Source organism: Populus alba, chromosome 12 (assembly GCF_005239225.2).
Source record: "Populus alba chromosome 12, ASM523922v2, whole genome shotgun sequence".
In the NCBI taxonomy this organism is placed as follows: Eukaryota; Viridiplantae; Streptophyta; class Magnoliopsida; order Malpighiales; family Salicaceae; genus Populus; species Populus alba.
The window spans coordinates 11,802,070-11,872,481 of NC_133295.1; the positions used below are offsets into that span (position 1 = coordinate 11,802,070).

Genomic DNA, 70,412 nt, shown 5'->3' on the forward strand with positions numbered 1-70,412 from the left:
AGACAAACACTTCACTACAACAACAAAAAGCCACTCATACCTCAATAACGTGACCCGTTATTTCTTTCCCATACTCTTGGCTCTTTCTATAACGGAATTTTCAATCTTCACTCGTCTTACCAAAATACCCTTCAATGTCCCCTAAATTCACCGAGTAGCTAGCGGTGAAATTTTGCCTCGAACGAACAATAGAAAGGGTGGTCTAGTCATTACAGTGGGTTGAAGGTACATGCGTGTCTATATATGGGCAGCAGTCTCTGCCACCCCACAAATCTCCCTCATTGCCATCACCTTGGGGCTAAAACCTTCTTGTCATTTTTTTTTTCAACATGGAAGAGGGCTATCAAAAGGAGCTTCAGCTCCTCCCCTCACAGCTTTCCATAGCCGCCTCCTCCTCCTCATCTTCTCTAATGTCATCGCGGCCGATGGATTCTTCATTGAGGTACAGACCAGTGGCGTCTGATCATCATCAGCATCATCAGTTCGGAGGGCCATCGCTGGACCTGCAGTTATCGATAAGTGTTGGGCCAATCCAGGGACCATCTAACTGTGTTTTAACAGGTCCCATTTGTGATTTCAGCGATGCGAAAACGGATACGAGCTGCGTTGAAACCTTGAAATGGCAGGCTGCTGAGCAGATTAAACTGGCAGCTATTGAAAAGGCTTACGCAGAGCGAGTGAGGGAGCTTACAAGGAGGGAGATGGAGTTGGCGCAGTCCGAGTTCGCAAAGGCAAGGCATATGTGGCAAAGGGCTAGAGAGGAGGTGGAAAAGGCAGAGAGTATGAAAGAGAAAGCTACAAGGAAGATAGATTCTACGTGCATGGAGATCACCTGCCAGTCTTGCAGGCAAAGGCTCAAACCCTGATTGATATCATAAAATCATGCTTTTATGAGATTGAGATGAACTCTTAAACCCTTCATGGTGAAGAAAAGGTTAAGTTGTTCTAGAGCCAAGTTATTGAGTTTGAATATCTGGGTATTAGATTCCTTCTATTTCTTCATTCAACAGTAGAAGGGATAAGATTGAATCTTCGGTAAAAGGACGACATCATAAGTGGCAAGATTGAAAAGTTTGCAATAATAATGCCCATTCTGTGTTTTTTTATCATTTGTGATGTGCATGTTGATGGATTATTAACTAGAAAATTCAATTCAATGATGGCATTTCTCTTGGAAAATCAAAATGGATATCAAATCTGAAAAAATAATCATGTAAAGCATTCATAGAATTGATTCTCAAGACAGCAGACAGCGATTGCCGTACTTCAAAAGTTGCATTTTCAGCAAGCTACATGGGCATTAGACATTGTGGAATAGCTCTGTTGAGATAAAACTCCATCAATCAGAACATTGATCGTATGAAACCATTCCCGGGGCTTCACTGTCTTCTCAAATCGATGGATTTTCAATAATATATCAGAGTTTTAATAACCAAACATTATTTCCTTAGGAGCTCAAGTGCATGAAAAATGTGCAAATGGATGCCTGTAGAAGACTGCTAAACTGACAAACCATAGATATTATGTATTCTCCTGGTAATCAATCAAATGGTAGATGCAGTCCTAACAAAAGGATTAAGATTAACGAGCAGATAAACGCCATTTGATTATTTTAAAACAAAAAAAATTAAATGAGCTCATGCTTATGCTTTTACCGTACATGTTTTATTCATTTATTGTTGATCATGGAATGGAGTGGTGACACCTCCCCCCCCGGCGCCCCGTCAATTGGGCCCTTCAATGACTAAATTAAAGCTCAATTGCTTCTAATTTATCAGAAAATGAAGAAATTAAAAGTTAAATGACCAAACTGAAAACATGGAGAAACTTGTTTGCTGTCTCAAAAATGGCTCACAACATTAATTTTGATCCTTTTACTTTTTAATTACCCATTTCCAGTCCCTTTGGTTTTATAAAATTCTCTTTTGTTCCAAAACCTCGTTGATCTTATTTTCTAATCGTTGGTTGAGATGAGAGAGAGAAAGTTATCATATTCTAATGATAAAGAGAGAAAATATTATTAGATACCGATTCCGATCAACCAAAATGATTTATCTTGATATTCCAAAATGATTTATCTTAATATCAATGAATTCTATTCGGTGAGGCTGGTTTCATTAAGGTGTTGTTTTGCCTTGAAATTACTTAGATAGTAGATCTAACATCATGAAGTTTTTGGATTTTGAGTTATTTTTGACTTTTTTTGGGTTTTTTAAAGGCAAGAACAAGTTTATTTAGATCTCTATAGTGCATTTTTTTGTGTGTTTTTGGGTAAAAAAATATTTGAAAATGAAATTTTTTTTGCAACACCCTAGCTTGATTTTCTAATGATCCAGTTGTTTTTTTTTATAGAGTTATCATGTTTTTAGTATATGTTTGATATTGTGATGCAATGTGTTTTTCAAAAAAGCTTTCCGTTTGAAAATGCATCAAACTAATTTTTATTTTTATATTTTTATTTATTTATTTTTGATATCATCACCTCAAAGCCATTGAAAAAAACTAAAAAAAAAGCATCAATTTGATTCTTCTTAACACATTTTTAAAATGCACCCAAATAAAGTTTGAAAAACAAAAACAAATAGCTTTCTAAATAAATATTCGTGGATTACTTGATTTTATGAGTATTTATTTTTTTATTTTTATTTTTTCAATTCATTCATATTTTCCTTAAACTCAACAACTATATTGTGTCATACTATGCTAACCCTCACATGATTTCTTTTTTTCAAAAGAATACATTAATGGTGCCTATTTGTTTTTTCATACTAAAAAAATAATAATATAAATCGCATCGTAGCGGTGGATAATGATAAAAACTAAGCTCTTATTCAGTTTTGAGAGGGTTAAAATGAGGTGGCACCTGCAGCCAAAATATCACACCTATCAAGAATAAGATGAATTCAACATCTCTAAGAATGGAGGGAGGGCGTGAGCAGGCAGAAAGAAAACAACAGAATTTATAACTTCCAAGTCACAAACTCTGATCGGCAGCCACCAGACACCATTATTATGCTTGCAAGTAGAAGTAGACGTGTAGTGGAAGCTACAGAAGCTCTAACACCTAATATGGGCTAAACGAGTCAAAGCTGACGGAGCCGGAGTGCAGGGAAGAACCTTGATTTTGATAGAAAGGCAAATGAATCAGAACAAAAAGGCAAGTAATTTCATCAGTATCAAGACAGAATGTGTATAGCTGCATCCACTTGTATTCAATTTCTTAACTTTAGCTCTGATCAGAGACCAAACACCCACTATCTATGTCTGGGATCCAACACAAAAGAAGCATTTTTTTGGACAGGACGACCCATTTCACTTGAATGCATCACCTCAGAGCAGTGAACAGTGCCTCTGCCACCCCTTTCGAGATGTCGCGAGAAGGAAATCTACCTTAATTTGTCAGCAACCTCCAAACATATTGCTCATGTACAGTTAACCTTCATGGATGGCTTCAATAATGCACTGAATTGATTCCTTGCTAAGGTCAAAACATGATCTGGTGGGGGCAGAGGATCTTGAAGTTTCAAATATTTGGTCCTCTTGAAAAGAACGTCTGCTAACACTGCCAGGAAAGCACGGGGAGGAAGATAAAGGTAAACACCATCAATTAATTAATTGGCGTTAGGGCTGTGCAGTGTGCAGGATCTTGTGAAGGGCTTAACCTAATTAAAGATCAAAAGCAAACTTTCCCTTTTCCCTTTTCACTTTCTAAACATTCGCTTTCTTGCTTTAATGCTTTTAGGACTAACCACTTCTAACTAATATAACCTCAAAAAGACAACCGGTCCACCCTCAAGCTTTTCAATGCTTTGATGTTTCAACAAGATATATAGCCCACTCTCTTCTCTAATGCACTTCTTAATTTACTTAAGAATCTGTAATGTTCATCACAACAAAGTATCCCAATTGAGCTTCATAATTACTCGATTATGATCATGCTAACCAAGGAACCATACTCCTCCGACATCTGACCACCTGCATCATGGGTTCCTTGTCTTTTATCTTTTATTTGGATCCGATCAGAGAAATGCAAGAGCTATTGATTCCATGATGAAGTTGATGAGCAGGATAAAAGTAGTAGGACATACTTGGGATGATCTATCAAACTGTCATTATGACAAAACCTTAACATTTGTCTTTTCAGATTGTCCATATATTATGGTGAAATGATACCGTACCTCTGCTTCCAACTGATGTAGATCTTACGTCCAGCACTTCAATGAATTCTTCAGAAAACTGACCCTAAATTATCCTATTACCAACCAGCAAACATTAATGTCCTCAAGTATCTCCAGTACCAGGTCCTCTGTAATTACGTCTTCTTGAAACTGACAAACAAGTCTTCATCGGTTCCATTAGTGCTAAGTAGCCCGTTACATCAATATATATGACTTGTCGTAATTTGGCACCAAGCAATCCACAGCTCGAACAGCACATTAGCAGTAAAGAACCTACCAGTCTAGATCATCTAAGGGTCAGTACCAATCATTAACATATAAAATTTGGCAGAGGTGAGAAAGAACTGTTAGAATCAAGAGGAAACAAAAACTGGTGGAGTTCGTCTCTGTCGTGTGAGAATTCATCAAGTGAAAAGTTCTTGCGGTACTGTATGGCACTGGTGATGGTAAATTTTCCACAGACAACTAGACTGGTAACTATCTTTTTCAAGGCAGCAATTAGAGCAGAGTATGAAATGTTTCGTTATATCCAAAACAATCAAGAAAGAAAAAGGGACGTAGCTTTAGAAGTTAGGAAAGCTTAGATCATGGTGGGCCTCAAATCTCTTGAGAGCCACACCATGTGGGACTGCAAACAATCACACCATTGCATTACTATACTCGGCTAACAGCAGGGATGGTGAAACTTCTTCTTCTTCTTCTTTTCCTTTTTCAATAATGAAAAGCTGAAAAGAAAGATAGGGACAAGTGCGGACATTGTACAAAGTTTCCATTTGCAGTTCACATCAGCAAAAAAGAATTGGCGAGTCTACACTATGTTCAAACCCATATCACATGAACATAGCCAGTAAATAGATGTTCTTCAATTACAAGGTCAAGTTCATGGTGTGGAAATTACAAGAATTTGATTTTCTTTTTCTCAATAAAAATATGATACATTGAGTAAGTTGAGTCTTTAAGATTCTGCGCTTGCTTGCTGGCTGAGGCCAATTGCTGTGATAGCTTAGTATTTGAATGGACTGGTATAGCCTTGAAATAATTGCGATGACTTTTCATTTAATTACTAGCTCCTTCTTGACCCGCGCTACGAGTCAAGTTTTTTTTTTTTTTTTTTCACTGTAAAAAAAAAAAAAAAAAACTAGGATGTCTGAAGCTTATTATATGCTGGAAGATATATTATTAAAATATTAAGATTGTATAGATTTGATGAAATTTTTTTTAAAAAATATTAAAATAATAATATATTAAATTAATCAGAAGTTAATTTTGTTAATTTGTAACTTGTAATCTAAGTTAATAAATTATAATAATTTTATAAATTAAAACAAATTAAAAAACTTAATTTTAATAATAAATGTGAATGATAGAAAATAATTTTTTTTTAAAAGTAAATCGATTAAATGATGTAAAAGTAAGGACAAGGCTCGTGTGCCTGCCTATTTTATTATTTTTTTTGTCATTCGTCCAACCAATTCTTTTTTTGTAAAACAATGTAGACGAGATGTTTACATCTCTAGTTTTCTAAGATTTAAGGGTCACAAAAAAAAATAGAAAAAGGGTTTCTCAACATTAAAAATATATTTTTAACTCAAAAACACATGCAAAACAACTTAAAGACACACATAAACTTCAAACAATTGTGCCTTCAAACAAAAATTAAAATTTTTAAAAAATCAATTCAAATAACTAAAGAATCAACCCAAGATCCAAAAACTTATCAAGGTCTACCTTCTCATACAATTATAAAGTGAAATAATAACAAAATTAAATTATTTTTTATCAAATGAAACTCATAAACATTAAAATTGACATTGTTAATGGCTAAAATTGTTTTGGCGACCGATATTTTTTTTTTTATTCCACTCTTACTTTCTCAAATCAAGGATAGAGAAAAAAAAAAGAAAGAGAGCAGAAAAAAGACCTTATAAATGATGTTCTTCAATAAAAGTGAAACTATTTCTGCAAAGGTTTCTGCTTTCTCCCACTTTATGACATAGTCAACAACCACTAAGATAACTATTTTCTTCTTGAATCCTCAAGAAAGGGACTTAAAATGTCCATTCCCCACTGGAAAAAAGGCCACGATGAAAGGGTGATGGTTAGCTCCGTGGATGGATGACGAGGCTCCCCAGGGCTAGGTTGTTCAGCCAAAGCCTTTTGGATATAAAAGAAGAATGTCAATTTTGGAGGCTAAAGTTGATGTCTACGTAAGATCACAAACTTTTCTCAAACTTTCATTTCCTACTTTGATATGTTGATTGATGCATTACAGAAAGAAAGAGGGTGAAATATGAGGGACCTAAATGTTGTCGTTTAAAAAGTAAGAGGGTGAAAGTGAACTTCTCACCTAAATTTTTAAAACCACCACCCTTTTTCTCAGCTTTTATCACTCCAGTCCTTTAACTTGTAAAAAAAATTCAATAATTAAATTAAAATGAATTGCAATAAGAGCTGAAGACAACAGCTTCTGCCACGGAGATAACAAAATAAATCCAATTAAGATGAATTGCAAAGCAATTAAGAGCTGAAGAACCAATATTTAATCACTTGTAAATTGTCATTGCACATTGCTAACTACTATGATTAAGGTAAGTATTTAGAAGAATTTATTCTTCTAATGCATCAAATTTATCTTTGTACTCATATGAGAGGGGATTTATAGATTGTTTGGTATTTTAATAACGGTTATTTTTTAAAGTATGTTTTACTTGAAAATTAATTGAAATAATATTTTTTTTAAAATTTATTTACAACAACAGCATATTAAAATAACCTGAAAACACTTAAAAAATATTAATTTAACATAGAAAAAAATAGAAATAAAAATTAATTTTTTTTCAAAAATATTTTTAAAATGTAAAAACAAATGGACTTTTAATTTTGCTGATTCTCAAATTAATTTAATAATACCTTTTATGCCCAATTGTTTTTTGAATAATATTAAATATAAACTAGTTTTTTTTTCTTGGTTAATTTCCAATCAATCAAGATTTTAAAAAGTATTAAATATAAACTAGTTTGAAAAATAAATAATTATTTCAATATATTTTTAAATAAAAATATTTTAAAAAATAATCACTACCATAATACTAAATAAATTATAATTAAAAATTAAATTCGACAAACTAAGTAACTATGAGTTATGGTTATCACACTTAGATTGGATCCAAAAATCATAAAATTAATCAAGAGGGGAGTTGTTAAAAAAGAAGGATGGAAATACACATATTTATGCTTTCCCCCCTACTTTTCTAACCTTACTGTTGTTATTATTATTATTATTTACTTTCTCAGAATTAGATATTGGCGGGAACCAATTTAGAATAGAAACGCTGCGTTTCACAGACGTATATAATGAAAACAACGACGCGTCATCTAGTGTGATCGGCATCCACTGTCCGGAAAAACGAAATTCCAAATTTGAGTTACAGAGCTAATTCAACAAAACCCTAGCGAGCCCAAAAGTCGCCCCCATGAACCAGAAGATGAAGACTAACAATGAGAAGAAGAAACACACGGAGTTCGAATTCTGCAAACCATGTAATTTGAATCACGATCAAGGCCAAAAACACAAGTACTTTCCAAACCACAAAAAATCACTTTCTAATTTCCTCTCTCGTTTCCAAACCAAACTCGCCGACATTCGCTTCTTTCTCAAAAACCCTACCATTCTCCGCCCTGAACTCGCCTCTCTCAATCGCATCTGGTGCGTCTTCTGCGATTTCGATATCCACGAAACTGGCAGCTCCTTCGCATGGTAAAATATAAAAAATAAAAAAATAATATTCAATTAGTCAAATATTTTTTTATTTCATTATCTTCAGTATTTATTTTAATTTTATGGTGTTTGTTATTTAATTTCTAGTGCAATTAACGTGTTTCTTCTTCTTCTTCCTTTTCCTTTATTCTGTACAAAAAAATAGTGCTAAGGCGATTAGTCACTTGGCGAGTGAGGAACATTTGAAGAAATTGAAGCACTTTATGTGGAAATACGGTGGTGGAATGGATCGTGTCGATACTTTTCGGATTTCGGAAGCTGATGCAGCTAAGGTATCAGCCAAATTCGTTGTTCTATTCTAGATTAAGGCTGTGTTATTGGGTTTTTTTTTTAGTATGAATATGACAGCATTGGTTTAAAAGTTTTGTATTACTTGACTAATTTATTTTATGTTTCTTAAATGTTAGTGGGAGAAGAAGTGTGAAGCTTTGAGGAATGATGCGTCATCATATAGTGATGGATCACGAGGGATGCAAGTCAGACCTTCAAATGATATCCGCGATGAACTCAGCCATGAAAATATAAATAGCTTTGAGAATAATAGTTTGGATAATGTTAATTTGAATATTTCAAATAGTGTTATGCCTTTACAGTATTATACGAATGAGTATCAGATATCCAATTCAGGATTCTCTGCAGCTAGGAATGCTGGACCATCCATGTATGGTGCTGTATCCACTTTGCCTGTGGGCGCACGTTCTGCTACAAGTTTATGCAATTCAAACGATACAACGGGTAAGAATAAGCTGTTTATTTGATATCTCTTGCTTCAATGAGGTAGTTCTGAATGAAGGTATATTGATTCTAGTTCTGTTGCATGCCCCCTATGCTTGAAATATGCAGGTAATTGGAATAGCCAACATTCTGTCCCTTATAACAGTATAAACTGTGCATCTAATCCTGTAAATGGAGAGGTGAGTTTGGTCCTTTACACTCTTTCTCTATGAAGCTCATTTCATTTTCTCCAAAATTTGTAGATTATTTTCTTCTTCTGGAACTTTTGCTTGTGGCTGAAATTTTGTGGTGAGATTTATCTTGTACCACATATGCAATTCATTAGTTAATTAACTGTTGGGTTTCTCTGGATTAGTTTTGGGGGAGATATGGTACATGGCTGGTGGTGCATTTTAATTTATGTTGATACCTATCTTTAAGTGTTGCATTTATTAGTTTTACTAGATAGGCTGAATATCTGTCGAGGTTGTATGAGGGTGTGCAGCATTTTGGTGTACATCTTTTCATTAAGTGATTGTTCTAGTAGTCGTTTGAATGGTGACTGGATATGAAACTACTTGCACTTATCCATCTTTTCTGTTGTTTATTGAGTGGCTTTGATAATCACAAAGCTGTATTAAGAGGATCTTTTTTTCCCCTCTACTTGTGAATACTATTTTTTGATCATTTAAATGAGGGTAAGGTGGAAATGTCAGGTGCATAAGTCTGTCGAGATGTCATGTCCTACATGTATATTGAGTTATTGACACTCTTAACCAGGATGATAATTTGTAGAAGATTTTGCAGGCGTTATCCATTTAGTGTTATGATGTGCAAATTTCCATATTGTTTTATGTATCATCTCCTTCTTCCTCATTTAATTGCATGCCTGTTGTACCATCCAACTTCTAAATGCTGTCAAGGTTTTGTTTTTGCTTGATGCTCAGTGATGTCAAGGGCTCTCGGGAGGACTTTCATTTCTGCATGTACTTGTTTTGGTGTTAAAATTGTAAACTTGTATGTGTTTGCTATAGCTGTGCCAGGTTTATCAGGATGAGAGAATTGGACATGGAGTGAGCAGTTTACAGGGTAATGATTTTTACATTCCATTTCCATTATTATTCTACTGTTATCATGGGTCGTGCATGTATAATTTGAATAGCATGGTGAATGGGGTACTGTTATCATGGTGTTTTATCAGATGTCAAATCCTAATCTTGTAATTGTTCTGTTAGATTCACAGAATATCCCTCAAGTTCCTGCAATTGCTCCACAATTGGCTGGAGGCACTCAAGTGCCTGCCTTGACCCCACAAATGGCTGGAGGAAATGTGCATACTGGAGCTCCTCCACCGTGGTTTGAAGGAACTGATACAAATCAGCTAAATTTTCAACTAACACTTTCTAATAAATCTATGTCGATTTCAAATAAATCTGGGAAATCACATAAATTGAACCCAAAAAGGGTAGGAGCTGCTTGGGCAGAAAGGAGAAAGATTGAGATGGAGATGGAGAAGAGAGGAGAGGCTGTCAAGAGTGATTACAATGCTAACTGGCTTCCCAATTTTGGTAGAGTTTGGCAGTCTGGGAGCCGAAGGGAGTCTAGAAAAGAATTTGAGAAGGAAAAACAAAAATTATCCAGTGTTGAGATTGATACTGAGATGCCAATTATGATACAGCCATATATCAGCAAACGGATGGTAATCACTAAGCTCCAAGTTCTTGTGTGTATTATGCAGTTCATAATATGTCCCATCTTTTCCATTTTCAGGCTTGACTCCTTTTGTGGTGGCAATTGAATTATACATTTCATGTTTTGAACATCATTGCAACACGTTGTTTTCTTGTTACATGATTGTCCATGTTAATAGATAGTGACATCTCTTCACATTAAACTCGATTCAAGTTATTATGAGTTCTGTAATAGGATACCAGTCTACTCAGCATAATTTGATAAAAGAAAAATTGTAACTAGGCATTTGCAGGTGGTCAAGTTATCATAGCTATTGGTCATTCCTCAAGAAGTACCAGCAGTTCAGCTTAGGTAGCAGTCTAGGCTAGTTTGAGGTGACATGCCTTGTTAAAACCTCTTTGCGTATTGGGTTGACGACATTGTATTTAAGTCTAGCATAAATTTCATTGATTTATGCATGTTCTGATGGGCTTGTGGAAAATTAGTTTATTTTCTAATACGTTTATATTTTTTCTGCAACACAGAGGAAGGATGCAGGTAAATGATGTCTGCTGTAGGATCATCACAACCTAAAAATGCTTCTGGTGACGATCATGATGGGAGGGTACTACTGTTCCTGCCTCAACTTCAGATTTTGGACCTGAATGTATATATTTTTTCCAAAACAAGGAATCATTACAAACTTGAGCCCAGAAATAGTAAATCACTTGTTGGGTCCGTCTTGTAATCATGGTAATGTTAGATGTTGGGGATGCTGATGCCCTTTTAGTATACCTTAATTTACATTTCACAGATCTCTCATATTAGACGTCAGATTCTTTTTTGTTCATGTCAACTTTTACTGTTCACCCATACCTTAAATTACATTTTGCAGATCTCTCATGTTAGACATCAGATTCTTTTTTGTTCATGTCATTTTTTACTGTTCGCCCTTAGAGGTAGTTTAGTTGGTGTTCTATCTACTGCTTTTGACCTTGCCACTACTTCCCTGTGTTCAAATATCAGAAAAGCAAACTATGGAACCCCAAACATCGAAGCATTTTTTAAAAATATAGCTGTTAGGTCACTTAATCTTCTAATAAGAGAGCCCTTTTCTTTAATTATGTAGAAACAGCTGTGGACAATGAGTTACGCAGCAAAACATAGTTCTTTTCCAATGGTGGTTTCATTGGGCAAAATCCATGGACAGTATGCAATTCTTGGTAATCCTACCTTAAACATGAATCAACTTTAAAACAATGAAGTTTGTTTATGATTGGCTGAAAATATTTTCTGTGTAGATGGAAAAGTGCTTGTATTTACTCTCTTTGTACTTTGAATTTGCTTCTCTACAAGAAGGTAGTGACCTGATGCCTGATGGTATTTAGATGTTAGGCCTTTGATTGGCATGGCCTTGGCTTTTATATGGATAAAAGATGTCATGACATCTGAAATAAGCTTCACTATGTGCATGGAAAGAATGATCATGAACTGTACAGACTAGACTTTTTCACTGTGCGAATCAAAACCATCACTCTATAGCAACTGTTTGGGCTGAGCAGAATCCTGAAGAATTTGATTTACCTGGGATCCTAAAACTCCAGATTTTCCTCTTTGAAGCAATCAAGTGCACATCATACAGAAATTCCCAGGAAAACCACTTCTCAATTGTTCTATCAACATCATGTACCATTACATCTGTTGCATTCCCAGCTCTTGCTATCATACTAGCTGTGTAGATTGCCCCCATTCTGCCCGGTGTCTCTGGGGAGTGGCCACTTGAGCAGTTGAGCCATCCACCGCCACCACATTGCATTTAAGCTCATAAACTTCCTGGGGCGAGTTTTTCAATGCAAGTTTGCATGATGAATTCTGGAGCATTTCTGTGTGTGGTGCACAAGCTGGGCTTTTCCTTGCACATTCAAGCAGCTTGTAGGCCTTCTTTGCAGGTGTCTGGTAGTCAACCTTGTAGATTTGAGTGGTGTTCGATTTTGCTCTGGCTGCATTTATTTTGTCAGGATCATCCTCTAGAAAGATTGTGATGCCACCTGATTTGAGACGATGGACAGTTTCATGTACTGGGGCTGTGCTCCAAAAATAAGGAGGTGCAGGGGGCTTTACATTTAATGAGATCAGATAGAAGTTTATGTTCCTTTTTTATGTGAGAGTAGGTGCATTGGCAGAGATTTTCTGTTCTACTGTTTGACTGCTAGGTGTGTGAGATGCAACCTTGTCGCAGGCCAAAGGAGTAGAACACATGAGTTGTAGAGTAGGAGGCAAAGCAGGCAATGGAGGGGCAGAAGAAGAGTAGTGATTGCAATTCTAATAAGTCAGAGGATGGAGATGCTTGATAAAATGAAGACAACAGCAGGTATAAGTTTTTTTTCCAGGAATTGCCACACTCTTATTTCCTTTGAAATATTTGTGGTCAACGGGTAGATTGAATTGTGATTCAGGTGAGCTTGGAGGCGAAGACTTCACAAGAGTAGTAGCAAGAGAACAGTAATGCGGTACTTTTCTGGGGGCATTTTTTTCCCTCTCCTAATGCTTTCCTCAAAACTCCAGCTACAATCACATCTCCTAGCAAGGTATCGAACTGCTGGTGGGTTCATTTTTTATTTTTATCAAGTTTGCTATCGTATTAGTCTTCTTTAATATTTGAGTGAGGCAGGAGAAAATGGTCTTCTGCTTCTGTTTCAAGTGTTACATTTTCTCTAATCGAGCTGTCAGCTTGTCACCTAATTGCTATGGTTAAGCGATGGAATTTACAAATCAAAGCTGCCCATATGTATAATATGTGAAAAGAATAATGAGGGGTTGGTATTCAAATCATTTTTGGGGGGATGTTGAGTTGAGTCTTTAAAGTTGTAGGATGCTGGTTCAAAGACTCATCTTTGTCACTTTTCTCTACTTGGGCTCGTTTGGTGCTTCATATGAGTGAGATTGAAGGAGGCAAAGGTGTAGTTACTAATTTGTTGGAGGGTCAATTTTGACATGCACCAATGATTTTGTATATAGTAGGTTGTTCATTCATGTGAAGGCCGGTGAAAATAGGATGTGTGCCTTTTGTATGCCAAATTCTAACTTGTCAATTCGATGCTAACATATCACAACCTAGTCATTATTCATTAACAAATCTTTAAAGCTGCCGGGAAATCACTGTGCAAAAAAAAAAAAAACATTTTTTACACTTTGCATTTCATTTTATTTTATTTTTTGTTGAAAAACAAATATACAGCTAGCGAGTCAAATAGTTAGTAATATGTACTAAAATGCCTAGGACAATCACCTTAGCAATTGTTTTATGTTCTTTTTTTTCCTTTCAATTACGTTCTTTTATAAATTAATTAATAGCTAGTAAACTATTTTGTCAAAATTTGTTAAGGATTGAAAAAATTCTATGATGGGGATCGAAGTGAAAAATATGGAGAAATATAATGTCTAATTTGAATTTCAGAAGCAAACTTCATTATGCTCTTAAAGTTTATTTTTTTAAAAAAAAATTCAGTATCTGATAGGAGAGATAGATGAGAGAGAAAATCACTGTATTCCGGTTGAAGAGAGTGAGACGTTGATTGGAACTGATTTTGGCCATGAAAAGAACATTTTGGTGTTAACAGATTTCTTTTTAATAAAAAGAGTTCTATTGAGTTGTTATTTGGACTTCGAACGTGTCTAGAAAAGTAGATCTTAACTTGTAGAAGTTTTGGAATTTGGGTTGGTTTTTACTATGATTTTTTTGTATATTTAAAGCCTTAAATGAGTTTATTTGATTTTTTTTATAATGTTGTTTTACGATTTTTTTGGGTAAAAATGGTTAAAGAAAAGAGTTTTAGGCTTGGTATGTTTATTGGAAAATAATTTATTTTTTTGAAGTAGGTTTTTTTGGAAAAATAAATTCTTGAAAAGTGAACTATTTTTCAATTTTTGATAGTGTCACGGAAAATAAGTTGAAAAATACTTTTTAATGTTTAATTATGTCATGAAAAATAAGTTAGAAAATAACTTATTAATAATTTTTTCAAGTTTATTAAAATAATGAGCAATAAATCTTATAAATTAAAAGGTTGAATGCGAATGAAATTAAAAAAAAATATATAATTTAATGAATTATCTCAAATAAAATAAATAATTATAAAAATAATGAAGATTAAATCTAATAGATAAAAAATTAAAAGATGATGAAATGAAAATGATAATAATAATAATTTTATAAATTATTTCAAATAAAATAAATAATAATTAAAAAAATAAGCATCAAAATTTTATAGATAAAAATTTCAATTAAAAAAAAAAAAAAAAGCAAATAACAATCATAAAAATAAGAATTAAAGTTAATATAAAAATCAAATTCTAAGAGGGTGAAATTAAAAAAAAAAAGATTCAAAATAAAATATATTGCAATAAAAAATTTAAGGATCAAATTTATTATAATCAATAATTAATATAATATTTCTAAATTTTTCATAACTTCTAGAAGGTGTTTTTCATCTAAAATAAAAAAAAAATACTTTCTTGAAAATCAAATCAAAATTTTTTTGACTAAAAACTATTTTTTATTAATTAATTTTTTTAATAACAAATAAATATAAAAAAATTTAAAAAAATTATTTTTCACCAAACGAACAAGGTTTTATTGTCATATTCATATTCCCTGTTTTTCCGATTATTAATTGCTGTGGGTGGAATCTGAATTTACTCCAAGGGCCTGTTTGTTTCCAGGAATTCACTTTCCTGAAAACCATTTTCCTCACTTTCCCATGTTTGGGAAATACATGGAAAGTAAGTCAAAGAAAATCAAATTCTAGTCAAAGGAAAATGTTAACTTTAACATAAGGAAAGTGTTTTCTGCTTTTTATTCTTGGAAAACACTTTCCTTTTTCACTTGAAACAAATCTCTTCTTCGGGGACCCGCACCAGCACCTCCACGTCCACCAGCCATGCCACTTGCAATTGATTCACTGTCTGATGTCCCTAATTCCATGTAGAAACGAGCTTGAAATGCAGCAAGATGAGCATAGTATGCAGGTGGCACTGCATCATAAAATGCTCCCAAGCAAATATTATCATATGAAAAAAAAAAAAAACTAATTTGACTTTCTTTATATGAAAAAAAAAACTTATTTTAAGCTTTTAAAATTGAAAAAAATATATTAATAGGTTTTACTTAAAAAATATTTTATAGGCTTATTTCTATATAATATGATATGACATATATAGTTATATTTTATAAAATAAGCTATGTATGAATATAGCATATAATAATAAAAAAAATTCATTATTATACTTTTTAGATTTTATTTTTTTATTGTAAGTGATTAAATATTTATATTAAATATTTTTTATATATTAGATAAACCTGAAAAAAAAATTAATTTATTAATAAATTATTTTCCAGTTCATTTTTTATAACACAAACAAACACTGGAAAAGTTTTTTCCAAGTTTATTTTTTCATAACACTGTCAAACATCAGAAAATACTTTTTTAAAATTCACTTTTTAAAAATTTATTTTTCTTAAAATTTTTTTTTTTTTTCAAAAAAAAATAACTTTCCTGCAAAAAATGGACCCAAGTAAGACGACTTGTCCGTTCCTTTGTTTAAAACAATTGGTTTTGATTAAATCAAAATTGGGCGCGAATGCTTAGCAAAGGTGTTTGTTCTGTGTGGTTAAAGGTTCGAATCACACTGTCGGCCTTTCCTTGATTTGCTTTCAATAACCCAATTCCAGCGTTACCCTCCAACAAATAGGGAAATACTTTTTTTTTTTGTCATTTTCAAACAAATAAAAATTTGAAACTATTTAATACATGCTAACAAGTAAAACGAATATCAAGGAAATTATATAATTATAATCATAAATAAAAATTTGAAACTATGAAGTTTTTCGGATGTTAAGAAAAAAAAGTTTTGACATTAAGTTGATGGTCAATTTAATATAATAAAATTAATTTTATTGATTAAAAATAATAAAACTTTGGGAATCCTCTTCTTTTCTTCATTGTACATGAGGCTCTGCTCCTTTTAAAGTATTTTGGTATTTAATTTTAATTTTTAATATTAAGTTTTTATTAATTATTTTTTAATTTTATCATTAAATATTTGTTTAATTTGAATAGGTTTTTTTTTTATATAACTAAATTAAAATATATATATATATATATATATATATATATATATATATATTAAATTCAATAAGCCTATGACTTGGATTACAAGTCTTCCATGTTAAATCAAATTAGCTTGTCAGCACAAAAATAAATATTATTTTAAAAGTTTTAATTTTATATTTCAATATTTAATTTGTTACTAATTGAGTTTTGTGGTTATTTTAGATAGGGTGCTTCCGATTTAGTGACTTGAAAAAAACTAATATAGATAGATATCATTTTTTTTTAATTTCATCTTTTGATGTTGTTTATTTTGAAAAATAAGCTTTATAAATTTTATCGGTTGCCTTTTAATTATGTTATCTCAATCTCATGACCTAGACAACGAGTTTGGCCGGTTAACTCCAATATTTTTTGGGGTTGTTTTTTTCTATATTTTTTTCAGTTTCATCCTTCAAAATTAGGTTTATTTTTAAATTAAGATTCATCATTTGCCCAATTTTTTCTTCTATTAGGTATCCTCATTTGCATGATCCAACTTCAAGGTTTCACAGCTTTACACGGGTTTGCAGGTGTTGATTTTTTGGGTTTTTTTTTGTCGATTGATATTTTTTTTGATTTCATATTTCTACATTTGGATTGTTGGGAATTGATCACTGTTTTTTTAATTTTCCTTCTATGAGGTTGTTTTGGGCTTACGAATGGGGTTGCGAGTTTTCCATACTAGCTTGAGTTGATTTGAGACTTTTTATTTTGTTATTTTATTTTCAATTTCATCCTTTAATATTGAGTGATTTTATAATTAAAATTTGTAATTTATTTTCTGTTTTGATAGACATTCCTTTTCTTCTGGTCATCATTATCACATTTTCTTTTGAAATTTGATACATTTATTGTTGTTTTATCTATCATATTATTGGACCCTAGGATTTATAGCTCGAGTCGTGGTATTTTTTTTTTCTTTTTAAAATATACTAATAATATCTAAATAACATTTTTTATGTTATAGAAAAATCAGTCAATCCGCGATGAAGCATGAGTAAACTATCCAGTGGAAGCCTAAAACTCAAGAAATAAAGTAAATTTTTTTAATATATATACAGATCTGCTAATGCTACATATCCGATTAAGTTCAAGTTGGTTTCGATGAGTGTCAAAAGGAATGAAGATAGAGTATTGTAATATTTAATTTTTCTGCAGAGGGGTTCTTCAACAGAGTAGTTGGCTCAACTGAAACGGGGGACTGCGCATATGGCAGCAAATCTCAGCTAGCCTGGAAGCACAACATTTTCCACTGATTTCAAGTATAATCATGCAATTCGAGGAGACGCATCTATATATTATCTTAAGGTCAATTTGCAAATTATAATAAGCTTTTCTTAGTACTTTGTCTCTATGGAAGCATTCCTTTCAGGCATCTAAGGGCGGCATGTTCTGCTTCTACACCGGATTGGAATAAACCTTGTTCTTGGTTTCTTCAGCACCATGTCTAAAAGGGCCTCCAAAATCCTGCAATTTTCTAGAACATTTATTCATTTAATCCATATACGAGCACAGGATGGGGCTTAGCTGACTGGCACCTGGAGCAGTAGCAGAATCATATTATCACCCTCAGGAATCAGGATAGCTACCTGCCATTAAAAACCATTGTTGTTAAACAATGCCAAGTTCTGAAGAGGTTCATCAGAAACTTTTATAGAACTCAGCTACAATCCCTCTGCTGATTTACAAATTACAACAGGCTTGGCTTCAAAACAAGTTCTTAGGTTTAGGGTCTGCCTTCACACCAAAGGACTCGTGTAGTTCAACACAACCAAGTCCTTCCTTGTTAACTAAGGGCTCTTAAATGATCGCTTTCCATTGAATATTTAAAAATTTAGAGGCTGATGTTTCCTCCCAATTGAATATATTTAATAGCTGACATTCATATCCGAGCTTGCAACAGGAAACGTTTTAGTCAGTTTGGCTTGGTCTTCTCTTCAGAGCTGCCTCTAATTTCTTCCACCAAATCCCCTACTTGCTCCTTTTCCCAGTGGTCACTTTCGGTTTCTTTTATACTCCTAGCTACTCACTTCCTTTTTTGTTCTCAGAGGGTTTGACTACTTTGGTTTCTCATTCTTAGGCTCCCTTGGTCCTTTCTTTCCATGAATCTCTTTGTTTCATAATTTTTTCTTACTGATACGTACAGCAGTAAATTCCCTGTGGTGTTTTTGTCTCCCAACCGATCCCATGGGTAGGAACAATGAAGGAGAGGTTCTTTACAGTGCAGGATCTAACGTAAGTAACTTGTACTCTGTAACAAGTTGTCTAACCACAAAAAATGTTAAGGAATTCTAATTAAGGTTGACAAAAAACGAGGCCAGGATGGAAGGTCAAAAGAAAAAATCTCTTCTTGCATCTATAACCAAACCTGGAGTCGAAAATAGCAGACCACGCAGTATGGTTGTGAAGGTATATTTCAATCTCTAAACAATCTAGATTATGTTTTTGTAGGGTTGTAATGCATAACTATCTAACTAGTTTTGGTTGTATACAGAAAGCACACACCATAGTTCCTGCACATATCTTGGCAGAAGCCATATCGACAATTCGTGGTCTTGACATCAGATGGTCAGGTCCGATAACAACAACAGAAATGCAATATGCTGAGCAGTATGTCTTGGCGAAATATCCCCGATACGCCGGCTTTATCGGAGAGAAGGTTGATCTATCTACTCTTTGTATCAACGAGGAGATTTCAGAGCCTTCACCTGACGACAAGAATAAGTCACCAAGGGCTCGTCCGAGAAAGGTCTCCACACCATCCTTGGGAAGCAATCACCCTGACTTGGATAGAACCCAGTTAGAGCCATCAAGACTGCTTGATATTCTCACAGAGAAATCCTCATTTCCAGGGAGTTTCGTGTCAATACCTGAAATTCAAGCTCAGCATAAAGTTCTGAGGCACTGTGGATTACTCGATAATGAGTATCTTGTCCTATTCACTCAAAACTACAAAGATGCAATGATGTTAGGAGGGGAGAGCTACCCTTTCTTCAGAGGGAAATTCTACATGACTGCTATTGGGGAAGAAATGGATTATGTAAAGGAATTCGCCAGTTACAAGGAATCAAAAGTGATCCCGACACCAGAAACTTGGTTGGATTTGAGAATCAAGGGGTCACAGCTCAGCCATTATTTTAGAAGGAAGTGTAAGCACAGCCCCAAGGGGCTGTTCTCATACCCAGCTGATGTGCATGGAACTCGTTATTCGATGCATTGGGTATCAGAAGCCCACCGGAACTCATGGCATGTTCTGCTGGACACAACTGCACTGGTTGTCGGAAAGGATAGGTTGAATCTCGCACTTCACAGGCCTGACATCGTGCTGTGCAGCCCCGACAATACCCCTACTAATCCTTCAACAATCACATGCCTTCTTGTTAGGAAGAGATCTTTTGATACAACAGCAGCTTCTTCTTAGCTCGAAGATTAAGAAGAGGTTTTTGTTTGTGATTTTTGAGCATGCTTGGACTGGTTAATTAAGCAAAGTCAATACATGTTTTCACCTTGGTGTCTGAAATCGGTAATCTGATTTGGTTAATTTTAACCTGTCATTGAATTATCCTTCACCCTACGAATAATCCTATCATTGAATAACCTTCACTCTTCGGAGGCGGAAGCATCTAAGAAAAGCCCACAATTATGTGTTTAATGTATACTGGAAATGATGTGATGAGTTATTTGCTGATATATAAAAATTAACAATTAAATCATTGTATATGTGTTTAATAATATAATTTTTGGTTTTTTTTTCAAGTTTGAGGCTTAACGTGGTGGTTAAGATGGTCTTTAGTTATCCCCTGAACCATGCGCCGGTCACATTCCGGTTGGGTGCAGAGTGCAGAACCACTTGCGTCGCTTTCTTTAAACTCCTACCATGAACCTTATCAAGGTAATAAAAAGAAGTGAATCCATCGATTTTCATCTATGGTTATGAATCTGACAAAGCCAACCTAGAGAGTACTTGATTCTTACAATCCCTATATCAAAAGATCAGAAAGCATCAAGATTATGCGCCTGGTCTGTAGCGATAGAAGATTCCGATGACGATTGTTTCTTCTCGCAATCCTCGCAAGAAAAATAGCACCGATCAAAGAATTTCTCTGAAGGACTTCGGATCACTATGACTATCCTCTGTATCTGTCTGGCCCCTTTGAAACCACGAAAGATGTGGAATCATCAAAACTATACATGTACCATCACGGCGGTTCATGCCTTTCCAGGAACAAAATGTCCTGTAAACCGGCCGGTGCAGACACGGCGCCAGCACCGCACCCCGGAGACATTTTCCTCTTTCAAACATAGCTGGAGGCAGGTTATCTACACACTGAAGTTCAAATATTTGGACCCTTTCAAAGAGACTAAACCCACGTTAAATTTTATTGACCTACATGAACACACATGAAACATACAGGTCCCATGTACAAACAGAACGTGAAACATACACGTCCCCATGTATAAACAGGACATAGTAGGTGGTCAAAACAAGCTCACCTACTATGGAATTACAGAGGTTTACATCATGTTTATATACAATTCCCAATATGAAAAAACAAAAGAAAGTTTCCAAGAAAGACAAACGGCAAACGAGCAATAAATTAATATATAACTCCTAGCCGCAAAAGTGATTTTTCCCAAGCTTTTAAATCTACGAGCCTCAAAGAAAATCATTGTGGAAAATGATGGTTTCAACAACATAGTGATTAACCAATATAAATATATCCCAAAAAAAAAAAAAAAGAATGATAAAATCAAACATATTCACACTCACATGATGATTTAATTAGTAACTTTCATACCATTTCATAACCCATTACACCATATACATAATCCACCATCACACACCATGGACAAACTCATCACACGATGTATATAACCCAACATCACACCTTCCACGGTGTCGTTTGATTAATTTTGTATCATCTTCTTTCAACGACATGTGTACATAAAAAGGAAGTTCAATTTGGCTTTGACAACCCAATCTTTCTTTCTTTCTTACTCCTTCTCTCCCCTTTCTTTCTCATAGACTCATTCTCTCGATTTTCTCTACTAACTCTGTAAAATTACAAAGTTGTCTTCATTTGTTTTTAGATATCAACATTGGTTCTTTTTCTTTGAATTTAATTTTATTATTATTTTTTTAATTTAATTTTTTAATATTAAGTTAATTATGAATTATATTTTTAAATTTTTTTTTTGGTTTACCTACTATTATTTTATCTTGATATTATAACCTGACTCATAGATTTGATATGTTAGTTTGAGTTGACTTGGTTTTTTATTTTTTTTATAATTAATTTTATTTTTTAATTTTATTATTCAATATTTTATTTTTTTTATAATTGGCGTACTGATTTTTTTTCTTGCTTTATATGGGGTCACGGGTTTTCTATATTAACTCGAAGTTTTTTTGTCATTTCCTCTTAATTTATTATTTTTTTTCAATTTATTTTTTATTTTTTAAAAAAATAATTTTTTTAATTTTATTATTTAATATTTTATTAATTAAAGATTGAGCATTATAATTTATTTCAATTTAATTTCTAAAAAATTATAACTGTTCTATGATTTTAATTGTAAATTTAATAGGTTATCCTAAAATAGCACAAATGGATTTAAGTATTGTTAAAAAAAAAAAATATTTCAATATATCACAGAGAAAAAAAATGCGTTGCCCGATGTCCATTGAATTTTGAATTCATGATTGCTAGAAAACAAACACTTTATGAGTATATATATTAATTTTTTTAGCTAAAAAAAAATAATTGATTTGATGCAATAGTAAATTAGTTTTGTAATAAGAATCTATGTATTGATTCTTGTACCAAAATGCCAGGCCCCACACTGAAATATGCAATCAAATAAATATATTTAGTTGATCTTAGAGAGACCCATTACAGCATCTAAGAAGACAAACGTTGCGGACCGTTCTGCAGAAGCAACTCCTAAACAACTTTCATAAACTTGAACTGTCACAATATCATGGAGTAAACACTAACAGCCCAAAACCATGAATGAATCAAAACACGACTAAATTTGCACTAACAAGCAGTTCAGGAGAATCAAGAGAAATCCTATCACCCTCCGAAGCCCTTTTTGTTTTTCGAAGACGGCAAGCTAACACCTTTGCGCGAATTATTGGAATCGGATAGACAACTAGCGCCCTGATATCTTCAGATTTTCCTTTTCTCCTGCAACACAATTCATTTTATGCAACCTTGCCATTCTAAGCCCTGCAATACATCATATGACTAACGTGTCTGACAAATCTCTTTGATCATGCAACTCAAATCAAACCATCGAAAAAAGGAAACGAGAAAGGAAAAAACACAACAAAACACGACCAGAATTGCACTAACAAGCAATCCATCGCTTACATTACACAAGAATATAGAAAAAAAGAAAAAAACCTGAGAAGGAATAAATTACAGTACTCATGAATATAGAAAAATGCAAAACGATCAGATCTCTCTATTAAAACCTATGAAAAGGTATGCCGGGGGGATGAAATGCATCAACCAAGGGAAATCAGTAGCAATCAAATAGGTGCCACACGACGAATACCTGGAACCGTAAAATATGGCATGTCAATTTTTGAGTGCTTGCAGAGGCTCATTGTCAGAAGGACCGAGATTCACTTATCCTTGGGTTTTCATTTCACTGTATAGATATATTCCTCTGGCTCACGAACTTCTACCCAGGGTTCATACCTCATACACTTGATAAGCAAGAAAGCCTGTCACCTGACTAAAACCCTGCCACCTTTTGCCATGTGAACTCACAAGTGATCACAATTACAGAGAATCAAAGTAAATCAGTTTAACTGGACAAGAATCATCTCACTCAATTCAAGATATCCACCACTGGATAGAGTTTCATCCAGTGATCACTAATCCTACATATGCACAAGCTCATTGAAAAGTGCCATTTTATTGAATATATAAAATCTCAATACAAGATTCAAATATAGGTCCACATAACAGGCACAGCGTGGAATAACACAGAACATACATATAATTTTTTTTAAAACATATCTGTTGCAGAGGAAGATCAGTACTTCGTTCTTCCATCACCCTCAGTTATCACATCTTTAAAAGCCCCTCCACTTGGGATCATAGGCAAGACATGTTCTTGGTGGGGCACAATTACATCCAATAAGTATGGCCCGGGAGTGTTCAACATATTTTGAATTGCTGCTCTAAGATCATCCTTTCTCGTGATGCGGGCAGCAGGTATTCCACAAGCTTCTGCGAACTTCAACATGTTGGGGAAAATCTCAGACTCGTTCGATGGATTCCCCAGATATGTGTGAGCCCGGTTAGCTTTGTAGAATCGATCCTCCCACTGAACCACCATGCCCAAATGCTGATTGTTCAGAAGCATTATCTTGACAGGGAGATTCTCCACACGAATAGTGGCTAACTCTTGGATATTCATGATGAAGCTTCCATCACCATCAATGTCCACAACAATGGAATCAGGATTCGCAACAGCAGCTCCAATAGCAGCAGGCAATCCAAAACCCATCGCCCCCAACCCCCCTGATGTCAACCACTGCCTTGGTCTCTTGTACTTGTAAAACTGAGCAGCCCACATTTGATGCTGCCCAACCCCAGTACTTATAATCGCATTCCCATCAGTCAACTCATCAAGAACCTGAATCGCATACTGAGGAGGAATTGCTTCTCCAAATGTCTTAAAGCTCAATGGATACTTCACTTTCTGCTCATTCAACTCCTCTCTCCATGCCCTAAAGTCCATTTTCCCTCTAGCACCTCTGCTCTCCAAAATCTTGTTAATCCTTTGTAAAGCCACCTTGACATCCCCACAAACCGACACATGAGGCTGCTTGTTCTTCCCAATCTCAGCCGAATCAATATCAATATGCACAATCTTTGCCCTACTTGCAAAAGCCTCAAGCTTTCCTGTCACACGATCATCAAACCTCACACCAAAAGCAAGCAGCAAATCACTCTTATCCACAGCATAATTCGCATACACTGTCCCATGCATACCAAGCATTTGCAAAGACAGCTCATCCCCTACAGGGAATGCACCTAGACCCATCAAAGTACTCGCGACAGGAATCCCCGTCAACTCAACAAACCTCCTCAACTCCTCACTCGAATTCAAACACCCTCCACCCACATACAAAACTGGCTTCTTACTCTCCGAAATCAATCTCACGATCTGCTCTAAATGCAATTCATTTGGATTCTTTGGCAACCTCGACAGGTAACCAGGCAACTTCATAGGCACATCCCAATTAGGAACAGCCAATTGCTGCTGTATATCCTTTGGAATATCAATCAAAACAGGGCCAGGCCTGCCCGAGGAAGCCAAAAAGAAAGCTTCCTTAATAATCCTAGGAATATCATCAACATCAAGAACCAAATAATTATGTTTGGTAATGGACCTTGTTACCTCAACAATTGGTGTTTCTTGAAACGCATCAGTACCTATCATTCGCCGCGGAACCTGACCAGTAATGGCCACTATTGGGACGCTATCAAGCAGCGCGTCAGCCAATCCACTCACAAGATTCGTGGCGCCAGGACCTGACGTTGCAATACAAACGCCAGGCAAGCCTGAAGCACGCGCGTAACCTTCAGCAGCGAAGACACCACCTTGCTCGTGGCGCGGTAAGACATTTCGGATTTTATTAGATCTTGTGAGAGCTTGGTGAATCTCCAAGGAGGCCCCCCCAGGGTAAGCGAAGACATCAGTTACACCTTCACGTTCGAGAGCTTCTACGAGGATGTCAGCGCCTTTTCGGGGTTCATCAGGGGCAAATCTGGGAAATGAGAATTTCTCGGTCGTCGGGGAGGAAGTTGTTGCAGTGGAAGAGATGGGTTTGGAGAGGGAGTTGGAGATGTGGAGAGAGCGGGTTTTTGTGTGGTTAAAGGTTGAAGGGAGGGTGGTGAGTGTGAGTGTGGAAATGGGTAATGGAGCTTTGGAAGCGGAGGGAGGTCTGTAGATGGGGACAGTGGAGGTAGAGGGGACGGCTGCTACCGCCGCCATGTTGGACATGGCAGAAGAAAGAGAGAGAGAGAGAGAGGACGTCGAGAGAGTTTCTGGCAGGGCGAGAGGAATACTATCGTGTGATTTGCGAGTGATTTATTAAAGAGGTTGGAAGTTTAAAGGGGTTGTGGACGGTGGAGAGTGAATTGCTTTCCTGTCCAATTTTTAAATGAAATATTAATTTATGTATTAATAGAGATTAAATTTATTTTTATATTAATTTTATTTGGAGTTTTTAAATTTAAGCGGTGGTTAACTAAGACCAAGATCTTGGTCATTGAATTATTACGTCACCATCAAATTATTTTTTATATAAATCCAAATAATATTATTTTTGTTAAAAATAAATAAATAATCAACTAATTACAATTATTTTTTGACTTGCTTTTATCGGATCAACCCAAAATTTTAGCCCAATCAACCTGATTTTTTAACCATATCACCTAAGCTTTTGTTTTTTTTTTATTTTTTTAAAACTTTGTCTAATTTTAGCTTCTAATCAACCTGTTAGGTTAAATCCGTTCTTAAAACTATGATTTTAATAGTGCAATTTGTATTAACATTAAATATTAGAAAGAGTTGAATGAATTTTACTTGATATTAAATTTTAAATTCATATTAAAAAATTAAATTTATTTTATCATTATATTAATATCTTATACGATTAAATAATTTCTTTTATTGATATATAATATTCAAAGTACCAAGGTTTATGCATGGAGTTATAAAAAATTATAGAAACCCACTAAGAAATATACTGAGAGAATTGAGGTTTTTTTTCATGTTTTTTTTATTGTTAATATATAAAATAAAACTATCTGTTTTTATTTTTAAAATTTCAATCTCATTTTTTTTATTTAATTCTTTTGTGCTCTTACTTCATGGGATAAAGTTTTTAATTATAGTAGAACTACAAAATAAAAAATGGAAGGACCACAATATAAAACATGGAAAAAATGTGTGGTCAATCTTAAAATTCTCTAGAATTTTTATTTGGTTCCAAAAATTCATTTTATTTTATTTTTCTTTCAGATTAATTTAAAAAGAAAAAAGAAAGACCCAAAAAAGACAATGGAGAAAAGATAAAATTGCGGGTTGGCTAAGAAGTCCAAGAAAAAAGGGGGGAATTCTTTCCTTACCCGGGATTCATTCATGAGTCAGGACACGCCCTTGTTTTTTAGGAGACCCCACCAATCATGGTGAAAAGAAGGGCCCACCTAGTCTGAGCAAATTGACCTTTGTAACCTGGAGACAAAAATCCAACGCTGGGGTATGTCCAATATACACACGGCTGAAAATAACTGGAATTGCATTTTTGGCAGAGAGCCGAGAGGTGCCTAGCGTAGGTAGTGTATTACCTGAGTGTTTATTATAAAAAGGAAACAAGTTATTGTACCCCAATATATACTTTATTATTCGTTATAATATTATAATTACTATATTATCTGTACATTATTTTAATTTTTCAACTTGGTTTAGGGTGTTTTTTTTTTTTATTATGACAAAAATACTTTTTTAAAAATTGAAATTGTGTGAGGTTATGTTGGTAATTGTGTTTTTAAATTCATTGTAAAATTAATAATGTAACCCTTTAATAAAATAACTTACCACTTAATGCTATTTTTGTGTTTTTTTTTTTTAGAAATAGTGTAATACAAGATCAATTAAACCCTTATTCAAGGGTTTTTTTTCATTTTTATTGTAAATTTCAATAATACTAAAAGACATTGTTGTAAATTATATTTATTAAATATAATTAAAAAAAAATATTAGGATGTGCAAGCGACCATTGTACCATTCTAGTAATGCATGAGGAGCCGTATAGACACCAAACACTACATTTTGGGGCAACGCTTGAAAGGACTCGGAGTTCCTAACTCAATAAGATAACACGTTTCACATCATTCATTTCTTTTCCCCTTCTTCTTTTTCTTCCAGCCTAAATTTTCACGTAACTTTTTAAAAATTCAAGAACAACCATGACCTTTTTTTTTTTATTATGATTTTTTTTATTTTGAATAATCTATAAAATTAATGTGTCTTTTCAATTTCACTCCTTTTAATTTTTTTATTTTTTAAATTTGGTTCTTATTTTTTTAATGTTATTTTTTTATTTTGAATTCTTTTTTAAATTGATTTTGTTTTGTAATTTCACCTCCTTTACCTTTTTTTTCTCTTTTCTAATATAAATAAATATATTTCAAATTTCATTCAAGCAAATTTCATCATATTTATTAATATCCTACTCATTATCTATCGTATCTAAGAAAAAATACACCTATCATTAACCATGGATCGGTTTAAACTTCAAATTACCATTCATACTAGCATTACTTTTGCTTTTGAATTCTGAAAGACGAGATATTGTTTAAAGCCCGTTTGTTTTAATAATTTTCTTTTAAAAAGTTAATTTTAGGGAAGTGAATTCCAGAAAAATTATTTTATAATGTAATGAAAAAAAATTGAAAAATATTTTTCATTGTTTGGTTATGTAATGAAAAATGACCTGAAAAATAATTTATTAATATTTTATTTTTTAAAAAGTTTATTAAAATAATAAGAAACAAATCTTACATATTAAAAAATTGAATGAGAATGAAATTGAAAAAAATATATAATTTCATAAATTATCTTAAATAAACTAAATAATAACCAAAATAATAGAGATCAAATATAAAAAAAATTGAAATATGAAGAAATTAAAATAATAATTAACATTTCATAAATTATTTCAAATAAAATTAAGTAATAATTAAAAAAAATAAGAATCAAATTTGATACATAAAAAATTTCGCAAAGTTAATATATAAATTAAATTCAAAATAAAAAAAATATTTTTAAAAAATATATATAACAGCAATAATATAATCAGCAGATATAAATTTTTTATAATTTTTAAAAAGTGTTTTCCGTCCAAAATAAAAGGAAAATATTTTTCTGAAAATCAGACCAAATTTTTCTTTGACTGGAAAATTCTTTTTGTTAACTTTTGTTAATTAATTTTTCTGATGACAAACAAATACAAAAAAATTTGACGGGAAACAAAAGCAACCTAAGTTTCTATGAAATTCAGGTCTGGGATCATCGCTCCTTTGCACTAAAACCTTTTCCAAGACATCCACAAATTCCACAAATCCCCCGATCAAAACACAGAAATTACCCGTCCCATATACTTTTCAAAACTTTTTTTTGGATTGGCATTTGCAACACACTGTAAATCTCACGCTACATTGATAGATGATGCACTGAAGTCCAGATCATGCCAACAAGCGAACCAGAAAAAGAGCATGATTGTACTGTAGTTCTTTCCCGACTACTTAAAAACATGAGCTTGAATCTCTCCACATATTGGAATAGAAGACGTGAGCCAACAAACTCATCCACTACAACATCGATAAGGAAAGGCATAAGATCACACAAAGGGTCAAAGAGACGCAGAGCTTAAAAGAATCATAAAGAGTTTTGATATCGATAATTTCCTTGTTTGTGGAATTATGCAAACAAATCGAAAAGAAAATTAAGCAAGCTAAAAGCTAAGCTTCCTCATTAAAGATAAGTTTTTGATCAGATTGCCTCTTGATGATCCATACCACCTGCAATTTTAGAGGAAAGTAAAATCAGCTTCTGTTCAATTTCATACCTAAAACAATTCAAATAAAGCTTAATGGAACCACATGACCATTCTCTAAAACCAGAAGGAATAATAAACATGGAAAAACAAGAAAATATTAAGTTTATAGAGATGGAGGCACGACTGCATTTCTATACATAATGCATAGACAAAAAGACCAAAACAACTTGCATCATAGCAAAGAAAATAATCAAAGCCATTATCCAATCAATAGTAAGAACAATTAAACAAGCCATTATCAATAATGATACATGCATAAACTACATTAATTTTCAACAACGACCCCAAAAGTATCGATGTACAATGACACAGCCACGAGTACATAGCAAACTAAAATAATCAAAACCATTATCCAAATCACGAGCAGGAACAATTAAACAAACCACACCACTACTTGCAAATCATAGCAAACTCAATCTAATTGTGCAAACCATACAGACATAAACCATAATAATTTTCAATTTGTTAAGTATGTATAAAACACAAACAGGTCTTAAATCTTCATGGTCAATAAAACTAAATTCGATTATAAGATATCCCAATTGCTACAACTTCTCGATTTAATCATTATTTTCTAAAAATAAATTTAACCATGCATAAACTTCATAATAATTATCCCAATTGCATTACGTGATTAAAAAATCAAAGCAATCAATTTTTTTTAAAAACTCGATCAATAAAAAAACAAAAATTTGATACTGAAATCGAAACATTACCTAAGAAGCACCCACGATGATGTTATTAATTGGGATAAAAATCAACTTCACGAAGAACCCAACAAATCCCATAACCACGAATCCGATTGCAGTACGAGTCGCCACCTTCGTGAATTCTGCAAAATAAAAAACCAGAATTTTCAAAATCCCTAGTTTTTTTTACTGCGACAATCCAATAATAAAAAAAGTTAATACCTTTTTGATCGGGTTTGTGGCAGCGTTTGACGAGTCGGACGCTATCTTTAGCGAATTCTCTGAGAGGATCGACAACGGAATCTATGGCGTCCATTGTTGTTGAAGAGAAATTGGAGATCGAGAAACTCTAGATAGATTTATTTGGGAAATTTCTTCTTCCTTTTAGAGAGAGATTATTTTATGACAATTGCTTTGCAGACGGTACAGACAACCTTTTAATTCTACAAGTGTAACGCGGAGGAGGAGACTTTTCCTGGTCAAAGCTGGAAGGCAGATTTTACTTGATTTAAGTTTTATTTATTTTATTAGATTGAAAAAGCCTTTCATAAATAGAGTAAAATTAGATTTGTGTCCCACACTTTGTTTGTGGCCGGGTAATTCTTTTTTAATATAAAAAAACACTAAAAAATTTTAAAATGCAACTTATTGGTTTAATTAGTAATTTAATAATAATAAAAAAAATACAATAATAATAAATAAACTAATAGAAAAATAACAGTAAAAAAGATTTTAAAAAAACTCAATCTTAGTTTACCTTGATTGTAAAACAACTTAAATATAAGGGAAAAACTAGAAAAAAAATAATATAAAACAATAAAACAACTCAATTAAACCGAGTTATCTCGTAAACTTTACTACCATAAGTATAAATTTGAGATAATCTCATACAAAAAAACAAAAGAAAAAAAAACTTGAAGGCCAATTCCTAATAAATCAAATGAGAACATCATAACTCCAAAAAAAATAATAAAAAGAAAAAAAAAAGATACAACTCAATCTCTAGTAAATAAAATGTTGAATGATGAAATTGTTTTTAGAAAAAAAAATAGAATTAAAAAAAGTACAAAATATAGACTAACCCTATAGTAACAAAACAATATTTAAGCCAATCTGGATTAGTTCACAAACCTTGCGATTATGAGTACATTATTAGGATAACTCAATAGAAAGAAAATGAAAAAAAAATATAGGAAGATGAATTTTAAAAAAATTAAATATTAAAGGATAAAATTAAAATAAATTAATCTAAACAAAGACAAAAATCAAAAATAAAAAAAATCAATCCACGTTAACCTTTGAAACTATAAAAAGAGGTACATAATAATAATAATAATGATGATGATGATGATGATGATGATAAAAACATTAGCTCAACAAGGGAAACAAAAAACAAGCTAACTAGGGAAAACATCTTAAACCCAGTCTAATCTCTAAAACTCGCAATTCGTGAAAGTCTCTATCCTAGTTCAACCAAAGAAGCTTAATTCTTAATCAATTTAACTTTGAAGGACAATCATGAAAAATATCAATTTAAAAAAGTTGTCAAAAGAAAAAAGATAGTAATTAAAAGAATGGAGATTAAAATTAATAGAGAAAAAAAAATTATGGATGATTAAATTATATATATAAAAAACAATATAAAAACGATTTAAAAAAAATAACAATAAAAAAATAAAGATCAAATCTGAAACATTAAAAAATGATAGAGGTTGAAATAAATAAATAACAATTGTGATTTTATATTTTATTTAAATTTTTTAAAAATAATAATAAAAAAGAATAAAGACTAAATTTAAAAAATTAAAAAATAAAAGGGGATAATTAAAAAAAACATTTGTAGTCTTATAACTTTTTCAAAATAAAAAAATAATAATGAAAAGTACAGAGAAAAAAGGCAAATATAAAGGGGGGAAATTTATCAGTGCTAGTTTGGAATCTTGAAGGGGCTGACACCAAATCCAAGAAAGAGAGAAAAAAGAATAAAAAAAAAAATATTAGTCGACTTCAAATCAGAGACTTGTCTAGGCCATGTGCTCTGGTAATCAACATTATATCCTTTTATTTTATGGTTAAATTAGTAAAATAAAAATGAAATAACCAATTTAATTCCATACAATTTATAAAAAATAATTTTATTATTGTTAAAAAACCCATCATTATAGCATTACAATATATGATATTCTGTTCTCTGGGGTATATTCACTGCTCTCTTTTCGCTCCTTGATAATTCACTTGAGATGACCATAGGAATATGCAATACAACTCGCTGGCTGCGTTTGGCAGTATTCTCCAAGATGGTTCATCCCTGATATCCTTCTTCTTTCCTTTTTAGTTCCCATTTTTCTGTTTGAATTAAAACCCTAAGGACATCACAGAGAGGTTAAAAACACAGTGTTTTCCTACACAACGAGACATTTCTATTTAAATGCTTGAAAAAATAGCAAAGGCGATGATCTTCTTCTTTTTTGTATTTTTTTTCCTTTTTTTCTCACAGTTTTAATCAGTGAGCTCGGAACTGCAACTCTGGTGTTAAGCTGCTTACCAAGAGTTCAAAGATTCCAACCATCCATTTTAAAACATTAAGCCTCTCTTTCGGTGAAATTTCATTTCAAAATAAAAAATATTTTTTTAAATTTTTTTAAATTCATTTTAAACAAAAAAAATTAAATTTTAAACACACAACGTTACCTATGCCTAACACGCCTAAACGTAAACCAAAGTGCTTCCGAAATCCAGAACACAAGAAGAGCTCTCAATGTGAAAAATCTCAGCACAAGTCACAAGTCCAAATAGGTAGAGAACTGCGGGGCGATTTTTCAAGTCTTCCATCTTATATAAAAGAGAAATAAATCAAATTAGAGGTGAAAATCTCAGCAAAGATCTTCCTGGAGTGACACTCAAATGGTAGGATATGATGACAAAGAACCATTCAAATCAGTAACAAATAGATAATAAATCAAGCGACTGAACATCAGATATAATTAGGCAAGTCAGCAGCAAATGTAGAGCTGCCATACAATGAAGTTAATAAGTTTTAAGAAGTCTCTAACAGCTAAGGACAGATTTCTTGAACAATAGCCAACAAGTAGACTTGGAGATCATATGCACTCAAATTCCAAGTAATATTAGTCGAGGTACATAATTTGCCTTCTGTCATGCCACTAATCACTGCATCTGACAAGCTTAACTGCAGAAAAAGAGCAAGGAAAAACAATTGGACGACATAGAGAAAACAATGATAAGACATCATATGACATCGAAGGGGAAGAGTAATGAGGCATGGCCATTTCTCTTTCTTTCATTGATTTGGTCACAAGTCACAACAATAGCCAGAAGAAGCTACAAGAAACAACAGATGGGGGGGTTCCAAAGGAGACAAATTGGAGATGTTGAACAACAATAAGGAGAACTTGAATATGACAGCACAAGAATCACCTCTATAATTTAAACAAAGTAATGCCATTGCAATTAAATGTCAGAAAGAAGCATAAAGCAAAATATAAATAAATTGTTGATGTGATAATTCTTGCCATTGTAGATGGAATTTGTCATGAAATAATTCTTCTTTTTTTCACCAAGTATACAATGAATTCTCTGAGGAGCAAAACAAACATAAGGTCAAGGCTTGAAAAAAACCCTGGGATTTTAAATTGTTGATGTTCAGGAGAAAATTTTGACATGTCGATCAAAGAGTACAAAAGGGCATAGCTGTAGTTTGAATTATCATAGGCCAAACAATCGATCATTGAAGGGATGCATTTCTTTTCAGGGATATCAAAATATGGATCTAGAAAGCCTATAATTCCCCCTCCGCTCTCTCTCTCTTGTTTATGGGATAATATGAGTACATGCTGAGATGGTTTAAACACACCAAAAAAAATAAAGACTGTCCTTTCATACGCAGAAGAAAATTCTGTTAACAGAATAAAGCATATCATGAGAAGTTGAAAATTAACAAGTTATAACTTTTGCATTTTTCATGGTTAGTACTGTTAACTGAAACCTTAAGAAGTAAGAGTTAAACATAGAAGTCCCAAGGATCTTTGAGGATACATAGAAGCATCCTGATATTCACATTGAAGAGTAATTTGGAGCCTTTTCATCCCATTAATTAACTAAAAATACTCAGCGCCTGTTGCTTTTATGAGGAGGGAGGAGGATAAGGAACCAAGGAAATACAACTTTATTTTGAGAGGAGAGAGAAATCACCCTAGCTTCAACACACATCACACATAAGGCATCTTCTTTAACAATATACTGAGTTACTGATAGCCATAAAAAAGGGTTGGTGTAGTGCACAGAAATGCACAAACAAGTGTTAAAGGGAAATAAATACAAATTTAGAAACATAATATATTCATTGGATGCTAGCATGGAGAAAATGGAACAACAGCTCAGGGATAATAGGACAAAATAGAAGAGTTTTTTTTTTTTTTATGAAATACAATTTTATGACAAACACCAACAGCAAGAAAGGAAACTAACTTGAAAATTCCTTATTAGTTCTTCCAACATTATAATTCTTATGTGGTAAAACGAAAATGGAACTATTTATTCAAAGAAATCATAGTCAGCAAGATCAAAGAACTCAATAAATTAAAGAGACAACAAAGATTTTCTCAGGAAATTAAAACCTCTACAGAACCACCCCACAAAAAGAAAGAGAACTAGAAAAAAATCAGGCACTTCCACAGCATGCTGCTACTCTGTCTGCCAGGTAACAAAAGACAACCTAATGTTTATTCCAACTTTAGCAGAATCTAATTACAACCTGGAAGTGAGATAGCATGGTCCCACACAGCACACCTCACATATAGAAAAGAGAACAAAAATTAGCCTTGCTATAATTAACCATGTAAATCACTCACAAAATTCAGAATACAAACAAAAATCAATAGCTGGTAAAGTCACTCCACAAGTGTTATGCATGGACTTTACACCATCCTTTAAAGAATAACTCTCTTAATAGAAACCCCATTAAGTAACGTTGATCAAAATCAATGACTATCAGGAGAGAGAGAAAAGTGTCTCTAGGCCTAAACAGAGCCTTTGTTTGACAAGGGGCAATCCTCATTCTTTGATCCTTCCTCTAAGACAGGCATTCTAATCAAAATGATTTTCATTGCACTCATATTAATAAATAAATAAAAAACTTGAGCTTTTATAAATGATCATTTGACGGCTACATGGCATGTCTCCATTTGTCTCAGACTCGAACACTTCCCATGGAAACCATCAATGTCTACAGGCTTCTTAAGTTGCAGGTAGCATCCATTTGCTGTAGCCTAGAAGAGATTTAGGCGACTATAACACAAATATGACAGACTATTGTAAACTTTCTAGGCCCAGTCCTAGATGCCAATCTCTAAATTTATTTGAAAGCATCCACCAAAGCTGCCCATTATCATAGACTGCAACCAACATCAATGAACAAAAGCAGCCAACAAGAAGCAACACCCTTATGTCCATGAGAAACAAATCATTGAAACAATGTCGATGAAAAATCAAATATCATTAGGAAAAAAATCAACTGCATTACACTCAGATAGGATAAAAAAATTGCTTCTTTACCATAGCCAATAAAAGATCAAAGAGCCATTACACCACTGTTCTCCTGCATGTACGAGGGTTTTATCCATTATGAATCACCAACCCCCTAAAGATCACTTTTTTTCTGAGTTCATCTACAATATATTGATGATAACCGAAAACAGCTTAACAAGACACAAAATTCAAACTGCATGAGATGACACCCAACAAAGCATTGCCCTCAAATGACCCCAAAACATGATACAAAAGATTTTCTCTAACCAAAACAGCCACAAAGACAGGTTTTTCTAATTCATTAGAATGCACAAGCGTTTGTCAAAAGAAAAGAAATATACATGCCAGGAAATTTAAGTGCAAACATGCGAAAGGTAAAAAAGAAGTTCATAAACCGACCACATTTATTAATACTATGGTTTGGTTGGAAGATCTACGATGGGAATAAAATGGAACAACTGTTCAAAGATAGGACAAAATTGAGGACCGTCAACAAAATACAATTTTCAAGCAAACACCAATGGCAAGAGAGGCAACAATTTAAGACAAATTTGAGAAATTTCCTCATCTAATTCTTCATAAATGAATAACATGATCTATGGTAAGAAGTAAATGTAACCGATTATCCACAAAAATCATAGTAGGACAACATTGTAGATTTTATGAACCAAAAAAGACAAGAAAAATTCTTTGAAGATTTTCTAAGGAAAATAAAATTTTCATGCAACCAAAGAAGATAGACAAAAAAACAGGCATTTGTCTTACGTAACTTGAGCAAGCTCCTACTCGGACTCGGTGTGCCAAATAGCAAAAGACAGCCTAAAGTTTATTCCTTTTACAGAAATCCAAATAAAAAATTTACATGTGAAATGACATGGTCCCACAACAAGCACCACACATATAGCATAAAAGATAAGGATTAACCTCGCAGATTTTAGAACAAGTATATACACTCATCAAATTTTAGAGTACAAATGAAAAACTAATTGCTGGTGTAGTTATTCCCATGTGTTAGCATACACTACACACCACCCGTATTTAAGAAAAACTCTTTCAATGGAAATGTCCTTAAGCAGTGTGATCAAAATTAATGACAATCTGAACAAGCTTGTCTCTTGTTAACGTGTCAGCTCAGAGCTACATTAGATCAGGTAGGTTTTTTCATCCTTATAAAACATATAGAGTTTTTTTTCTTTTTGACAAGGGGTGCAATCCTCATTCTTTGATGCTCTTCTACGACACCCATTGCAATCAAAATGATTGACAGCGTACCTGCATTGAGAATCAAACAACTCAAGCTCTCACCCCCATCACTCCTATGACACGTTCTCCATTGTTTCCTTGACCTCAAACAATTCCTCATGGAGACCATTAATGTGAATGGGATACTTAATAAATTGCAAACAAAGTCCATCTGTTGTGCCTACAGTGTATTTAGGAGATAACAACACAACTGTGATTACTACTATATGCCTTTTCAGGCTCTAACGGTAACCTCTATTTATTAGAAACAATCCATCAAAAGTTTTCCATTATCGTATTCTTGAACCAGCATAAACAAACAAAATCGCCTAGGTGCCCTCAAGAAGCAAACCTTGTAAGCACGAGCATGCAAAAGAAATCCTCAAAACAGCCAATGAAACTGCATAAGCCCGGACTGCTTGAGCAAAAATCAACAGCATTCAACTCACATAGGCTAAAAGATTGCTTCTTTACCATCAAAGCGAGATCAAACAGCCATTGAACCACTGCTTACACAAATCTACTATATTCTAAACCGCTAGTGATGCTTGTTTTCTAGGTTTCACTATCTCATATTCAAAAATAACTTAAAACAACAACCAGAGACATAACATTTAAACAACGGGATTTAACACCCCATAAAAGATTTGCCCAAATGACCCAGAAGCATCCCCTTCGCACAAAACCAGAAATCATCTCACACAACAACCTCGCTACAACAAAACCCACGCTCCAAATCGACAAAATATGTACAAAAAAAATGAGAAACCTGTCACCAAAACAAGAAAAATGAGAAAACAAGACATTAAATAAAAGAAGAAAGAGACATACCCTTGTCCATCAAGGTTCCCTTGTCCACCACTCCCATAAGAACCATCCTCAGCGGCAGCTGTCTGCCAAACAGATTGCCATGCCTGAGAAGGTGGCTGAACATAAACCCCAGTGGCAGGATCCACAGCTGGCCTCCCAATCATCATCCCTCCAGCGGCAGCGGCAGGCTGTCCCATCGGAGGGTAATAATAAGGTACCCCACTAGCCGTAGCGCCGACAATTCCACCAAGACCAGCAGCTTCCTCTTTGATCTCATCTCTAGGTACAATATCAACCAAGAAATCAAAAATGTCAGTTCTGGTAATAGCAGCAGCAATGTCATTCTTCTGTAAAGTCCTTCTCTTGTTTTCCTCAGCATGAAGCCAAGAACGAATTGTCAGTTCTAAAATGAAAAGCTCACATGCTTTAGCAAACAAAATAGGTGCTTCAGCAGAGATCATGCGCACATCTTCATCAGCTTTCATGATTTTCTTAATTCTTGCTAGAGGGAGTTGATGGTTCTTGAAATCATTAACTTGTTCAATTTCTTGACGCTGGTAAGACCAAAACATTTGAAGTTGCTGCTGCTGTTGTTGGAGGAGGTGGTGGAATGGGGCTGAGGATGGTGCCCCTGGTGGTGGTGGGGGTGGGGGTGGGGTGGTGGTGGTGTTGGAGTGTGGCGGGTATGCGGTGGATTGAGGCTGGTGATTGGTGTTGGTGTTGTCCATTGTTTTGTTGATCGGAGACAAGTAGTTTTGTTTTGTTTTGTTTTCGAGGGTTGGAGATGAAATGAATGGGGGAGATGATGAGATAAGGTGAAAGGGTTCAGTGTTTTGGGGCCGTGTGATTTGCTGATTTTTAGTGACTTTTTCCTATGTTCTTGTTTGGATTCCCTTCTTTTTATTTATCACATAGATTATACCAATCAAATCCGGTCTAGTACAGCCGGTCTATTTATAATTTTTCCACGTGATTCATTTATTTATTTTTATTTTTAATTAAATATAAAAGGTTTTTTTTTGTTTTATTAAATAGTTAAATACCTTTATCAAAATCTTAAATTTATTAATTTTTAAAATTTATCCTCGTTTTCTCTTGATTTCTTCTTAAATTCTTTTGTGAAACTGATTTATCATTTTAATTTAGCTTTTCAATTCAATTTTTTTATAAATTCAATCTTCATTCTTTTTATTATTATTTTTTTATTACTATTTAAAAATTAATAATTTTTTATTTAATACTTACTAATTTATTTTATTAATCAAATTTAATTTGATTAATTCTACCATCTATTTAATACCAACCCAACCTAAATCAAATAACCAAATCACAAAAACAACGTAACATGTGAAATTATACTGATTTTAATAAAAACAATGGCCAACGGGATTTATGGATGGTACCAGCATTGACTATAGCTATATTTCATTTTATTTTTTTTATCATAAAGTATGAGGATCGCTTATGTGATCATTCTCTTTACAATCTCTTTACAATTACGAACACAATAACAAAGTCAAACTAAGCAAGTGACGATGCAATCAAGTTAGGTTAATTTTCGGTTTACGTGCATGAAAGATATGTTTATAAATGTGACTGTAGTTGTTTTTTAAAGTATTTTTTATATTAAAATATATTAAAATAATATATTTTTTATTTTTTAAAAAATTATTTTTAAAATTATCATATTAAAATGATTTAAAATATAAAAAAAATTTAATTTTTTAAAAAACATAAATATAGCCGGCTTTGTAAACATTTCCAAATAATCATGTTACTCTGACACAATGCAGGCAGAATTACTTAGCTATCAGGTAGGTTTAATTTTTATTTTTTTTCACGTGTACAAAGGGAATGACCATTCTAGCCTTACCCAAAAGAACCATAATTAATGTCCGTCGCTATCATATTCATCTTATAACAGTAAGTTTTGTTATATAGTTATGACATGAAAAAATATAGAATTATTTCTGGCAGTCCAACTCCAATCTTTGAAGGAAGAATAAAATAAAAGGTGATGTGTACACATGCCTTTATCTTATCAGCCAATGATACAACATAGTGCCGTCACATGATGCTTTGCATCTTTGAAGAGACCTTCCTGCTGTTCCTCTAATGGCCCCACAGTTTGACTGCTTTGACTCTCCAATGCCTCTAGAAGAAAACCCTTTTTTAACCTAACTTTTCTTGAGATTCCTCCCTTAACAGTGAACCCAGATTATCTGCAAGAGAAAAAGACTTCCATGTTATGGATATGTTTACGGTATCTTTGTTTTTTAAAATATAAAAATAAAAAAAATTATTTACGATGCGAAAAAATAAATTGAAAAATAAAAAAATCAAAAAGTTGTTTTTCTTTATGAAATGCAAAGAATATTTCTCTTATAAGTTAATTATGGTCGCCACATGCAATAAATTTTTTTTTATACAAATACATCATGCAAATACAACTCATCTATTTAAAATCTAAAAAAAAAATTAAAAATATATTACAATAATCTCTTCAAAATATAATGAAATTATAGAAACAATTCAAAAAGATTAATTACTATTTTTTAAAAAAGAATTAAACTAAATAATTTTAAATAAGATAGGGGTATTAAATAATATTTAAAATTTAAAAAAAAAAAAAAAAAAAAAAAGAAGCCAAATCCACATATCTGGTTTACTTGTTATCCATCTTGGTAAATAATATGATATCTACATGAGTATGTTTTCACTTTTTATTTAACTTCTTTTCGCATAAAATACTTTAAAAATATAATATAAAACTCAATAAAAACATTTTCAACTTAAAAAACTCTTAAATCAATTCAAATACTCAAAATTAAATATAATCAAAACAAAATTCATGGATCCCAATCTACCTTTTCTGACATAAATAAGGATAAAACCACTTTCAATGAACTTTTTTCTTTAGAATAAACCTATTAAAATCAAGTTTTGTTTTTTTTTAATGGTTGACCAATCATTTTCTCTGTCTTTTAATTTCTTCAATGACTTTCACTCTTCTCCTTTAATATTAAGGGACGTCGTGATAAAAATGAAGTTTTAATAAAAAATTTAAACAACAAGGACTAAATAAATGTATAATTTAAAACTTAAGGGATAAAATTGAAGTTTCCCATGCTTTTTGAACAAACAACTTTGTTTTCTTTTAAACTTTGGTCTTTAATTTAAAAAACATTGTTTAACAATAATCTAAAATTCTATTTTATAAAATCAAATTTTAATTTGAGGTTGAAATATTCTATGACGGATCGAATATGCAAATATAAATAAATTTCAAGATGTAGACAATGATGAAATTTTTTTTTTAAAAAAAAATTAATGGTTAAAATGCAAAAATAAAATAAAATTATAGGACTCCAGAAAGGGAAAAAAGTGGTTATAAACAATGAAATTTGAAAGGACAACTCTGTTTACTTATTTATCATCCTTGTTTTTTTCAATTCTTTGTTTAAAAATAATCTAAAATTCCATTTCATAAAGTCTAAGGTAGTGTTTGAGAATGCGGTTGAAACAATGTTTTTAAAAAATTCAAAAGATTTTTTTTTTTTTGCTAAAATTTAATATGATTTGTACTTTTTGGATCGTTTTGATATGCTGATGTTAAAAATAATATTTTAAAAATAAAAAAAATTATTATCATGTATTTTAGCACAAAAAATTATTTAAAAAATAACCGTTACTATACTACCACTCTTTAAATATTCGACGATATATCATTATGTAAGAACATGCAATGTGAGAAGGTTAACAGTGTACAATCTATCCACGGTAAAATGCGAATCTCTTTTAACTACAATATTGTATAATGGGTTCTCGAAGACTCGAACTATTCGCCGCGGGGGAAGTGAGAAAGGGAAGATATTACAAACCTAACCATGGCGTCTCCGAGTAGATTTGGAGGGTTTTTTCAGGGCTATCAACACTAGTTTAGCTTCTGCAACCATACTAGTAATGACTGAAGAAACAAAATGGCATCCTGCCAACCTTTCCATGAGAATAGGTAAATGATTATAAGCAAACACCTGGTTTGCGGATAGTTAAAATGCAAGATAATGGAGTCATAAGCTAAATGAGAATAAATCCATCAGACACACCGAACATAGGAGAAGGAAGCTGTTGAAATTCTTCGTATTTTTGTGTATCATAATAACAGATTCTGAAGCCTTTCTCAGGTATACAAGAATTATGGGGTGCAGTTCCTGTAACACAAAATTGACCAGCTGCAGAACACCAGTCCTTTGGAGAGTAACCAAAAACATTATTAAAATTATCAGTGGGCAGCAAAAAAAAAAAAAAAGAGCTTAGCCTATTGGGTGGTAAGCTATAAATTCTGCTACCCTGTGTGTAAATTCAGCCTTCCAAACTGTCTTCAAGTTGCAAACACAGCTACGATAAGTCTTAAAGGCATCCTGTAACTTCAAACAAAACTGTAATCCCACCAATGTATAGAAAAGGAAAGAATTGCTGAATCAGTTTCTGTAAAACCACGCCCCAGTAGTCTTTGAAGAAATGCTAAAAAGAAAGTTTTCTGAGACTTTGGCCTGCAATGATCTCTAACTTCAATTTTCTAGCACTTCAACTACTTGGCAAAAACTGTTAAGTGAGCCCTTCAGTTTAAGTCAAGCCTAACAGAGAAACTTCTAGCTTTTTTTCCCTAGTTCTTTCGTCGCATCCGTTTATACACAATTACCTTGTCTTCATTTGTTTCCTTACCCTTTTTCTTCCTACCATCAGTCACATTTTCTCTAGCAGCCTCTTCCACCACCCCTTTTTCCTTGACTGTGTTGACATTTTCAACAAACACTTCTTCGCTGGATTTTTTCATATCCCCAGATGAATATTTTTCCTTATCTTTTTCAGCAGTCTCCATCATTGCATCCAGCTGAACTTCTGTTAATACCTGAAGTAGCTCCAAAGGAGTTGATGCAGGATCAAGCTCCCAGCAACCTTTAGGAGCATATTGACCTTCTTGACCAGTGAGCAGAACTGAAGGCACCTGGTGAGAAAACCTAAACATCTCTTCCCTTGGAATTGTCCTGGTTTTGCTTGGATCAGGATGCTGGCGAAACACTGTCTTGAAACCAGAAACTTTAACAAGAGGGGCGACAGCAACTCCTCTCTCCTCTTTGTAGTCCTCAAGCACTTCAACCATGTCGTATTTGTGTATGACTTCATCAGGGGTATGCTCATTCCAATTAGGGGACCAGTTTTTATAAACGGCCCAAACATCTCCCTTTCCAGGATATACTTGAATGGCTCCTCTTGCGCCCTTCACCCACTTCACCACCTTGTGAGAGAAAGAATTAAGAGACCTATTGACTTCATGCTTACCTATCCAGAATTCTCCACTGGTCTTGTAAAAGCCAGAACCAATCCAGTTTAATGGGCCCAATTCACGGTTGCTTTTGGTGTTAAGCCAACTAATCCGCATTTTGAAAGGTTTCCGTGATATCACACTGTGAATCATGGCATAATACCGAGGCATCCCATCATCATTATCATAAGCAGCCCAAACCTGGTTATCACCAAATGATTTATTGGTGCGATCCTTGTCAAAATCATGAAAATCTGGATCCAGAACACTGAGTGCTAGCTGATCACTGATGTTTGTATCTGGATCATCATTAGCATTAATTGGTGAAGGGTCAGTGGAGTGAGCTCTGCTCTTGGAAACTAGATTCTCTGGACATTCTCTCACATCAGCTTTTGTGCTGTTCATAGTAGCCTTCTGCTTTCCTCTCTCCTTGTTTATATACTTTCCTGATGTCTTTAGAACATTAGCCTCACTGCTCCATTCCTTCACCTTCTTGGAAATGTCCCTCTTAGCCTTCTCCATCATCATCTTTCGAGTTTCTGCTTGTGTCAACTCCTTTGTTCTATTAACTTTATGGTTGCCAGAAATGTTCCTCCTCACTGCTTCAGAACTACTCTTTCGAGAACCAGATTCAACAACTCCATTTCTGTTAGCCACCTCCTTTGCTTTCTCTTTTCCATTACTGTTTGCCCTTTGCTCATCAGAGCACCTTCTCTTCTTCAGCCTACCTCCTTTCAGTACAGAACCGGAACCAGACTTGCTGAATCCAGAAGCTCCTCCAGCAACTGTTTTTGTTTGCTGGTGAAGGAATTCTTCTTCATGCTTTCTTTTCAATTTCTCAGATTGAGCAGCTGACAATGCTGATGCTGCACTTCCAACACTGCCATCTTTAAAAAATACCCCTGACTGAAACATTGATGATGCAGATGATTTTTCAGCCCTTGTATGCCAAGTAGAATTCTCTTCTTTGCTGTAAGAAGTCCACATACGGGATGGGCCATTTTCATCCATGGATGGGGGTGGCGTCTCAAAAGCCAAGAAGGACTGACAACAGTTCTGACAAAGAAGGTTGTGGTTGAGATAAGTTCTAAGGTACTCAAATTGTGTTTTGCATTCATTACAGATTGTCCAAAAGGTATTGGGTTTGGAAAACAGGGAAGGAGGAGCAGGCTTCGAGTGCATAGCACTCTTCCGGCTCCGTGCATTAGAATTTTTATTGTTGGAGAGATCACGGTAACCATTCTGACCAGCTGGCACTGATGATTTCCAATTTGGAACCTTCTGATCCATACCTTTAACATTCCGCTTCTGGTCAAAGGAAATTCTCTTCGCTTTATCAGACAACAGATTCCAGGCTTCAGATATAATCTTAAAAGCCCCATCAGCGCCTGTTGCTTTATTTTTATCAGGATGCAGAATGAGAGCCAGTTTCCTGTAATGTCTCCGGATTGTGTCATCATCTGCTGACGGTTCAACATCAAGGACTCTGTACCAGTCTACATCTCCATTTGTTCTGTTATCAGCAGCCATGTACACATCAAGAGCTGCTAAAAGTCGAGGAAGACCATCAAGTGCAGGATACAAGTTTTGGGCCTTCACTGCAAATCTTCTTGCCCCAGCAATGTCCCTCTCTGCAAACTTCTTCTCTGCAATCTCTTTGACTCTAGATGCCTCCTCTTTATTAAATTCCATTTCAAGAGGTCTCACTATTGGCTGTTCTTCTTTGTAAGTATAAGCCAAAGCAATGTTGTTGAGATCTTAATCACAAATATCTAAATCCAAAACCTGAATTTCCCATATGCATCATCAAGAAACCATCTTCAAAAAAAAAAAAAATCAACAATAAGGAAACTATGTCTGCAAAGAAGAAGAAAAATAAAGTCTGAATTCCCAACATGCATCATCAAGTTACTGCCTTCAAATGGCAAGTCCTGACACACCAAAAATGAAATCCAAAACAAGGAATCTATCTGGAAAGAAGGAAAATAAAGACCTTGATTTGCGCCGAACAACACGGTCATGATTAATCAGAATAACAAATGATTGTTTATTGCGATCCATCAATTACATTAATATAACACTTGTTGATCTTAATTCCTATAAATGATCCAACGGAATTACCGGAAAAAATCCATAAGTTCCAACGAATTTCCAAGATGAGCATAACGGATTTGAAAATACAGCATTCCAAATAAGTCTAATCACAATGCCATGCACAATTCTCACTTATGGTGATTCAAAACTTAAGAACCATGATACAATCAATAGTAGGTGATCTAACGACAAGACCAACAATCTACTTGATCACTAAGAAACAACAAGAAATGAAAGAGAAAAACTCAAAGTCTCAACAAGTATCCCATTCAAATAACTCTCTCAAAAACTCCAAGTTTTCTTTACCTCCCTAGCATAATGTCAGTCACCATCCATTTCAAATGAAAAAACAAAAAAAAAACATCAATCCATAACTGAACACAAACACAAGTACCTAACAAAAAATAAGACAAGCAAGAACTATCCACTTCTCAGATTGACATGAATTTATCAAAAACAAAACATCCCCGATACTTAACACACAATGAGGTATGTAAATCCCAACAACAATAAGTACCTCATGTTCAAAGTTAAATTCTTTACTAGAAACCCACATGGTATTTATCATTAAGACACGATATAAAATACAAGAGAAATTATTAAAATTCCAAATGAAACATATTGTAAGAGTAAAAAAGCAAAAATATTGAAAACAGAGAAAAATAAAAATTACCCATTTGCATAAACTTGAATCAAAGAACCCCCATTGACGAATTAGCTTCTCAATTATTGAATCTGGATCAAAAAGAACCAAGAGGAGGGTTTTGTTTTATTTTTTTTAATTTCCGAGAGGCTATGAGAATTAGAATTCTCAAAGAAAATAAAACACTGCTTGTTTTATATTAAATATTTTTTTAATGAAAAAGTAACATGAGTTTTCCGTTTATTTATATAGAAAAATGGCAAATTTTGTGCATGTTAAACCCTAACTATGGTTTGTTTTTTACTCTGGTTAACAGGATTGGCAGCCAGCTAAATATGGGAAAAAAATATTCCAGTGTCCATGACAGAAAAATAAAAATTAATAGTGGAAATGTTAGGTCCAATGTTTATTTTTATATATATATTACATATCTATTTTCATAATTTACATATATTTCTGAATTTTATTTTTAAAATGGTTTTCATAATTTTGTCTAACATATCTATTTTTTTTCATTATTTATATCTCTATTTATAAAATAGGTACGTGAAGGAAATATTAGCAATTATTCTCGTAGCATTCTAAAATTTTATGATGGGTAAGTAATATCTCAAGTAATAAATACAGGATAGCATGCATGAATTTGCCTAACCAAATTAGCATTTCCAATTCTTGAGTTGGAAATGCACTAATTTTAGTCATCGAAATATTGTAGCTGTGCTTGACTTTACTGGCAGGCTCCTTCTGGAAATTTCACGTTTAAGCATAATGGATTTTAGTCTCACATTTTTTAAAAAAATGTTTGCAAGGTAAAATGGCAATTTCCTTCTGGAAATTTCACGTTTAAGCATAATATGATAGATAGATGCATTGGATATCGAGTATCATCATCTTTTATTTTCACCTGAATTCTTATTTAAAAAAATTAGAGAGGAACCGTTTGGGATTGAACCTGCTTTTCGATTTTTTTTTTTTTTCTCGTTTTGATTTAAACGGAATAAAAAAAAATATTAAATCTATATATATATATATATATATATATATATATATAGAGTCATGCTAATTGTCAGATTTAGTATTTTTTTAAGTGTTGAGCATAATTATATATAGATATAATAATTTATTAGATTTAATATCCTCATGCTTAATCCAGTGTTGAGTTTATAGATTTATGAATCTGGTGAATTTTCAAACTCATTATATTTGGACTCAGCCAAGTACTAATCTCAAATACAAGTAACACTGACAATCTTATCATGCTCTATAATAAACCATGAAATTTTAACAAGTTAGTTTCTCTTTAATAAATTATATATATTTTCTCTTTGACAAGGTTTTTTTTATTTTTTTGCCATATAAGAAATGTTTTAATGCTATTAGAAAAAAAATAATTTTTTAGTCATCCACTTCACTAAATAATAAGGATGATGAACTCATTGAATCCTTAAAAAAAAAAAAGTTATCAATCTTCATTCTCGATTGTATATTTATTTTAAGAGTTTTTTTCTAAAATATTATTATATTTTTTTATAAAAAAAAAATATTGACTTAAACATTAAAGAGTCTTAAATTCATCAAATGGATTTTTTTATAGATATCAAGTACCAATTCCCGGTTACCTTGTCTAGAAAAATTAAATCAGATTATCAGAAGTAAGATATTAACCAACACATTTTCGGATTGGATTGGTAATTTTGTGGATATAGCTTGTATTTATCCATTATTGGGTTGCCAACACAGATAAGATTTTGCTCAACAATAATCCAATTGTAGATATCATTGTGATTGCCTGAAGGATAATGCAAGGTTAACGCTTGGTCGGACTTGCCATGTAGGGTCGGGAAGATTCATGAGGTTCCATCTGTATATCATCATAAGTTCATTGCATTTTTCTTCTATCCATTTTAGGAAAATGCAATCCAGCAATTACTGGCACCGCTACGCTGGTAATAAAGCGATCGAGCTTATTAAGAAAATAGTGGTTATTTGCTGCTGAAATCAGACATGTTTTCGTGAGGCAAGTCCATGAAAGGAAGTAGAAATTAAATCTCAGAGCCTCTGATACTGATCTTCATCAACCGATGGGTTTCTTCTCATCAAAGCAATCTGCAGAGGCTGTGGGGCAACTAGAAAGAGATGCTAGAGAGTGCAGAATTCACATAATGTTTATGGAAACATACAATTAGCAAGGAACATGAGGCTAAACTTAATGGATTTTAATGCAAAACCTTTATGCATAGATTGCAGTAGATCAATGTCCTGTAACCTGCAGGTTCAGTTTAGAATTTGGAATGGCTAACGAACTGTAAGGACAACAAAAATGACAAGAGTTTGTCATATTTTGTGTATCTGACTAACTGTTCATGGATATAGTGTGTTGAGTTTTGATCTATAATTGTCAAAAAGTGACAAGAGTTTGTCAAAAAGTGCTATGAATTTTCTTTATGAAGGATTACAAGACGATGATAGTTCAAGGCAACAGGGGTCATTACCAGAGTAGCGGGCTTAAATAAATAAACTCTAATGTTCAACTGGACTGTAGCCTGCAGGTCAAAGCAAAAGGCATCTTTCTAGTTTCAGAAGACAAAAAATCAGACGATCTGTAGATTTCAGCAGAATCACCTGTATAGTTCCACAGCTACATGCCATTGAAAATTAATACCAGAAAGAAACTCGAACATAAAAGAAGAGAAATAGATGGAATATATTTATCAAGAACGAATTCTGTTCTGATTTCAACAAGCATATAATTAATCACCAACTTACAAAATGAATACAAAGCATGATGCTGCCTGCAGATTAATGAAATATCCTGCAGATCCTGGAAGAAACTGGTTGGACGAATCAACCACTCATAAAATATGTCCAAAAAAAGCAAGGAATTTAATCATGTTCAGGGTAATTCAACGAAAAGCGCTTTATAGTTGTTTCTCTTGCAACTCAAACAAGAGTATTCCCATAGAGCTGAGCATACACACTCCTAGTCCGACGAACCACAATCAAACTCAGGATCACTGCAATAATGCAAAGACCTGACATGATCCCACAAGTGAGAGAATAACATTCGAGGCCGACACAAGAAAGTGATTTCTCCTCCTCAAGATGTGTAGCAGGCAATGATCCAGAATTTAGCAGTTGGAGGCCAGCTTGTTTCCTTGCAAAGTGGTCATATATACCACTGGCAATGACACCAGAGAATATAAGAGAACCAGCAGGGCTTGAGAGTGTAAGAAAATTATACAGTGCACCAAAACTCTTTAAGCCAAAAAGCTCAGAGGCAGAGGCAGGAACAATTGCCCAATGGGCACCATAACCAAGCCCTATAAAAATGCTTAAAACATAAATTTCTCCAGGCCAGCCCATAGCATAGTAGAAGAGTGCAATTGCCATGACAACCTGAACCACAGCCATGGCCACTGGCCTTGGGTAGGCATATTTTCTGGAAAAACAGCAAGGACGGAAAAATAGGATTAGGAACATGAGAGTAATTAGTTTAAAGAAAATTACTGAATTTGTGAATTTGAATAGGTATATCAGGTGAAACTATTTCTCACCTAATGATAGCTTCTGAGAAGTAACCACCACCAACACGGCCAAGAAAGTTCCAAATGCTAATCATAGAAACAAAGATACTTGTATCATTATACCCCAGAGATTGACAAATCTGTCCCAGATTATCAATAACCGTCAAACCTGAACCAGAAGCCAGTACAAGGGAGAAAAACATGAGCAAAAAATCTGCCTTTATTAATGCCTGCATTAATGTGAAATCCTCTCCTCGGCGCGGACCTTTTCTTCTCTTGATCCTCACTGCTCCGTCTGCAGCTGCTTGAAAAAGTTTAGCTTGCAAATGTGCAATTCGTCTATGTCTTTCTGTTGGTTGAAGTAAGTCCATTTCTGAAGGCTTCTCATCTTCAATCTCACTTAGAATGAAACTTCCACCTATTTGCAGCTCAGATTTACTGGACTCTTGTTTATCTGTCTCAGGAAGAAGGTTCTCCTCCGCTGGATGTCTTGGTTCCGAGTGGAAAGCCAATAGAACAGGAATTGTGATAGGAAGCAATACAAGAATGATCAGAACAGCAACAAGTACTGTGAGCAAAGTTTGATTCAGATTAACTAGATCCTCGACTATCAAGACTCCCAATAAATAAGCTGCTAGAACGAGGCAAACACTGTAGGTAAATAAGAAGCTTGAATTATCAGATGACCTAGCTTGTCTGTGACCTCTTACAGGTCTCACAATGAACATTATAGCAATTACAACCATGGATGGTCCAACTGCAATCATGAAAATCAGCGATGCTTCATTAGGGGAATTGATCATAGCATAAATCTGAGTCAGAATTGCACCACTCAACCCGGCAAATCCCTTCAGTATCCCAACAACAGGTCCCCGGTTTTTGGGGAAGTTCTGCACACATGATACTAGAGCTACTGTATTGAAGTAAGTCTCGCCATTTGTCCCCACAAATATAGCAACACAGAGCTGCAGAGAAGAGTTTTGTTAATATTTATGAGCATGTGATAATTAACAAAATTGCAAATCTATTCTCAAACAAAATTAAATGAAAAAAAAAAAACCACATTAACTCAACATTTCAGATTTATGATGTCCGTATATGAGTCATAATCAAAGTGTACTTCCTAGCTGCGAAAAAGACATAATGCTATGTCCTGACTACTTCAGCATACATCTAACTTCCCCTCAGGAAGGTAAAAATAGAAAAATTCAGAGAAGAATTCACACCAGCAGATCTGTTCATTAAGTGCTTCCTTTCTTTTCTCAATGAAAAATGAGGAACCTCTCTTGATCATTGTAGGGAAAAACATTAAAAGAGAAAATGGCTGGCTTATTCTGTCAATTTAATTGCAAACTAAAATCACTTTGAAAGTTCAAGAATACTCAGGCGTAGAGTAAAATCACTAAAATCCCTCCACTTTGGTGTTTTCCACTACTTTTTAGAGTGCAGCTTGTCAGGGCAAAACCAAGCTTGGAGTATAAGTTGCACAGTAAAATACACAACCAGATCACCATACATGACCTCCAAGTTTAAAGCACAAACAATTTGATTCTTACTTCAGTTTATATCATGAAAAATGACAAGAAGTCAAAAGGTAGATAAGAAATTTGAAGGGGAGGCAAAACTGAGTCGTGAAAGTGTAACAAACAAATAATACTAGAAAAATCCCAACCTTGTTATGGTTCTGATAGGAGATGATAGAATTTAGATCAACTGGGTTCTAATAGGAAATGATAGAATTTAGATCAACTGGCAAAACTATGACCTAAATCTGAATTCGGGCGAGACAACTTTTTTGGATTGGAATGGGACCCAGTTGAGAAAGAGGGATGTGTATCTCTTGAAATCCCATCTGAGTAAGATCTCGATTTCATGTCTTTTTAACCTTTTACCCATAAACCAAATTGACAATCAAACGGACTCGAAGCTTTGAACTGTGAGACGTGGTTGACATTTCTATAATGCTATAGAATTGATCCAATAAACCAGCAGTTCTGCAGATTTTCTGACTAATTCATGGAGATATATCATATATCTCTATTGAAGGCACAAACAGCAAGCTTAATATTGTAGGCTTGTAGCTAGATCATCAACATCAACATCACCATCACCATCATCACTGTGAACCTAACAAAAATCAAGATCGTCCAAAATCCCAAGAGAGAGAGAGAGCACTTTTCTCAAAAGCCAAATGGGATCAACACTGCACAATCAAAATCTAACCACAAACAGCCAATTCAGATATCCAATGATCAGATTTTTAGGAAACTCTAGACTCAAAATACAGACAATCGTATGAAAATTCAAATGATAGAAAGATTTTCTTTTTTATATATTAAGTACATATTCAGAACACAAATTAAGTGATAGAAACAAATGATTGAACTCACCACCCAGAGAGGCATAGCAGGCACTTTCTGCGCAACAATGAGCCAAACCAAGCCATACCCGACAAAGTTTTGCACAACTCCAATAAGACTAACAGCCCAAATAGGAAAAATCTCACATAAACTGCCAGGCACAAATCCAATACTATCACCCAGGTCCTTAGCCACACCAAGTATAGCCACCTGCCTCTGGTTGTACCCCATGGTGCTCTTGATCACTGGTGATATACTCCCAAACAAGTATCCAATCCCAGCACATGACTGAATCCACATTGCACACACAAAAACCAGCCATCTGTCATTAAAAAAGGCCTTGAATCTGTCATGCAAACGTTCCTTCGTCATCCACTAAGATTAAGACCACAGAAGAGGAGGATTAGAAAGGCTTGTCAATGGAAAAAAGGAATTATCTTGAAGGTATTGATTATGAGATAAGTAGGGGTTGATTTTTAATCTTGAAAAGACATTAACTTTGTGTGTATAAGATCAGTAGTGGCTGTATAACTTGGACAACTACTTTCCTATATTTTTTGTTTGCTTGGACATGGAAGCAAGTGGAAAAGTATGCTTTCAACTTGATGACATAAACACAGAGGCGTGTGGGAATGACTTCCTGGCCATAAAAATATCACCATTTTTTTAAAAAACAAAAAAATCATTAAAATATATGTGAACACTTTAATGTAAACATTCACCAGCTATTTTAACAGTGTTACGTCGCGCAAGCTAGATATTTTTTTATATCAAGATATATAATTCCGGGATATTTATTTGATTATACTTTCTAATTTTATTTATTAAAATTATTTTTTTATTCAATAGTAGAAAAGATGGAAATGGATTCGCATATTAAATTAAATGAATAAAAGAATTATAAAACTATATATATTAAAAATATTATATAAAAATAAATATTTTAATTTTCAAAAATAAAGTTCATCTAAATAAAATATTTAAAAAATTATAGATAAATAAAAATAATATTTTCAAAAACTAAATATACACAACATTATAAAAATAAATTTTTATTCAAAAAAATTAAATAAGAAGAAAAAAATTATAAAGAAGAGATATTAAATGAAACATAAATTTAAAAAATATATTAAAAAAAATCAATATTAAAAAAAAATTAAATATAGTTGTTTAACTCATCAAACCTATACTCTGAACCATGGATTCAATCAAATTCACCTTAAAAAAATTGTCATAAGAAATGACTTGAATGGTGATTTTTTTTTTTATTGCCATAAAAATATCACCTTTTTTTTCACTTTTTGGAAAGACAATCACATAAATGCTTAAATTAATTCTCAATATTGTATTTATGATAAACAAATTCACTTTACCATACACGGAAAATTAAAGAAAATAGGAAAGTTTTTGGCAATTGAATTTTCAATGGAATTTATATTCCTATCATAATTTCGTGGGACCATTTATCTCGTATTTGCATTAGGTGCCAAAAAAAGGACTGAATAAGAAATAAATGTGACTTTGGCTATAAGTAGGACGACAGATCCATGCCTTCCTCGTGGACTTTTTTAATCCATTTTTTTTTTTTTAGATGGGAGGGTGCAATTACATGTTTGTTTGTTGTGTTGTACCATGTTCCAATTACACCTTGAGAACACAGACATACAGATAGGCGAGTGAATATAGTTCAATAGGGCTTAGGTTTTTTATAACTTAATTGCATAGTGAAACAACTATTGGAAACAAAAATAAATAAACTTGGCGTTTCAGGGGTAATTTTGTATTTTTTCAATAGTATTTTCACTATTATAATTTAAACCGAGAAGGAATGTGATATTTAATCAAATATAAAAAAAATAAACAAGTAAAATACACAATAAGGATAAAATAAAATAAAAAAAATAAACCTTGAGTCAAAGGCTTCTTGGTCCTTTCACAATAGTTTTTTTTTTTAATTATAAAGTTAACTAAGAGGCACTTTGATATTTTACTAAATAAAACAAAAAAGAACTTGTGCATGTTGCGTCCTTGGAGGTGTGTGGGGGGTGCCCATGCGCTTCAAGTAGATCTTGCGACTCTTCTCGACTTCTAAAAATGTCCTCTCACCATGTCATTAGAAGCTTTGTTATGTCCTGTTCCTGTTGGTGTGGCCTGTGTACCCAGTTGTAGTTTGATTTGTCACTGATTGACCTTTCTTTCCTCCTTTTTTTTCTCTCTCTTTCTCTGAAAATTACAACTTAGCCCCTTGGTTATTGTTATTTCAACTTCAGCCTTTATTTTTTTGATTTTTAATTTTTGGTATTGACTATTTTGTAAAAATGTTATTTGTTTTCAATTTCATCAATCTTAATATTATATTCTTCAATTTGGTTATCATTCATTGGATTCCTAATTTTTCTTGCCTTAACCCTTTTGTAAATGTTTTATTGGTTTTTAATTTTATTATTCAATTAAAATTTATGGTATTATATATTTTCAATTTGGTTTTGATTTCTAATTTTTTTATGATTTTTTTGTAAAAATTATTATTCTTTTCAATTCTACCCTTCAACCAAAAACATTGTTTTTATTTATATGTCAATCTTGACCCTCGTTTCTTTTATTGTTTTTATCCTTTTACTAAATTAGTTTTTCTTTTCACTTATACAAATTCAATCAAATATAAAAAAATTTTGTATTTTAATTTTAATCCTTATTATTTTAATTTATGTTTTTTAAAATTCTTTCATTCAATTTCATCTTTCAATTTTTTTATCGATGATAAATTGAACTTTGTAATTTGTTCAAATTGGATCTTTCACGTCTAACGATCCAGGTCATAGGTTTAAAAGGTTAACAAAGGTTTTTTTTTTAATGATTTATAATTCTCTTTATTTTTTTATCAGGTTATTTTAATTTCATGATCTGGAACGCAAGTTTGGCTAAATATCTCACGCTGACTCAACCATGATTACCTTGATTATAGATTTCTCATAATTGGTTTTTTATGTCTTTTTTTATATCTATGGTTTTTTATAAATATAATTTTTTAAAAAATAAAAAATTATGTGGCACATGCAAGACATTAATGGGCGATGTTTGTACCATTGGTTGGCACGTGCGCATCTTTTGATAGTCTAACAATGGTTTTCAAGTGTCATTCAATTTTTCTTAGTGACCCCTTGACCTCTCCATTCATGATGGAGCGTGTAGCCAAAAAAACCTTTAATTTGTCTTTGACAAATTGTTCTCTCTCTCTTTTTATCTTCTTTTATTTCTATTCCTTGATTTCTATGTCAGCCCTTGTATTTTCTTCAAAGCATGTCTTTAATTTACTTTTCATTCAAATTTGTTCATTATTCATTTCATTACTATTTGTTTTATTTGAAATAATTCATGGAATTAAAATATTTGTTTTTCAATTCCATCATCCTTCAATTTGTTTTCTATTATATTTGGTCTGCATTCCTTTTATTATAAATTTTTGTTTTTTTTTCCTTGCCTTGGTTTATTATATTTTTCAATTCAATTTCTCATTATTTTACTTCATTTAATTTTGACACTGGATTCAGTACTCTTTATTGTTGTTTTTTATCACTTATTTATTTATTTATTTTTCAATTTCATCCCATATTGTTTTATTTTATTTAATTTTTGTATAAAATTTGATCCTTATTGTTTTGATTGATATTTATTTTATTTTTAATTTTGAATGATTAAGAATTTTTCTTCGTGATTTTTTCAGGCTTGCTTTCTACGAGGTAACTTGGTTTTATAATCCAGGTCACATATTTAAAAAATTAGCTTGTTTTGACCTTTTTTTTAATAATTTTTTTTAATTCTATCATTTCAATAGAGGTATCATATTCTCACATCTCCAATCTTGGGTTAGTCAAGTTAACCTGAATCAACTTTGATTTGTTTTTTAATTTTTTCACCTTTTATTATTTAATTTGTTTAAGTGTTGACTTTCATTGTTTCATTTTATTTTTTTATACGGGGTTATCCTAACTTTATAACCAGGTCGTGAATTTTACATACTTGTTTTAGTCAAGTCTTTTTTTTCTTTTTCTTTTTTAAACTTAGTTTTTATTTTTAATTCGTCATTAAGCATTTGATTGCTGGTAATGGTAATTGAGCTTCTAATTTTTCTTACATCTTTATAAGATTATTATGTTCTTATTTAATTTTTTCTTTGTTAATAAATGAAATCTTTGTGATGTTTTAAAAATATTTAAAGGGTGTAGTTTTATTATATCGACAAGCATTGATTTATTCTAAATTTCCATTGTTGCTTTTTTTAATTTTATTTTAATTGTTGTTAGCTTTTTTATAATTATATTACTAAACTAATCGAGTTTATTCAAATCAATGAGGTTTCGAATTTTTCTTGATCCTTTAAAAACATTTTCACTGCGCTGGCATCCTTTTTACGCTTGAAAAGACTTGGCTCGGTCCCGGCGTAGCGTGAACCGCTGGCTAGGAACAGAAAAAAATAGAGGATTTTACTTAACCTTCCTTTTTGGCCCTTTGTTTTAGTTTTTTTATTATTTTTATTATTATTATAGTTGTTGTTTTTGTTTCCTTTCAAATATGGGGAAAAGAGAAATCAAAATTCAAAGTCTTAAACGTTTGTTAGAGTCATCGACCACCCACCAGTATTAAATTTGGATGTTTTGAAATTGTATTTCAAAAGTCAAAATAAATATATTGCTGCTAGTTATATACACAACAGGAAATCACATGGACGACTAGAATATTATAATAAGCGGTACTCCGTCTCAAAACACCTCCTTTCATGATTGGAGGGCGGTGAGCGGTGATGTCATGAGTGGACCAATTGGAGGAGGACGTGTGTCCAAATACTCGGAAAACCTTTTTTTATTGTCATAGGACATTGAGCCAATCACCGTTTTTTTTTTTTTTGGCTGCTACCGACAGGAAAAGAATCATGCTGGGATTAGGTAATATTCCTTATAATAGGTGTTTATACTTTTTTTTTAAAGAAGTATAATCTTGTGTTTTGAAAAGAGAGCTAGCGCGAGAAATGTATTGTTGTTGTGAGAATTTAGTGTATTTATGATATGAATTTTTGAGTTCTCCAAAACTTATATTAGTTATGACATATTGACATTTTTATTCTTGCAGTAGCAAATATTTTTTTCCACAAAATATCGTGATATCTTTCTATGAGCTCGTCGATTTATTCATTAGCTCTTTTTATGATGTACAGTTTCCTTGAATATAGATAATTGTTATAATTGATGCATCCTTGATTTTTTTTTTAAAAAAATAAAAAATAAAAATAGATAAGAAAACGGTCATTCACCCCTTAATAAAGTTGAAAGGAGGTACAGGCGTACTTGGCCGTGTAAGATACGTCTAAGTGTCATTGTTTTTTATTTTATTTTATCTTTTAATGATTTTTTTTCATTTGATTTTTTGTTTTTTTACTTTTTTTATATAATTTCATTATTTGATATTGAATTTTTATTAAATTTTTTTCAAATTCTACATATTTTTTATAATATTTTTTTAATGTAATATGATTTAATTTTTACTTAATTTATGATGAAGATTTCAATATTTTTTCCTGATATCATGAATTATTCTTTTTATGCAGCCCTACTTAAGTTTTTTTTCTTTTCTTTTCTATAATTGCTTTTCTATGCATTATTTGATTAAGCAAAACATTAATTCTAAAAAACAAAGTTATTAAATAAAATCTAGTTGCATTAAATAAAAAACTGATTCTTATAAACAAAGTTATTATACATAACTAGAGATATGATTTATAGTACAAGATCGAATATCTTTATTTACAATCATCTCTTGATTTTTTCAATTTAATTTTTAACTATTATTATAAACTCTTGTTTTATATTATTGGCATAAATAATTTTTTATTTATTTAATGAAATACATGCATAAATTTTTGGTTTAGCATTAAAAAATTTTATATTAAAAAACATGTTAAAAGAAACCTGTATATTATTTTTTTTTTGTAAAAACATTATCTGATTTGTATAGCTAGTTATTTCACTAAAAATAATAATTACTAGAAAAAAATAATGTCAGAGGATAACTAGATCCACGTATACCTTTCCAATGTCTTTGAGAGCTCAGGTGTAGGTCCTACACCTCACGTCAATTCTGTGGGAAAATAACAACACAGCATCTGCGTCAAGTAGTGTAGAAGTGGAACCAATCACTTCAATACAGATACTTAGTTCTGTGATTTTTTTGCATTCTAAAACAGAATAGATAAAAAAGAAATGGCTTGAGTTTGAGCCCGTCCTGTTCATTATTTCCAAGTGTATGACACGTTGGATAAAGATGGACGAAACAAGATAATATTTTTATTAAGTTGTTTTTTATTAAGTGTATGGCACGTTTAGTGAGTCTTTAGATAATAAAAAAATTAATTTTTATCATGTATAAAGCTTTTTAGTGAAGAAATTTTTATCTTACTCGATAAAATTGGATAAATTTATTAAATTATTTATGCAAGAGTTAACTCGGGTTGATTTGATTCAACATAAAAATAAAATTATTATTATCATAATTTTAAAACCCAACTCGGTAATCGACTTAGAAAAATAACAAGATCATGAATTGGGTTGACTATTGACCCAGATTAACATAAGAATAAAAATAATAATAATTATTATTATAGTTTTAAAACTTGACTTGAAGGTTAATTTAGGGCAAGGCCCGAGTCATAGGATGAGTTTACCATTGACCTAGAATAATGTAAGAATAATAGTGATTATTAACATAGTTTTAAAACCCAATTAGGGAGACAACCCAAGACAAGGCTTAAGTTATGGGTCGGGTTAACTATTGATTAGGATCAACGTAGGAATAAAGGTGATTATTATCATAATTTTAAAACTCAACTTGGGAGTTGACAAGGGGTAAAGCCCAGCTCACAAACCGAATTGACCATTGACTTGAGTCAATTTAAGGATTATTAATATAATTTTAAAACCTAACTTAGGGGTCAAATTAGGACAAGGTCTGAGTCACAGTTTGGGTTGATCATTGATCTGGATCAACATAAGAATAAAAATAATTATTATCATAGTTTTAAAATCCAACTCAGGGGTTGACTTAGGGTCAAGCCCAGGTCATGAGTTGAATTGACCATTAACTAGGGTCAACATAAAGATAAAAATAATTATTATCATAGTTTTTAAACCCAACTTGGAGTTAAACCCCAAGCAAGACCTGGATTATGGTTTGAGAGGGTCAACATGTGTTGATCCAAGTCAACATATGGATACAAGTTGTTAATGTAATAGTTTTAAAACCCTATTCAGGAGTCGACCCGGAACAAGGCCCAAGTTATAAGTTGGGAGGTTCAACATAAGTTGACCCAAATTAAAAAAATCAAAGCAACCTCATTTTAACAAAAAAAAAATTGTGAATGAATTTTTATCTGTGTTTTATCTTGGAGTTTTTTTTTTATTGGATCAGGTCAGATCAATTCTTTTTTATTTTATTTTATTAAGCCTGGACTAGTTCTAGTCCCAGGTTAGTCGTGTCTCGTCTAGTGTCTATCAGACATAAAATAAGATAATATCTAGTTTAGTCTAATACATACTAAATATAAAAGAAGATAATTATTTGTCATGACTAGTTCAGTTCAATTAATATTGAACAACATGCTAGACATCAAGGGATAAGAGGGCATAAAAAATTCAATGCCTCAATTATAATGACATGATTGCCTTTTGCTAGTAATAGGATAAATGACGAGAGGAACTACCTTCAATGTTCAAGGTTTTTAGTGAAGATAATTATTCTTCTTGTCATAATAAGCTTTAGAAAACAACTAGATAAATGACCTATACTACACTGCAGGCTGGGTTAATATTTTACCAATATAAATATGAATGTTCATGTGATATCAACATTTTAAAAGAAATAAAAATTATATAAGAATTTGATAACTAAAAGAGGTTGCACGTGTTGTTAGAGCAATGATCTATAAAGCAAAGAAAATAAACACTATGAATCGAGCATCTCATGCTTATTTTCAAGCAATTAATTTGATTTAATTAAAAAATAAAACTTCTTTTAAAAAAGCTAGATTCAACAAAGGTCAAAAAATAAATTCTGAGTTAACTCTTGTTAATTTCAAAACCATAAAAAAATCTATAAAAGGCGAAAAAACAAGAATAACAAAATATTGGTGGATGAAACCCAAAACAATTGAACTTAAGAAAAAGAAAAAGAAGAAAAATACCAAGCAAGCTTGGGTGAACCTTGTAAACTCGCGTTAATCTCTCAAACATTTAACCCGTTAAACTATAAACCTATGCTAAACTAAGAAGCTCAACACCCGTAAAATTAAATGTTGGAGAATGAAATAAATAAATAAATTTGATTTAATTAAAAAAATTCCTTTTAAAGAAGCTAAATTTAACAAAGATTAAAAAATAAAAATACTCGAGGCAACCCTTGTTATTTAAAAAAGAAAGATAAATCCCATAGAAAATGAATAAAAAGAATGTTGGAGGCTGAAGTGGCAAAAAAAAAAAAAGCTTAAAAAAAGGAGAAAAAAAATACCAAGCAAGTTCGAGATAATTTTATAAAACCAGATTAAACTCTTAAACTCACAATCCATTAAATTCTCAACCTCAGCTCAACACCTGGAAAATTAAATGTTGATGGAAGAAACAAATTAATCCAATTTAATATAAAAACAAAATTCCTTTAGAAAAACTAAATTTAACAAAGATAAAAAAATAGAGGCAACCCATGTTATTTTCAAAATGACTAAAAGATCCTATCGAAGTGAATAAAAAACCATTAAAAAAAAATCTTGTAAGGTAAAAAAAATACAATAATAAAAAAATATTACATTTGATAGGGGAAAAAAATTGTAGAATGATAAAATTACAAAAACAAATTGCAAAAATTATTTTAAATAAAATAAATAGTAATCAAAAGGATGAGAGCCAAATCTAATAGATAAAAATATCTACTGGGAATGAAATTAAAAAAATCCTTAAATTCATAAATTATTCTAAATATAAAAAATTATACTAAAGAGATTTTAGGTAATAGGACGAAGACACACACCATTTGAAACTTGTGGATATTGTTCAAGCGTCTCCAACTTTAAGATTTTTTATTTACAAAATTATACTATTATCATTAATGACATCCAATAACTATTAAATAACCAAATATAAAAGAAGGGAAAGCTTTTTAAATTTCAAGGTTAATGACATAATTTAACTGTTGTAAAATTGAAGTCAAAGATAAAAAACCTCATTGATCAACGTTTAATATTATTTTTTTTATAAAGAGCAATAAAATAATTATACTGTAATAAAAAAAAAACCATTTAACCTCGTTTTTTTTTCTTGTAATGATTAATGAATCCTCTAAAAATAACATTCCTCCTCCTAAAACAAAGCCTACTAAATTTTGTTATAATAATTGTTCTTGAAAAACACCATAGAGGAGTTTCTTGCAGAAAGGGAGGTTGACATTGAAGGAAAAGGATAGGGTTAGTGTGGTTGAGACTTGAGATCGATTAAAACATGGACAGCTCAGATCAATTTGGAGCCTTGGCTCTCACATGGCGGCTGATGGAGGACATCACTCTGTCCTCTTAGAAAACAACTTCATCTAAAGGACAAACAAGAAGCCGTCCACTTTAGTTTGGAATGGACTATTTTATCCTCCTCATTTCTGCTGATTTTTTTTTTTTTAATTTGAATGATAATGCACCAGAAATTTATGAGATTTTAGTTCAAGACTTAGTGGGTGTTTGGCTAAGCTGGTGCGGTTACGGTTTACAGAAAAGCAGGAAAATATGTGTTTGGTTAACTTTAAAACACAATTTATTTTCATGCGAGTCCCATTAAAAATCACGGTTCAATTGTAAAAAGTGAAAAGCAGATATCCTTTGCTTTTCATGCGTTTCTATTCTCTTTCATCACCGATCATTTGCAATTGCTTTTTAATGAATTGTGTTTTTTGGTCTCTGACGGGATAGCCGAAAGGGATGCTAAAATTCCTTTTGTGTATGTTTTCTTTCGAGGAAAGATATACAACTGAAGGAAAATTTTATCTGTTTTTACTCTTTAAACTTTCACTCTCTTTTCTTATTTTATGTAAAATACAAAATAACTTGTTAAAATACTAGAGCACAACATGAGAAAAAATAATAATTAATTTATACTATTTAATATGTTATATTGATAATTTAGCTGTTTTAAATGGAAATATATTAAAAAATATTTTTTTATTTTTAATATTAACATATTTATTATAAAAAATTATTAATTTGATATATTTTAAAACAAATAATAATATAAAAAATATTTTGAAAAACAGATTGATGTTAATGTATTGAATTTATACTTAATATTTTTTTCATTGTACAAAACCCATGAATTATTCTGAATTTAATGTCAGAATTTTAAATAATTTATTTTTCAACAAGGATACAAATTAATATCAGTTTCGTAGTTGCTTGGAAGTATTTATTAAATTGTCGACACGTGCAATTTTAAATTTTCTTGATTAATTTCTTTTTGTGGTTTTTTGTTGGTTTATAAAATTCATTTAATAATTTTTATTTGCAAGTTGCTAGTATCATTAATATTTTATTTTATTTTTTATGTGTTTATATATTTTTTTTTAATTAATTCAAATCAAATATAAAACACGAATGTGGTTGTTGTTGTTTTTCGAAGTGTTTTTCACTAAAAAAAACATGTCAATAATATTTTTTTTAATTTTTTAAAAATTATTTTTAATATCAGCACATCAAAATGATTTGAAAATATAAAAAAACATACTCATTCAAAGCGAAAAAAAAAAATTCAATTTTTTTTAAAAAGTGCTTTTTTAACTATAATTTTACCAAACATAAAATTGTTTTTTTTTCTACCACAATTTCAACCACAGATTTTTAACCAAACACAAGAAACTGCTTTTTTTAAAACCACAACTTCAACCACAGTTTTAACCAAACACCAATTTTTTTTAAAATCAACCTCACAAAAAATATTTTTTATTAAACTATTTTTTTCAAACCGCAACCACAAAAACTACCACAATACCAAACACCTATTAAGGTTTGGTGACAGTGACAATCGACCCACCTTGCAGATAGGAAGAAACGTCTAGCTTCCGAATCAAAGAAGATACATCAAGTGATAGTGAAGCTTTTGCTTCTAATGGTGACCCAGTTGAGCTACAGTTCCACCTTGATCGTTTTCAAACATATTAATTAAACCAATTTAGTAATTAATCATGTCCAGCCATTCATCTCCTACCTCAGTCGTGCATCAAAATAAAATATGGAACCAGACCTACAGGGAGGTCAGAAATTATGAGGCAAGTTAATACTCCTAGTAACACAAGCAGCAGCAAACTCTTCGTTGAGCCAACCCATTATTAGAAACACAAACTTTAGGCACCGTTGGTGTTATAGTAACTTCTGTTTTTTTGTCTAATTATAAAGAAAAAACTATTTAGTTAATCAAATAACTTCTATTTTTTGCATTGGTTCCCACATATAATTGTGTTTCAAGTTTTAATTTTGTAAAAACTAAAATAACTTACGAATACCTGCTTTTCATTAATTTTGGATATCAAATTTCATCTTACAATAGTTTTAACCACACATATATTAAAATATATGTGTTATGCAATACAAGGCTGTCATGAAAACCCACTCAAGGGTCAAACACATTATCTGTGTAATGCACACATGAAAATGGACATGCTTTACGAGAATTCAAGCAAGAAATGAACTTCTCCAAGTTTGGAGTTAAATCCAATCCATTGTGACTGAACTTCAGTTGTCATGTGTTCTTTCTAGCAAGAAATGACCTCACCATTTACGTATCCATTCTACACAAGTTATCTTACCTCATTCTGCGTAATGGCTTGTAATTGCAATGTATTCCAAATGATTTTTCAGCTTTTGCTTCACGTCATCCACTTTTTTCTTTCACCTGGGAAGTGCAAGTCTAATTTCCAATCAATGCTAGACAGAGATTCTTTTGATTTAACACTCGACAGCGGCGGCAGGGCTGTTTTCTCTTCTTCTTTTCCCCCTTTCAGCTAGAAACGTGCAGGCAAGATGTGTGCATGTTCTGAACCTCTGATATGTCATCTTAGTCATCTTATCTAACATCTAACTTAAATTGTCAACTTCAGAAGGCATTTTTTATTAGGACCATCAAAAATCAACGCGATTTAGTATTTACATTTGTAAATGTTGGTCCGAAATGATCCATCATGATGGCTTCAAGATGATTTAAGATAGTCTATATGATCATAACACAGAATCTCCATAAAAATTCTTAAAATCATGTGCTTAAACAAGTCTAAAAAATAGTTGATGAATTCGAATTCTTCTGCTGTTCTATTAAAGAGCAATCAGTCAGGACCAGTGAATACCAGATAAGATTTTCCACTGATATCCTTGAGAACATCCACTAACTGATGAAGCTAACTCAAAACAAGGACTAAATTTAATCATCTTGTTGCTCAGGCAATATAATATAAATCTAATCCATGGAATAAAAACTTGGAACATACCAGCCTAACTCGTCCAAGATTTTCTTCACTCTTTCTTCCTGCCCTTGTGAATCCCCCAAGGCTGTTGTGAAAGGGTATACATAGGTTACTTTTGTATCCATAGATCTATTAGCAACTACATCTCCTTCTACGAAAAACTCAAGCACATCGCGGTCAAACCCTCCATCAACCTCAGCTTGTAAATATTGGCTTGAAAGACCAAAGAAATTACTGATAAAAATTAAAATGAGCATCAATCAATGTACCTATTCTCACATTCACATTCACATCTAAAATTCATAATAAAATATATTAAAGGCCTAAACTTGTTTTCGTATCTCTTGTATCCTCTCCTTTCTCCCAGTGTAAAGCAATCGATCATGGTGTTCAAAGTCTTTCAAATTTTCTTACATACATACTATGGTTGCATTTGTATGGTGTCGATTGCCATTTGGGGCATCTTCAATGACTCGAATCTTGGCATTTTTCTGCATTGCTTCCTGCAACTTCTGCACAAATTAACAACCAAAGCAAGTATAAATTACACTGAAGCGGTTCATTTAGCCACAATGCAGAGAATTCTTTAAAACCTGGATTACATTCCCTGGAATCCTCCATGGGAATGCAAATGATGAAGATTGCGGATTTGTTGAAACACAACCTGGGTTTGTAGATGGGCAAGGCCTGGTTTTCCTGCAAGAACAGATCATTGCACGAAGTCAAAACAACAAAGACATATAAACCATACACATTTAGCTCCATAAAGTAGGGGGAGATAAAGAAAGAAAAAAAAAATGAAGTTTCATTAAAATACCCATTTTATAGTCCAATCTGCAGGTTCTTGGATTGAGAAAATGGGTTGTGGGAAAGAGAAGGGGAGGTTGAGAGTTAAGAGAAGCGATACCCAAGGAGGAAAATGGAGAGTTTAAGATTACAGTGAGGGCTAAGGAGAGGAGATTGGTGAAGTGAATGGGTTTTGGAGAAGGATCTCGAGAAGTAAAGTGTGATTTTGGAGGTTGAAGGATGCGGAGGGAGGGCATGGGCATTTTCCATGTTAAATATTTGTATTTATTTTAAGAAATGAAGAGCGAACCAACAAGCGTCGATATGTCCGAGTGGTTAAGGAGACAGACTTGAAATCTGTTGGGCTTCGCCCGCGCAGGTTCGAACCCTGCTGTCGACGTATATTTTGTAATTTTCTTTCATCATTGTTCATCCTTTTTTATGTTTTAATAAAATTTATTTTTGACACATAAAATCTTTTTAATATTTCACAATCCTTATTTCTTTTATTTTTTCAATACAGTCCAATTTTCATATGACTCCAAATTCATTAAATGATACAATTGTATATATTTCCTTTTTTATTCTTAAGAATGTTTGTGGAATATTATGTTTATAATAGAATTTGATAATTGGATAATAAGATATTTCATAATTACTAAAAAAAAAAGTAAAAACAAACCCACAAAAAAAAAGAAAGAATATATATATATATATATATATATATATATATATATATATATATTTTAAACTTTCAGCACACCTAATTGTTTTTTCTTTTTAACATCATGTTTACAAATATAATTTAGTGATAGCAAACAACCCAGTTAATAAATTTTTAAAACAATTTTAGAGTCACTGAAAATTTATATGATTGTTAATTTTAGAATCCGTAAGATTAATAGAAATACACGCAAATTAGCTTAGATATCCATGTTAATAAAAAAAATTCTTAAAAAAACACCTATAGTATTAGCATAAAATATGACTTTTAATTTAACAAGACTTTTCTTCATTGACTAAAATTAATTTAACATAAGGAAGTGTATTGCAATAAATTTAATATGAGAAACTAATATATTTAAAACTTCATTTAACAATGAAGATGCTGTTGATGTTATGAGTTAAACCAAGTGCTAATTGCTTGGTTATCATATGATTTAAGATTAAAAAAATATTATATATTTATTACATTTTTTTTATTAACAACATTCCACGTATTTATTTCTTTAATTTTTGTGTCATTTTACCTTCCCATAATAAATATAGAAAATGAACTTTATAACAATAACAATAACAATAACAATAATATCATCTTATCTTACCTGTGCATGCATATAAAGAGATAATTAATACTTTTTATTAATGTAAGATGCAACATAACAACAAAATAATTTATTAAATATATTAATCTATTGATTGTGACTTTAAAATACATTTATAATTGGGATAAAAATTCAAAGTAACAATAAATGTGTCTCTTTTTGTAATTGACATCAACAACGCCAAGAACACATGATAATCAATAGTTTCTAACAAGTGATGTCAGAACATGAACCAAACACGTGCAATAGATGTTAGTTTTTGCGGTTTAACTGGTTTTTTATATATTTTTTATGTTAAAAAATATTAAAATAATTTTTTTAATGATTTTAATATACTAATAAAATTTGTTTTTTATATACAAACACCATACCGCACTGCAAAACATGCATAAATTGCATCAATTGAAAACTTCTAGCATATTTGAGACTCAAGTAAAATCTATAAAATAGTTTGATGGTTCAGATGTAGTTTATCCTCTTCCTCTTATAAACTAATATTTATATAGTGTTTCTGTTCCGAAACACAAAATTTCCCAATCCCATGTTTGGTTTCTAAGAAAAACCAGATACAGAAAGGAAAAAGGAAAGAAAAAAATCCCACTTGACAAAATCTTACTCAAACAAGCAGAGATAAAAACAATCCAAACAAAGAAGAGAAAATGGAAGGCAACTCAAATCCCATATCACCAGTAACACCACAACACTCAAAAACAACACAAGAACTAGCCATAGAAGGCCAAAAACACTTGGAAGAAACAATCCAAGCTGCTTACCAGATCCTCTCTTCTATGAATGATGAGCTTTGCAACCCCACTTTATGGTCCACCACCTCCACCTCTACAAGCACTGTCACTTCCCCTATCACTTCTAGCAATGCCCAAAACGGTGATGCTAATGCTGCTGTCTCTGATTCCACTCTTGAATTGAATGGCGGTGGCTCTGGTGGTGGCGGGGTGGGTAATGGGGCTCTTGATGAAGCTCGGTTCCGGTACAAGAACTCGGTTGCTGCTCTTCGTGATGTTCTTGCGGCAATTCCTAATTCTCACAAGGTTTTTTTTTTTTTTTTGAAAATCCCTAACCCTAGTTTTTTTTTCTTTTATATTGTGAATTTTCTTGTTTGGGTATAAATTGTGCTTGATTAAAAGGGGCAATTTTTATGCTAAATGTATGAGGCTTTCTGAGATTAGATAGTAGCTGATTTATAACGGAAGATTTTTATGGAGTGTTGAATTTCGAGGCATTTTGTGTCTGTGATTGGAATATTGCTTAATTAGTTGAATGGTCAGGAGCAAGTTTTTCACAAATTTTTAGAATTATTTCTTCTTTCTGCTGTTGCAATGTTGCTTTAATCTGAGGTATATAATAATATGGGAGTCAAGAAGATATTGCTGTTAGTAATGTTTAAGTTTCAATGCTTGATAAGTTAGTATTCTAGCCAATTGAATGTTTTGGGCTAACTGGAAATGTCTAGGGCTTCCAATTGGGGTAAAATTTTGTCTTTGGAAATTGGTGACGAAGCTAATTGTGTGTGTGTTTTTTTTTCATTTTCCAAAATAGGCAAAACCTTTTGAAACCAGTTCTCCGGCAGATCAAGCTGAGATTGAGAAGTTGGAAGAGCGAGCCTCCAACCTAAGAAAGGTAATTTGCTTTGAATTTTGAATTCGTGTTGGTTAATCAATTTGTGTATGTTATATAGTTTATTGTTTCAGAGTTATTTGCCACTGTATCTGCTCTTTGGATTGCTAAAAATGAGCAATTTTTTGCGACATAGTTAAAATGTCTTCTTAGTTTCTTCAAAGTTCGTGTGTTTGTTCTTCTTCCTTATATTTGCAAAAATTAGCTCTAATCTTGAATTTTTTTATCATAGGAACTTGCAAAGAAGAATACATATGTCAAGCTTCTCATAGATCAGTTACGAGAGCTCATTGCAGACATATCTACATGGCAGAGTCCTTATTCTGTCTGAAGTTCATTCAGAACTCATTATCATGAAAAGTGATGCCTGGGAATTAAGAACTAAGTGGAGATGCGTTTGTGAGATGATGTCTGTCTTGACATTTTCTTTCTTTGTGACACTCGGATAGACATTACTGTAGATTTCTAGAGCTAAGTAGCAAGAAAGTTTCTGGTTTAGCATAAATTAGTAAATCTATAGAGATATTGTACAAGAGAGCATGTCTTGCATATCTTGATATGTTTAACATTATGGATATTGTCTCTATTGAAGGAAATTTTGGGTACAAGCAAGTTTGATTGTTTTTTCATATTCACAATGGCATTCCCTGTTTGATCACCAACATCAAGTGATTTCAAACAAATTGTAACATGCGATTTGATGTCTGATTGTCCTGGCTTTGAGGAAGTTGTAGCTGCATTTCATGAATGAAACAATTCCTCCGCATAGTAGCCTTCCAAGATGAATTTAATACCACCCCAACTTGTTCTTACCCAAATTACCAAGTTAGTAATTTGAAGTTGCTTCATTAGGAAGCTCACTGTAGATTCTAGGCTTTAGAAGCACCTTTGGAGGTCATGTATGTTGGGTTTCTCACATAACTGAAAAGGGGTTGCAATATGTATCTTGATCAACAAGATGACTTCCTGGAAGCTGGAGGGATTTATACAGGTTCACTTGAATTCTGCATAAAAACTAGTTTATTGCATAGTGTTTGAACGAACGACTTGAGTGAAATGCAAAGTTCCTTGTCGGTTTCATTGATGGTTATTTGAAGAGAAACCATTGACGGACTTTTTAGCCGAAAATGTTGACTCTATTATAAGCTACTGATGTTAAAGATCATCATCATATGCTCTGCATATAGGACAGGAAGGCCGTAAATTGATGGCTACAATCCCTTTCCTCGCAGAAAATTGGACTTATTATTTTTTTCCCTATCGTTGTTTGCTACCAGCCGTACCGCACTAATGGTGGACCAAGCAGAATAAGGTCCCGTCTGCATTTAAACGTGGGACTGATCTATGCATCTGTATTAAATCACCAACCAATTTTGGGCCAAAAAAGTCTCCAAGTTTGTTAAAAAATTGTGCTCGGGCGGCAAGCTGAGTTTGTGTTCAATAGGCGTATTGTCATCTCCAATCTCCAACAGTGCTCAATCCCATGGTAATGTTACATCATTGGGGGGGGGGGGGGGGGGGCGTTTTCACATCTTTTATCTCTGTGAAATCTGTTCAATAGGTTCTCGAGCACATGTGATTATTGGAATAAATTTTGGTCGCAATGAGATTGTTTCGGAAAGCAGTGTGACAGTATCTCCCTGTTGGTGCTAACTAAAAGAATGGAAGAATGGCAATTTTGAGGGTTTAATGAACACCAAAAGTTGCGTACTTCTGTAGCTAAAAGTGCTTTTCCTGTTTGGCCACTTGCTACAAATGACTCTGGACTTGTGCTTCACTAGACTGTTTTCTTCAAACGATTCAAAGTAATCAAAATAATTAAGCAGGAGAGCTTTCTTTTTGCTTTTGTTGCACTCCACTTCCACCAATCTAATGACACGGAGCTACACACGATTTTGAACAGAGAAACGGAGGAAAACCCCTAATGATTAATAACTAATTGTGAACCGAAGATCTAGTAGTAAGTGATGATCTCATATCTACAATGGCAGATTCATCTGCTCCTAAATTGATAGCCTCTTTGCTAGCTCTGATGAACCTTGTAACAGAACCTTCCACGTATTCATGCGCCTCTTTGACATTCATTTTCTTGCTCATCTCATCTGGGAAGCTGCTCAAGAAGTGGTCACCGTTAAGAACAGCTGCTAGTTGAACCACCTCACTCTGGAATTCGGACAGTGAACCATCTTCTTTTGCTTCTGTTCTTCTCAAAGGTGCTACATCTGGCAAGGTCACTGCAATGGTTTGCAAAGGCGCACTTAAAAAACAATCTATCTCCTCCATGTGATTTATCAGTACACAAGACTAAGAAATGATCAATCCATCACTACTTAAATTTAAGTTATTTATGCCTAATTGTGCATTGATAAGACTAAGAATACCTGGGCAGTCAGTTCTGGGAGAGGACAACCCCCCAACAACTCCTTCAAATGTGCCAGCCCATGCATCTCTGTGAGTCAAGAAGTTAGAGGACAGGTTGAACATCTTCTTTATAGTTGCAGGAATTGAGGAGTGCTCAAACTCTGAGTTTGGAGCAGGTCCCCTTGGGCCACTTATCACTGAAAAGAAACAAATAATTATATCAATACAATAGAAAATGAAAGTGGGAGAATGAAACAACAGAACACGACTTTAATTCTTCAGAAGTCAAAATGATCAGTAACGAAGCATCTACTGACATTAGGTACCACCCAAACTTCACCTGTAAGAGAAAATTAAACTTACCAGTGCCTTTCTTGATCCAAGGAGAGACCAT

General features: G+C 32.7%; 10 protein-coding genes, 1 long non-coding RNA gene and 1 other non-coding gene across 13 annotated transcripts in view; 5 read left to right on the plus strand and 7 right to left on the minus strand.

Annotated features, from left to right (window-relative positions):
* The first annotated feature begins 260 nt into the window (after positions 1-260).
* On the plus strand, positions 261-1,109 carry LOC118044882 (uncharacterized). The gene has a single exon (XM_035053364.2). It carries the CDS (start codon positions 330-332, stop codon positions 864-866), a length of 537 nt encoding a protein of 178 aa, XP_034909255.1. The 5' UTR covers positions 261-329; the 3' UTR covers positions 867-1,109.
* A 6,443-nt stretch (positions 1,110-7,552) lies between these two features.
* On the plus strand, positions 7,553-11,256 carry LOC118044676 (TITAN-like protein). The gene is made up of 7 exons (XM_035053095.2): positions 7,553-7,935; positions 8,102-8,228; positions 8,364-8,691; positions 8,800-8,870; positions 9,705-9,759; positions 9,906-10,369; positions 10,887-11,256. The coding sequence occupies exons 1-7, from the start codon at positions 7,652-7,654 to the stop codon at positions 10,905-10,907; spliced, it is 1,350 nt and encodes a 449-aa protein (XP_034908986.1). The 5' UTR covers positions 7,553-7,651; the 3' UTR covers positions 10,908-11,256.
* Positions 11,257-18,366: 7,110 nt separating this feature from the next.
* LOC118044844 (uncharacterized) lies at positions 18,367-20,077 on the plus strand. The gene has a single exon (XM_073412872.1). It carries the CDS (start codon positions 18,952-18,954, stop codon positions 19,912-19,914), a length of 963 nt encoding a protein of 320 aa, XP_073268973.1. The 5' UTR covers positions 18,367-18,951; the 3' UTR covers positions 19,915-20,077.
* A 3,330-nt stretch (positions 20,078-23,407) lies between these two features.
* On the minus strand, positions 23,408-25,608 carry LOC118044670 (acetolactate synthase 1, chloroplastic). The gene has a single exon (XM_035053088.2). It carries the CDS (start codon positions 25,521-25,523, stop codon positions 23,544-23,546), a length of 1,980 nt encoding a protein of 659 aa, XP_034908979.1. The 5' UTR covers positions 25,524-25,608; the 3' UTR covers positions 23,408-23,543.
* Positions 25,609-28,955: 3,347 nt separating this feature from the next.
* LOC118044883 (protein transport protein Sec61 subunit gamma-1) lies at positions 28,956-30,277 on the minus strand. Its single transcript, XM_035053365.2, has 3 exons — positions 30,057-30,277; positions 29,862-29,977; positions 28,956-29,107 (listed from the first exon to the last, which is right to left on the minus strand). Exons 1-2 carry the CDS (start codon positions 30,148-30,150, stop codon positions 29,862-29,864), a joined length of 210 nt encoding a protein of 69 aa, XP_034909256.1. The 5' UTR covers positions 30,151-30,277; the 3' UTR covers positions 28,956-29,107.
* A 2,505-nt stretch (positions 30,278-32,782) lies between these two features.
* LOC118044679 (nuclear transcription factor Y subunit C-1) lies at positions 32,783-38,306 on the minus strand. Of its 2 annotated transcripts, none has more exons than XM_035053100.2 (2): positions 37,455-38,303; positions 32,783-33,024 (listed from the first exon to the last, which is right to left on the minus strand). In XM_035053100.2, exons 1-2 carry the CDS (start codon positions 38,159-38,161, stop codon positions 33,021-33,023), a joined length of 711 nt encoding a protein of 236 aa, XP_034908991.1. In that variant the 5' UTR covers positions 38,162-38,303; the 3' UTR covers positions 32,783-33,020. The 2 variants fall into 2 exon arrangements, with proteins under 2 accessions (XP_034908991.1, XP_073259845.1); XM_073403744.1 differs by lacking the exon at positions 32,783-33,024 and adding an exon at positions 33,031-34,643 and having other exon boundaries at positions 37,455-38,306.
* A 3,255-nt stretch (positions 38,307-41,561) lies between these two features.
* LOC118044683 (uncharacterized) lies at positions 41,562-45,688 on the minus strand. The gene is made up of 2 exons (XM_035053105.2): positions 45,527-45,688; positions 41,562-44,577 (listed from the first exon to the last, which is right to left on the minus strand). The coding sequence occupies exon 2, from the start codon at positions 44,449-44,451 to the stop codon at positions 42,100-42,102; it is 2,352 nt and encodes a 783-aa protein (XP_034908996.1). The 5' UTR covers positions 44,452-44,577; positions 45,527-45,688; the 3' UTR covers positions 41,562-42,099.
* Positions 45,689-48,176: 2,488 nt separating this feature from the next.
* Positions 48,177-52,020, minus strand: LOC118044673 (protein NUCLEAR FUSION DEFECTIVE 4). Its single transcript, XM_035053092.2, has 3 exons — positions 51,411-52,020; positions 49,051-49,985; positions 48,177-48,935 (listed from the first exon to the last, which is right to left on the minus strand). The coding sequence occupies exons 1-3, from the start codon at positions 51,750-51,752 to the stop codon at positions 48,437-48,439; spliced, it is 1,776 nt and encodes a 591-aa protein (XP_034908983.1). The 5' UTR covers positions 51,753-52,020; the 3' UTR covers positions 48,177-48,436.
* Positions 52,021-64,151: 12,131 nt separating this feature from the next.
* LOC118044901 (uncharacterized) lies at positions 64,152-64,940 on the minus strand. Its single transcript, XR_004686870.2, has 3 exons — positions 64,729-64,940; positions 64,505-64,607; positions 64,152-64,423 (listed from the first exon to the last, which is right to left on the minus strand). It is a non-coding gene; the product is annotated as an uncharacterized lncRNA (long non-coding RNA).
* Positions 64,941-65,015: 75 nt separating this feature from the next.
* On the plus strand, positions 65,016-65,097 carry TRNAS-UGA (transfer RNA serine (anticodon UGA)). The gene has a single exon. It is a non-coding gene; the product is annotated as a tRNA-Ser (tRNA).
* Positions 65,098-66,420: 1,323 nt separating this feature from the next.
* On the plus strand, positions 66,421-68,286 carry LOC118044545 (mediator of RNA polymerase II transcription subunit 30). The gene is made up of 3 exons (XM_035052886.2): positions 66,421-67,071; positions 67,580-67,660; positions 67,890-68,286. Exons 1-3 carry the CDS (start codon positions 66,682-66,684, stop codon positions 67,986-67,988), a joined length of 570 nt encoding a protein of 189 aa, XP_034908777.1. The 5' UTR covers positions 66,421-66,681; the 3' UTR covers positions 67,989-68,286.
* A 1,056-nt stretch (positions 68,287-69,342) lies between these two features.
* Positions 69,343-70,412, minus strand: part of LOC118044544 (non-specific phospholipase C6) — a 2,507-nt gene continuing 1,437 nt past the window's right edge. Inside the window, exons 1-3 of the mRNA XM_035052885.2 lie at positions 70,382-70,412; positions 70,039-70,215; positions 69,343-69,891 (exon numbers count right to left, since the gene is read on the minus strand). The exon at positions 70,382-70,412 is cut by the window's right edge and continues 1,437 nt beyond it. Coding sequence (XP_034908776.1) covers positions 69,593-69,891; positions 70,039-70,215; positions 70,382-70,412 — 507 coding nt within the window. The 3' untranslated portion in view covers positions 69,343-69,592. The remainder of the gene's footprint in view (positions 69,892-70,038; positions 70,216-70,381) is intronic.

Coding starts and splice junctions, on each gene's coding strand:
- LOC118044683 (XM_035053105.2), bottom strand. CDS start 44,451: ATGGAATTTAATAAAGAGGAGGCATCTAGAGTCAAAGAGATTGCAGAG.
- LOC118044679 (XM_073403744.1), bottom strand. CDS start 38,161: ATGGACAACACCAACACCAATCACCAGCCTCAATCCACCGCATACCCG. Junction 34,644..37,454: donor GGGAACCTTGATGGACAAGG/GTATGTCTCTTT, acceptor TCTATATGTGAG/GTGTGCTGTGTGGGACCATG.
- LOC118044882 (XM_035053364.2), top strand. CDS start 330: ATGGAAGAGGGCTATCAAAAGGAGCTTCAGCTCCTCCCCTCACAGCTT.
- LOC118044883 (XM_035053365.2), bottom strand. CDS start 30,150: ATGGACGCCATAGATTCCGTTGTCGATCCTCTCAGAGAATTCGCTAAA. Junction 29,978..30,056: donor CCACAAACCCGATCAAAAAG/GTATTAACTTTT, acceptor TTTATTTTGCAG/AATTCACGAAGGTGGCGACT.
- LOC118044673 (XM_035053092.2), bottom strand. CDS start 51,752: ATGACGAAGGAACGTTTGCATGACAGATTCAAGGCCTTTTTTAATGAC. Junction 49,986..51,410: donor CTGCTATGCCTCTCTGGGTG/GTGAGTTCAATC, acceptor TCTTCTCTGCAG/CTCTGTGTTGCTATATTTGT. Junction 48,936..49,050: donor TTCTCAGAAGCTATCATTAG/GTGAGAAATAGT, acceptor CTGTTTTTCCAG/AAAATATGCCTACCCAAGGC.
- LOC118044670 (XM_035053088.2), bottom strand. CDS start 25,523: ATGTCCAACATGGCGGCGGTAGCAGCCGTCCCCTCTACCTCCACTGTC.
- LOC118044844 (XM_073412872.1), top strand. CDS start 18,952: ATGCATAACTATCTAACTAGTTTTGGTTGTATACAGAAAGCACACACC.
- LOC118044676 (XM_035053095.2), top strand. CDS start 7,652: ATGAACCAGAAGATGAAGACTAACAATGAGAAGAAGAAACACACGGAG. Junction 7,936..8,101: donor ACTGGCAGCTCCTTCGCATG/GTAAAATATAAA, acceptor ACAAAAAAATAG/TGCTAAGGCGATTAGTCACT. Junction 10,370..10,886: donor CATATATCAGCAAACGGATG/GTAATCACTAAG, acceptor TCTGCAACACAG/AGGAAGGATGCAGGTAAATG.
- LOC118044545 (XM_035052886.2), top strand. CDS start 66,682: ATGGAAGGCAACTCAAATCCCATATCACCAGTAACACCACAACACTCA. Junction 67,072..67,579: donor CAATTCCTAATTCTCACAAG/GTTTTTTTTTTT, acceptor TTTCCAAAATAG/GCAAAACCTTTTGAAACCAG. Junction 67,661..67,889: donor GAGCCTCCAACCTAAGAAAG/GTAATTTGCTTT, acceptor TTTTTATCATAG/GAACTTGCAAAGAAGAATAC.